This window comes from Papilio xuthus, unplaced genomic scaffold, assembly GCF_000836235.2.
Source record: "Papilio xuthus unplaced genomic scaffold, Pxut_1.1 DF827597.1, whole genome shotgun sequence".
In the NCBI taxonomy this organism is placed as follows: domain Eukaryota; kingdom Metazoa; phylum Arthropoda; class Insecta; order Lepidoptera; family Papilionidae; genus Papilio; species Papilio xuthus.
Genome location: NW_013531052.1, coordinates 3,469,251 through 3,541,339, shown reverse-complemented (window position 1 = coordinate 3,541,339; position 72,089 = coordinate 3,469,251). Strand labels below are relative to the sequence as shown.

Here is a 72,089-nt window from a genome sequence, read left to right as displayed (position 1 = left end):
AAGGAAAAGTTGCATAATATATTCGAGCGACATTTAAAATCTTATATTGAACACCATTTGTTGTTTTTTTGTAAAACCTTAGGACAAATAAGAGCAAATATGATTTTGAAATTGAGTATACGTCGCCGTCGTAGCATCAAATACGCCGCACGAAAACTTTTGTGAACGACCTTCAAACGCAAGTATAAGCTTAGTGGATTGTTTCTTAATCTTTGAATTTTTTCCAAACCTACGAAAGTATCTACTTGCATTCAAGAAATTTAAAGTCTACTCTAGTTTAAAGATATCAAAGTTTATTTTTCTCCAATAAAACAATAAACTGCATAAATATATTAAGTCGTACTCGATATAAAGAATTAGGTCAATTTGTATTCGTGTCACTAGATTCGTTAACATATACAGAACAATTAAATAGTTTTTCAAGCACCTCGTAAACGGGGAACAAACGTGACGCCGGACTATGGGTGGGACGAAGTATTATTAATTAAACATACTGAAGCTTACAACTTAGTTATTAATTAATATCAACTGTTTAAGATAGGAATAGAATACAGGTTGTATTAACAGTAAATCTAGACTCATATTATAAACAGGAATGATTTGTTTGTTAATTTATATTGAATAGGCTCCGAAAGTACTGAACCGATAGGAAAAATTCTTTCACTGTTGAGAAGCTATACTATCTCCGGGTGACATAAGCAATATTTACTACTAGATTTTTTTTTAATTTCGTGCGGATGAAGTCGAGGCAAGTGCTAGTCTTTATATATATAATTCTTCTGTGAGTGTGTATGTCACTGATTTTCTCTCAAACGACTGGACCGATTTTGATGAAATTTTTTGTGTGTGTTCAAGGGGATCTGGGAATGGTTTAGATTCACAATTTTGTCCGCTGGACAATGTTTTTTTTAATAATTTTTAATTTATTAGTAGTTGTTGATTTTGGAATGTTTAACAATGGATCCGACAGACGGCGTTACCATCGCAGTGTCAAATTTTCAAATTAAAGACGTGTAGACAGGACAACGTCTGTCGGGTCCGCTAGTAATTTATAAATGTCAAATAATCAATTTGAACATTCTTGTATTCAATCATGAGTCAATCGACTACAAGAAAAAACTTTACAAAAAAGACGTTGTAATTTCTGCTTCTCAATCGAATATTACATTCCTTAAAGGTAAAGTTTTACTTGCTTTCATATAGGTGAGATTATTTTTTTATTTATTAAAACAAAATTATTTATACAGAAATGTACATCAGGCTTTGTTCGCTCCACATAATAATTATTGCGGCCTCATTTCGATGCTGGCTTATTCGAAAATCAGTTCGCTGATTTCTGTGCATCCACAGGGAATATTTAAATTGAAATCATTCATGGCAACATAATTCAACTTCATTTGCTGCGCATATTAAAATTATCTCTACGATGATACTAAAATATTTCTTCTTTGCAAAACCTTACGTAGAGTTTTTATTTTAAATCTAGTAATTGGCATCTTTAATTAATTAAACTTAAACTAATGTTAGTTGTTAGTAATACCTCTAAAATGTTAAATACGTAAGTAGCGTGCGTTATTTAAAAGTGTAATGACTGATATGTTCCAAATTTTATCAGGATCTATGTAGTCGTTACATCCACAATTATTAAGTTAGTAAGATTTAAAATAGTGACTTATTCATGTAACAAAATCGACATTACTACAAAAGACATTGTACTGTGTGTGTAAACAATTTCTTTTAATCTGCATTTAGCTATGAAAAGGAAAAGTCCACCATTGTTTCTGTGTTGTGGTGTCGCACGAATACAAATAATAATACCTTCAAAGAAACGTTTAACGTTACATAATCAGTTTGACAATTGAATATCTTAAGAAAGGCACAAAACGCAAACTCAAAAAAGACTGTAGGCGTTTGTGTGAAGAATTTTCCTTTTGTTGTTACAATAAAAGAAACGTAACGATGCCGATGACATTCCCGTAGTAAGTCTCAGTAAAAGAAACATTAGAAAATGTATCGTAAAAAACGTAAATTTCAACGTTAACAAAAAGCTCTTTGTGTTTTAATGCCCTCGACAAACACGGTTCGCTTATTTCGTAAGAGCTTCGATAAATCTATCGACGATACAACGAAGATACTCTTTTGCTTATTAGTCTTAAAATGTAATAACTTACTTTCTTTATAAGTGCTTTGAAACTTTTAAATAAAATCTATATATATAAAAGAAAGTCGTGTTAGTTACACTATTTACAACTCAAGAACGGCTTTACCTATATGGCTGAAAATTGGTGAGGAGATAGGTTAGAGCCAGGAGACGGGCATAGGATACTATTATTATATATAATATTTTTTTTCTATGTTATACCTTGAAGAGCTGCTTTTTATTTAACTTACTAATATTATAAATGAGAACGTTTAGATGGATGGGTGTTTGAAGATATCTCTAGAACGGCTGAAGGGATCTCGATTAAATTTGGCATACGTATAGAACATATTCTGAAAGAACACATAGGCTACACTAATTAAGTTTTTTTTAGATATCCACACGGACGGAGTCGCGGGCGACAGCTAGTGTGTTCTAACATTACCTAAATAAAACATATATTAGATACTTGACGAGGATAAAATTTGATTTAGAAAAACATTTCCTTTTGACCAAATTATTATTTCACTTTGTAGCATTCATACAAAAGAATATATTGCTCCCGTTTTCAACAAAAAAAAAATAAAAACAATATACTTTTGTATGGACGATGATTTGAAGTCATCTGGTTCATCATTCATCCGTTTTATTTCATACCTATGTTATGCTGAGCTTCGTATACTTTTAGAAAATATATTGTAAAATCTTATCTCTATCATGACTATAGTTGTAATGAAAATATTTATTTTGAACGATTGCGTAAATTTGGAGTGAAATGTTACTTTATGAGTCACTCGAGGATTGCCAAGGAAAGTGTCTGAATGGTAATACATCATTGACCTTAACATAATAGAAAATTACGAGCGGCTCACCACAATTTGATTGTCGATGTCTATAAAAGTTGAACATAATTGCCAATTAGCTTGTACCGTAGTTTGCGTTGACACATTCTTCCTAATAAGTCTCTTTAGTTCTGGCTGAAAGCCAAAGGATAGTGTCGTTTGGTAAATAGCAAATTAAAATGTAATTATGTTTCACGCCATATCTTAATAGTCTTAGTTGTATGGAATCTTCACTTTAAAATTAAATTATGCGATCGAACGACGAATATTCTCACTTCCTTATGCAAAAAATCGTCTGCAACTTGAAGAGGCATTGTGTAAAATAGAAACAACAACAAGACAACTATTTACGTTGAACTCACGAAATATTGAGGGAAACAAATTAGCGAACAATATACCGAAAAAAAAATATTCAACGTTCCAGACGACAAAACGGAATCAGATTGCAAAGAATATTTTTTTGTAATAATGATTAAGACATGACAGTGAAATGGGTCTGATCTATAAAGAAATGTTTTATTTCAAGTAATAATTTAGCCTCGATTTTTATGCCTTAAATTATGGTCGATTTGAATAAGTGAAATACAAGTTTGTTTTTTTTTAGGAGTATAGAACAAAAACGCGACTGTTTGAGTAAAAGTTGATCATAATAAATAATATTATTTGTAGAAACGAAACGATTAAAAACACGTGTATTAAGCAATTCATTAATTCATCTGTCCTAAATTTTTAGTAGAATTTTTTTTTTACTGATTAAATGGATTTTTATTCTTTTTGACTAATTATTTGTCTGCTATTCATATATAATTTACACAAAAAACACTGAAATCATGACGTTAGTAATATCGTTGATAAAATCATATCGCCCACGTATATCATAGACAGACAGACAAACAGTCGTTGTAGTTGAGCGGTTCTGTCAGTAATTGGCTGGATATACGAGCGTCTACACACTGCTGGTTATTACTTGACGAGATTACATTACATTGGTATGACTCAAATATCAATGTGACAATGTGTTCACATGATTAAGTCGGGGGTAGAATTACTAAATATAGAACACGTTGAGTAGATTTATAGCTCTTTGTCTTAAATATTAGTACTATAGCTTTTGGTAAGATATTAGTTTCTTCTCCTTAAAAGTATGTTTTATGTAGTATTTAACAGTGGAAGAGCCCACTTTAATATCTTCGCACGAATTGGCCTGGCTCGCCCGGTGAAATACCACGACCACACAGAAGATAGGCGTGAAGTGGAAGCAATTCCGCGTTTCGTCTGATGAGAAGTGGAAGTCGACTTTCCGGATGAAAGGATGCATGGAAATGTTTTCTTTCTGTGCATCCTCTCCTCCGTCGATTAAAGGTAGGCAACGCATATACAATTGTTTATGTCTATGGGCACCGGTCGCTACGCTATTCAGCGATTTCAGGTGGCCGCCCGCTCGTTTGCCACCTAAAGTATAAAAAATAAGTATGTCCAGTTCTATTGAGATCGCACGTAGCATGAATACTAGACCGATTTAAAGTTATTAGTTTATAGTCAATTAATATTCTATTCCGTAGTAATATAAATTGGCTACTTGGTACTTTCTTGAATATTGTTATGTTACTGGAAATAATGAAATGCCTTTAAAACAAAACTTTTTAGATATATATTTAATTCGAGTGATAAAATAGTCGTAAAAACAAAAATAAAAGTAGTGTTTCTCCAAATATTTGGTAGACGGCGACAGTTTAATAATTTCCATTAAACTTGCAAAGCTTATTGTACAAATAATAACAGAGAGATCTAAAATTTCCACGAAAATAAATCGCGCGCTTCGTATTCTCGAAGTTTGAGAGTTTGTTGGAGCGCTAAAATGCCCTCGAACTTGTTTCCAACTTTTATAAGTTAAAAGTAAGTTGTATGTTGAATTAAGATTATTATGTCTTATATGTACAAAATCCTCTCAAAATTAGTCATACAATGTAGTTTGAGAAACGATGAATTAGAAATTTTATTATTGTTTTTATTTTACTTTTAGAATATAACATAAAGTGTTAATTTTCACTTAATGTGATATATTATAATAAAAAATAAAGTAAGCAAAAATATATGCATAATAAATGCCCATGTTAATACTTAATTTGCTCGGGAGGTTAAAATCAACACTGTTTTCTCGCAACATTAACGTAGCTATCTTATCGGCATAAGGGCTAAGATGCAGCATTTTAGATACTCCAGTTAATTTGTTCTAACAATATTATTATTTCATTTCATCAAATACCTGAGTTACATTGCCTAAATGGACAGCAATAATAATCATCATTTTGTTCTCCACTTCCTATTACTCCAAGAATTTAAGGCGTTTTCTTTTTACTGACGAAAATTGCTTATAGGTTTTGCTGTTGGATTTGAACTCTGACCTATCAGTCAGATTCTGGTTAACTTCAATGGCTATTTCCACTTGTACGATCGCGCCTGCCACAGACCATAAACCATAGCTTCTTAATAGTCACAGACTATAAACAGTCTTAGTCTAGTGGAAACATACTCTTATCAATAACCAATGACATACATATACAAACAATTACCTATTTATCTTTTGTATGTAGCAAGTTTATAATTTATTTTTTATATCATAACTTTTTATTTCAATGGTTCATTTATTTATGATTTCAAAACACTAACAATGTAACACTTACGGATTTTTTAGTAAAGAAAATAATATTCACTTTATAGACGTAATAAAGTTCAAAAATATCAAGACGACGAAGTGCGATACGACCCTTATAGTCGCACTTTTAGTGCAAATGTGGCGTTTTATTTTAATTTGCGTATTTCAACATAGTTTTGGCTTTCCTCCAAAGCATAACATAGTTGCAAAGTTGCGTACTTAACAACTCTTATGATAACTTAGAAACATACTAATAGACACTTATCTTTTATGTAAATAGAATATCACTTTTTTAAAAATAGATTTTCAAGCTTCGTATTTTTATTTTACTAAACTGTATTTGTTTTAATGCCGCCATGTACTAATGTGATTTTCGATTTCCGATTTACATATGTACATACATATACGACGTTCTTACGGTGAAGGAAAACATCGTGATGTAACCTGCACATATCTGAGAAGAAATTCAAAGATATGTGTGAAGTCAACCCAACTTGGCCAGCGTGGTTGACTGTGGCCTAATCACTTTTAACTTAGAGTAGGCTCCGAGCCCCTCGGTAGGGACGTAAGTGAGCTGATGTTGATATGTTTAAAAATATTATATGCACTGTTAAATTTTTACATTTACTCATGGGAATAATAATAAAGTAATTTAAACATAAATTAAACCGTAAACCAAGTTCCTGGCATTACTGTTCAATCTCAAGCGAGACATAAGAGAAACATTGGCAGTAAAAAGTTATATACTTTTTTAATCTTGTCAAAAATTTATTACTGAGGCTATGACCTTAAGGAACTAACGCCTACAACGCAGAGAGGTGATCAGGCATTATGGATTCCGTTTTAGTTTAATTTAGATTTTATTTTACTTCTTATATATTATACAAAAATATAATTTACATGTATTACACATTTCTAAATTGATTTTAAATCTTTCGTGTGACCGAAACTCTTTATAATTTAGTAACTTATTCTCTCTAAAGAAAAATACCCTTTGTCCGCCTCAGAGATATCAACTTCGAACAAAAGAAACAAAATTCATCCTGTTACAATACTCAGGCAGTTGAATGGCATCCTTCATATCTGAGCCAACTTTTCTAGCATTACTTTGCGGCCCAACGTTCCTTTATCCTCGTTATTCAAGATAACAGAGCCAAGTTTCAACGAAACACAGTTTACTTAGGATCCCTTTCAAGTTTCAAATGTTTGGAAGAACTTGAAAATTTGTTTTCCAGCAATTAAAACCTTTTTAGACTTGTAACATTTTCTAAAGATCAACTAGAAGAAAGAAGTGAGTAAAGTTAGTTCACGCAAGAACAATATAGTGAACTAGTCTTATACAAATGTACAGGAATAATTAAAGCAATCACTGATTTTTATCTTTCTCTTGTGAGTATAACGTCGTTCAATAACGGTTTGACAAAGAATAATTGGTTTGGGAATGCAAAGTTAAGACTTTTTTTTGAAACAGATTAGAAATACAAGGAAGTTATAACTTTTATCAGTTATGTTGTTTATTGCATTATTAAATTTGTTATCAAACCCGCTGCAACAATGTTCCTTTTGATAAGTGTAATACTTGCTTTCCTCCCCGAGGTTTACTTTTATTGGTCGTTCAGGCGAGATTCAAATAAAACACGTGCGACATCAAACCTTGATAAGACCGCAACTATAAAGATTGATCGGAGCATAAAACTAAAGCCATTTAAGCTTTACCAAGCTCAATAAAGTGCAGCACCTTTCTGGATCTTACTCAACACTTCAGACTATTTTTTATTGACAATAATTTTAAAATACCTTAAAAATAAAGCTCCATTATACGGATTAAAGTAACATTTCCGCAACCTTTGTCGCTGTTTTGATTTAAAAATTGTGAATTTATTCACAATGTGTACTCATAAACATCATTAAGCTGCCCTTATCCCTACAGAGGATCGACACAGTATGTACTCCTCCATACATCTTTGGTCTTACCCTACTGTAGCATTCGTAGCGTAATATTTGACCGTTCATGTACCGACACATGTTGCCGGTCCAAAGGTCTGACATCGACTGACATCCCCTCTCCGACATGTACTTATGGCGTGTACGCTCGAGACAAACAACACTACGTTTATGCATACACGACACCTATCTTTGACGCCATCCTCATTCAATCTCATTACTTTATACAATTTACTCATAGTATTATTTTTAATATACAATCCAGATTCACATAGCTATATCAAAAGCCAATTGCCAGAAGAAACCTATAAATGTGCTACGAAAAATATTCTTTCAACGTATTCGTCCTAATTGGACATCAGATCTATTGTTGCGAATCCGAATCTAAAAGGCAATTTGACGAATGACTTCTCTTTTGTTAGTTCGTCTTTTGTCGTCGTAGGTAATGATAAGAAAGCCCATGAAAGTGATAAATTAAGATTTAAAAGTACTTCCCGATTTCTGATTAGTCATAGAAATATACTGACGTATTAGATGAGCTGAACTCTACCACTGTTGCAGACTCAAGCATCCAAATAAAACCCGAACTTTAAATAATGTCATAGACCTCCGAAAGCGTGAGATAAAAGTCGGTATAGATATAAAACACAGTCCAGAACACATAGGCTTTGATCCACATCTTATTGAAATTTGGTACAGATAAACAACTAACACATGGGACTTTTAACTTTTTTTTTATTCTGGGCAGAAGTTTTGGGCAAAAGCTATTAAGAAATAAAACAAAGTGAAAATTAAAAATCATTGTAATTCTCCACAATTGCTGATTGTGACTTTGGCTGAGACTGTGCCGCTCTTGCTGCCGTACCTTTCCATCTTCTTGAGAACATCTAAGCCAGATATCACGTGGCCGAAAACCACATGTTTGTTATCCAACCAATCCGTCCTGGAAATTAAAAAAGTTAATGTTTCTAATATTATTAATATAGAATATATCTCCAGAAGAATTCCATAGATCTCGCTGAAATTTAGCATAGATGTAGAACATAGTCTGGAAGAACACATAGGCTAATTAATTTTTATTTAATTCTGCAAGGACGAAGTCGGGGGCGACAACTAGCTAATTTCATAGACATTATTTTAATGTAGTAAATATTTTCTGTGAAAAAAAAATAATTTGTTCATTTTTCTTAAATTATATAATACAGCACAATTAAATTCAAACATATATTCATCTCTGTTTTTTTCAAAGAGAATGTAAGAGACAACTATATTTTACAGAGGAAACCTTGTTGTACTTACTTGGCAGTGCATAAGAAGAATTGTGATCCGTTTGTATTAGGTCCTGAATTTGCCATACTCAATATACCAGGTCCTGTATGCTTTAGCGTAAAGTTTTCATCTTCAAACTTGCGACCGTATATTGATTTACCTCCTGTTCCATTATTATTTGTAAAGTCACCTCCTTGACACATCTTTGTTTCGTTAAGGAAATTAAATTATTTTTTTATTAAAATGCATGATTTTAATGACATTTGTGATATTTTAACTATTAATAGTAACCCAAAAGTAATGTAAATTTTGGGCTGATTATACCAGTTTAAATTAATTGATAAAGTAACAAATTACTTGAACTTAGATATAAATTTAAAATAGACAAAATAAGACTTTTTGAATTAACAAACTAGTAAATGTAACTACTAATATTATAAATGGGAATGTTTCAATGGATGAATGCTTGTTTGAAGGTATCACCAGAACAGCTGAACAGAATTGGATGAAATTTGGCAACTAATTATTACTTTTTTAATTCTGCGCAGACGGAGTTGCGGACGACAGCTAGTATTTTATAATTAAAAAAGGATACAAAATCAGGTATGATTCTATGAAAGCTACTTCCTTGATAACCAAAGCCTTTTTCATGTGTACATAATGCTCTGAAATTCTCTGCAGTCTTGGGCACTATGTCTGCTCGAAGCATCATTATTATTCTTCCGAGCTCCTGCTTTCCGATGCACACATCAAAGTAGACTTGTGGGTTGCGTTTCTCTGTAGGCTTTGCTGGAATTGACTGAAAGAGAATTTTCCAAATGATTAGGATTTAAATACAAAATTTATTAAACACATCTATTGCATTTTAATGCCATAGTCAAAATAATGTCAACTGTAACTTTACAGTTCTAGCAGAACAAGTTTTCTTACTAAAGTTACTAATAATTTAACTTAATGTAAAAGATGATATAGTCATGTGTCAACTACTTTAAGTTGAAGTGAACTTTAAGAATTAGTAATAAATCTACTTACATCTGACACTTCTGTTTTATCCTTAGTAGTCTCCTCTTCTCCCTCCTTGTTGATAGTCAGTGTTTCACCAGCATGCTTCTGCAGCCAGCTATCCTCAGACCACACCGGCCTGGTGGAACCCTCCTTTATCCTTTGCGGGGCAGCTACATTAACTCTTATTGTTCGACCAAACAATTCTGAGTCATTCTGGAAAGTGAGATAGTCCATATTGTATAAAAATTGTATTTTACATTATGATTTTGAGAAAATGTCATTTTTCGGAACAATATCAATCCAGTCACCCTGATGAAGGGCCCCCGATGGGCTCGAAACTAGTTGGTGCCACCACCGAACGAAAATACGTGAGTGTTTAACCATTTTAATATAAGTTTATTATAATGTCTCACAAAGGTATGAATAATTTGATGAATCCAGTCGTTGAAATTATTAAGATGTATATTATCCTGTTACTGAAGTCAATACTTTTAAATTTCATATTGGCTTTTTACCTCGTTTTTTGCCTTAAAAGTCAAAAGATAACGTAAACTTTGTTACTAAAAATGTACCATACCATGTTATCTATAGCTGCTGCAGCATCTTCGGCATTTTCAAATTCAACGAAGGCAAAACCTCTGTGCTTCTCCGTCTCGTAATCTAGGGGTATTTGTACATCGACTAAGTCTCCAAAAGGAACGAAAGCCGCATTTAAAACTTTTTCATCAACCTCTTCCGCTAAACCGCCAACATATATTGTTCGTTTAGAACTTGGTTTGCTAGACATTTTACTGACTTAACAAAATCAGTATTAAACTTTTTTAAGTTCAATTTAAAAACAGCTTTAATAATGTGTTTAATGATTAAAAACACTTTTATAACCTCAAAGGTCGTAAACAAAAATATAACCCGACTAACATGACAGTGACATTGGCGGTGACAATGATGTTGCCCTAACTGTTTTACGCCCCATTTTAAAGTCTGTCAATACTTAATTATTCCACAAAAAATCTATTTTTATAAAAAGAAGCACTTGTTTGCAGCGTTGCTTCGCTCGCTTTGAAAATAATGATTTTATTCTTAATTAATTAATATTAATTTTTCATTCATCTGTCTGCCTTGCAAGCTTGGTTGCCAGCAAACTAATCGCCATCCAAGATGACTGTCGGTCCGCGCTATATGTATGATTCGGACACACAGTATGCGTACATATTTAAATAAAAGAATCAAGAAAGATAACCATATCGTTAAGCTACCATGGACATCAGATGAGGACCATAAAAAATATGTAGAATTTTATAATCTCTCCCTACTATTCCATAATCAAATTATTATCTAGAAAAATGAAATTATATGATACAAATAAAAATAAAAGAATCATAGACGATCACTTAACTTGTTTTAGCTTGTTTTGTATTACTTGCATAAAATTTTATTGCTCCATGGCGTACGATTAGATAACAAATTATAATATCAATAAGGATACGAATAAGCTCAATGCTAATTTAAATACGACATATTCTAAATATAAAAATTTATATTACGCATGTTTTTTTTTATTATGCTGTTGCAGTACTTTACCAATATTAAACAGAATTGAATACATTACTAAATTATTTACAAAAACGATTTCCTGTCAAATGAAATCGAATCTTAAACGTATTTACCGTTGAAGTCAATAACTTGCTATAATGAAGGAGATTTCCTTTATTTATTAGTTTAATATACCAAGAATCACTTATAATAATATAGTTAACGTAATACTATAATCTCTGACATCATTATGGAGCTGTATGTTGTATGTCGAGGCCTACAGTTATCGATAATCATAATTGTAAAGACGTAAACACTGTCATAGCTGCGTTAAGAATGTAACTGTAATGCATCGTGCGGGGATCGCTTATAGCTTTCTTATAGCTTTGCGTGTACTGCTATGTCTATCCAATTTGTTGGTAAGCAATGATGCACAATTAACTTTTTTTTACGTCACAAAACAACCTACATTTTCTTATATTATAGAAAAGTAGCTGTGGCCCGCACTCCGTCCGCAAGGAATTAAAAAAAAACTTAATAAATAGTCTTTGTTTTCTTCAAGGCTATGTTCTACATCTATGAAGTATTACAGCGAGATCCATGGAGCCGTTCTGGAGATACGTTCTAACAAACTTTTATCCGTTGAAACATTCGCATTTATAATACTAGTAAAATTGAAATAGAAATAAATTGTTAGAATAATAATTAAAAGCAAGCATAAGGAGTCTTTACTTAATATTTTTCGCGGGTTAATGTGAATGTGAGAAAACAATTGAATATCGAATAGATTTGCGCGCTCTTCTCCGACATAAAATTGCAAGGCAATGGGTCTCTGCTGTATTAGTAATAATAACACAGAAACGTAATCCTATCGTACAGTTTCTTAGAATTAAATCTAATTAAGTTATCATGGTGTGAAGAATAGTGAAACAGGTTCAATCAGGGTCCAAGACATCTAATTTTAACTCAATAAAGCCTGCACGATTATAACATTAGGTACCAGTTCTTTTCTAGTTGTGACGGCTGTCTAATCGAGTATTATCTATGCCTTTGCCACAGATAAAAAAACATTTTTCTTCTATACCCCTTACAGTACAGGGTACGGTGAAACTCTAAGATTTTTATTCTTTAACATGTTAACCCTTAAATTTAATTTCCGCTGTAGTACACTTCGCTTTTCTGTCAACTTAGTCCACCTAGACCTCGTTTAGTACCACAGTGCTGACCAATGCGTTTAATCATCATCATCATCATCAGCTCACTATACGTCCCCACCGAGGGGCTCGGAGCCTACCCTAATGTAAGGGTGATTAGGCCATAGTCAACCACGCTGGCCCAGTGCGGGTTGGTTGACTTCACACATATCTTTGAATTTCTTCTCAGATATGTGCAGGTTGCATCACGATGGTTTCCTTCACCGTAAGAACGTCGGATAAATGTACATATGTAAATCGGAAATCGAAAAACACATTGGTACATGGCGGGATTCGAACCCAGGACCTGCAGATTACAAGTCAAGTGCTTGACCCCTGAGCCACCGACGCTCTTAATAAATTATGTATATCCGTGTTCCATGTATTATAGTTAGTATTTGAATACTAGCAGGCAACAGATAATAATATTTAATATCTATTATTGTGGATAGAATCTAGGAATTGTGTAGATCGCGCATCCACCTCATAGACTACCATTGCTTCTTACCGCATCAATAAATTTTCCATTGCCCCGTCTTTATTCGTCTATTAACAGGATGAATTCAATTTGTCGCGGAAATATATTCCGTATTCAGTTATGATAAGCGCTAATGTTGTTAGATTTTTATTTGTAATCAGTCAGGAGCTAGTTCTATACAACCTGATTGTGACTGTTGTAAAGTTACGCATTACCAATCGTGTTATTACTAAGAAGTAGTTTATAGTTGTCAGTTGGTAGGGAATCGAAGAACTTGTATTGAAAGATCTTAAACTGGATGTCAGAGAGCAGAACTTCACCATTTATATTTTGTGTATTACGTGGAAATAAAAGATCATAGCCTAATTTGGATTGGACACCTATCTCGTCGCCACGTATACCTAGAGCGACGGTGGCTCTAGAAATAGCACTTAACATGCAATCTGTAGATCATGGGTTCGAATTCCGCCAAGTGCCAATGTGTTTTTTGATTTTTGTTTTACCTATGTACATTTGTAGGACTGAGAAGAAATTCAAAGACATGTGTAAAGTCAACCCCACTGGTTTGTATGGTTGACTATGGCCTAGTCGCCCCTAACTTATGGTAGGCTCCGAGCCTCTCAGCGGGGACCTTTAATTAGCTGACGATGGTGATGACATTTATTCTACTTCACTTATATTCATAAATAATACTAAAAGTAATTCCCCTAATCGCTTTTAATACAACATCTACCTTTACTAACAATATATACAACGTTATAATTTTAAATTATTTTAATATATATCAAGTACTTATAATACTAAACACTTTCCTGCTATAACAGTTTAAGTAATGATGTTTCTCTTACCCGCAAATAATTATATTGCTAATACACGAATGGGAACTTCTCTTTTCCCACCGCGGTGAATTATCGCTATTGTGTATCTTTGCATACGAGTTGACCCTTACTTGACCTCTAAAGTTTATGTGAAGGCTGGAATATTAGTTATCTATAAACAATTGATGATTTGCCTCAAAAGTTTATTGCTAAAGAAAAAGGGTTAGGGAAACAAATAGTATGCTATTTTGAATTTTATATTGATTTTTATGACATGACATTTAATATTATTATTGCTTTCATTGAGATAGTTTTATTATATCTTTCTCCGATGATTTTATATGTAAAACTAGTTAAATACAATAAAACTTTGTGCCTTTTTCCTACGCTAAATTGACTTAGTAGCGAATAAATAATTTAAATATGAATGATCACTTTTAAGGCCAGAAAGGTTTGAATATCAGATTCTTTGTCATTAAAAATGTCAAAACTGATATAAAAGCGGCTAAACACTCACGTATATTCGTCCGGTGGCGGCACCGACTAGTTTCGAGCCCATCGGGGGCCCTTCATCAGGGCTAACAACGATTCGCGGCCAGTGAGCGACGGACCGCGTCCGCGAAATAATACCAGTACCACTCATCCTGATGAAGGGTCCCCGATGGGCTCGAAACTAGTCGGTACCGCCACCGGATGAATATACGTGAGTGTTTAGCCGTTTTTATATACATTTATTTTAATGTCTCACAAAAGTTTGAATAATTCAATTAAAAATGTCCTTTAGTAAGTTAAGATATGTTAACAAGACATATTACCCCTCGGCATAATCATTAACATATCGTTTATTTTACAGGCGTATTCAGGAGTAAATTAGTCATAGCTTAAGCGTATCTTCTGAAGCTTTGTGCCATATTATAAATGTTAATGTAGAAAACTTTCATCGTAATCACTGGAAATTGTTCGTCAAATATTGAATTTTACAATATTTTATTTAAGATTTTAAGTCAAATACAAGGTCCCGAAAATTCAGTGAGCATCAGAAAATTATAAATGCTTTAGACAGTACCTAATTTTAAACAGAACCATAAACACTTGACATTGGCCCAATCCGATGAGGGAGAGCCATAAACAACAAACAGAACAGACAATACCTGCATTTAATTTTGTTACTAGACGACTTTAAAGTAAATATTTTTAACGTAATCCCAAATAAACTATTCTATACTATTATTAATAAATCTTCAGCATCAACCTGCCCTAATCCCTATCGAGGGTCGGCACAGTATGTACTACTCCTCCGTACATCTCTATCAGCCGTCATATCCGAATCTACCCCCTTCCTTCGCATATCCTGTTTCACACAGTCATTCCATACTTTTTGGTCTTCCTCTGCCTTTGTAGCCATCCACATTCAATCTCATTACTTTTTTGCTTATATCATAATCATTCCTCCGCACAACATGTCCAAACCACGCTAATCTTTCTCTCCTCAATTTCTCCATCACTGGCGCTACTTTCAAACTTCCTCTAATAAAAAATAAAATGTCATATTTTTAAATATATTCATTTTCGTATCTTAAACTCAACCGTACGATATCATATACATATTACGATAGATTATAAGCTATTATAATTAGTAAATATTTAATCGAGTTTCAAACCCGGGTACCTATAACTCTAAAAACGGAGACCAACTGCCGGTCAACGAAAGTTACTTCCGTCATTATAACGGTGGTAGTAAAATTAAATATTGACCTTGATTTTAAAACAAGTTTTTATTTTATTAAACCGTATTTACTATCGATCAAATCTTTTTAATGTTGTTCCAATTAATGTACCATAAAAAGAACTTCAAAGTAATGCGTTGCATAATTTACATTTCTTTCGATGAGATATAGACATGGCAAGAGACATCCTTAAGTGAAATAAATAAATCCTTCTTACATACAACTCTACAATGAATAAAAATGAACGAAAACATTGAAGGAATGTGAATACAATTAGGTGCAGTTTTGTTTTTTAAGTATTGTATTTTTATTGCATCATAGAAAGCCAAAAGCCATGAGATCGAAGACCTTAATGACTTGATTCAACGTATCATAAAACAAATATAATACATACAGTCTCACGACAGTATAACCCTGATGCATTGGTCAGAGATATAAATTGTCTAAACCTAGTTTACGTGACCATTAGGAAATGGTGACATCAATGATTTAGGCGACTATGCTTTTTGATGGATGAAAAACACAAACTAAGTAAATACACCACGTTCTTCGTTAAATACAGATAGAGAGAGAGAGAGAGAGAGAAAGAGAGAGGGAGAATGTTTTCCCTTTTGTCGTTTTATGTCGTAGAGAAAGAGACAATGTTTATTATGTCGTCTAACTGTTGTAGCCTTAAGTTATCCTGAAGGTATTTTATATTCAATTTTTGCATTTTTTTTCGTATTAACAGCCTGAGTCGTGGCTCCTGAGGGAGCCCTCGAGTCTTGTTACTCCTAAACGAGGTTCAGGCTAAGCGCCATCTGCGCTCGGCCACCTCAAGCCCGGTGAAGCTGTAAATGCCTCTTTAAGGCAAACAGTGACTACTCAGTCACAAAAAAAAATTTTTTTTTTTCGTAACCCTGATTTTCCAATATGATATCTCAATCGTTTGATTCCAAGTAAATATAGTCTGGGCTTCTTGATTTTTATGCATTATTAGTTTTGAATAATTGATCTCTTAACGATTTATCAATCTTACTATAAGTGTTAATAACCAAAAAAGGAAGAAAAAACTTATGAAGATGTAATTGCTTATTATAAATAAAAGTTGTTTATTAAAACACTTTTCCGTAAAAATCCAATATTTTTTAGTAAACAAATATAACAAAAGTTCTCCTTGAACATTAAGAATGGTGGATAATGACATTTTTTACGATCGCTATGTTGCTCACTAGTGATACTATGACCATGGATATTATTGTCCAATCTTATAAGCACTAACATATAATATATAATTTAAGCTCACCACAAGCATAATCCATCTTATAGACATACAAGAACAAAAATGACCACATAACTGATGTGCTATAACAAAATAACCAGTTAAGTGAGATACACGCAGCTTGCTCGTTTTTTTCATATTTGTTGAGTTGTCTCAAGACGGAGAGGGTCAATTTTATCTGGATGGTCAACATCTTGAACACAGGGTCGGTAACAGTGGCCAACGTATTGTTTAACAGACATTTTCTTAGATTCATATTTTAACTATTACATAAGCCGAGACTTTAAGTATGAGTTGAAATCTCCAGTCTCTACTCTAAGAACCAGACGTAAGTCTGCAATCTCTACCAAATAAAACTCACTAACCAAACGAAGTCTTAAGTCTTTTCTTATGATATTGTTGACCAAGCCAGAGAGCCGTATGGTCACGGGCTTCTGGCTGGCCACTATAAAACGTGTCGGGCGGCTGTTTGGCGTGCAATCGCCGGTTAGTTCGCGCAAGGTCAAGTTCGGAACGAGTCATTGCTCCACTGCATAGTTCAGCTCCCGCGCATCTTGTCTTTGGATCCTCACGGTGAGTTTATATCAAACGTGTATTTAATTGTTTACGACAGATATCGTCATATTATATCATTTTGGAAAGTGTAACTTTGTGATAAGGTTTTTGCGATGAAAAATAAATGAAAATTTACTTTACATTTTACTTTTAAAAAATTGTTTAATTACCGTATTAGAATAAATATAATGAAAAATAAAATATCTAAAATGATTATATCGGTTGAGCTTTTTGTTTACAACCAAAGGATTGTTTTAACTCTACTTCATACTAAAATATGTGTTATTGTTTATCGTGTTTATAATGATTGGTGTTTCAAAGTTAAATTAGTGAAGAAATCGTGTACAACAATACCCTATAAACTTGTTTATCGTTTACCAATAGATAAATATTACGCCTCTATATTTAAATTTCGTAGTTAATTTTCACAGCAATTTTTATACCAAGCTTTATTTTTAAAGCTTGTTTGAAACTTTGGTAGGCATCCAGCTTTTGTCCATATCTGCAACTTTTGCAACAAAATATTTAAACATAGGTTCAAATGTTTATTACGTGAATGTTTATTTTATAGTTTGTACGCATCTAATTGTCAATTTTAAATTCTACTAAGTACTAACAATTTAACTTATATAACTACTAGCTGTCGCCCGCAAATCCGTCCGCGCAAAAGTAAAAAATAATTAATAGTGTGTCCTTTCAGTTTATGTTCTACATCAATGCCAAATTACAGCCGTATCTATTCAGCCGTTCTGGAGATACCTTCAAACAAACATTCTCATTTATAATATTTGTAAGATTGCCTTGTTCGCTGACTCAGAGCAGTACTCCAAACAGGACTAACTTTTTGAGTCATATACAATAGAATATTGTCTGCAGTTCTGCTCATTTCAACTTTCGTTTATTTATGCCAATGCCGGGCAGTACCTTTGTTCCTAACTGTAAAACAACATACATACAGAAGTATATTTTAATATAATGATAATATATTTTTTTTATTTTAATTAACAGTACATTATTAAAGGAGGTTTAAATTAACATTGCTGCGTAAGTTATGTTGCCAGCCAGTAATAATTTGGTAAACGGCGAGTTAAATAATTATGACAAATATCTCTGAAGAAACTTCATCAAAATAACTTTACGTATGTTTTTCTTGATGATTACGATACCAAAAAGTACCACAATAGATAAAACGACATTAGACTTTTTTAAATTTTTATTTACTATTCCATCTTCTCCACGGTCACGCGACAAATTTAAGTTTTTGAAGAATTCGATTTTATTTGCCTTTTCGAACCATCACGATTTGCGCCGAAATTGTTTTTGTATTCCGCACCAAGAATGAACGGTGATTTTTATTTGCACAAGCCAATTTTTTATATGTATACATAACGGATTTGATGTTCTTTTTTAACTAAAGTGATTTTTATCAACATTCGTTTAGGTTTGAGTGTAATAGATTTTTTTACGTAAAAGATCTTAAACGTGATGGATGGAGATGATAAAGTGAATTGTCGTCTAAAATTATCGTAAAGAAATTACATTTTGATTACTTCATGGTACTTTACACTGTATGCGGCCAATGGTTTTTTTTTATATCAAAAGGTGGCAGACGAGCAATCGGCCACCCGAAATCGCTGAAATGGCGAAGTGACCGTTGCCCATAGACATACGCAATCGCGTATGTGGCGTTGCCTACCTTTAATCGTCGGAGGAGAGGATGCATAGAAAGAAAATATTTTCCCTTCCCAAGCATCCTCTCATCCGGAAAGTCCACTTCCACTTCCCATCCTTTCCTTCTAAGAAAAAGGGTGGGAAGGGAAAGAGGACTAAATAAGGCCTCCGGGACGCACACTCATCAGACGAAGCGCGGAATTGGTTCCACTTCACGCCTGTCTTCTGTGTGGTCGTGGTATTTCACCGGGCGAGCCGGGCCGATTCGTGCGAAGATGTTAAAGCGGGCTCTACCACTGTTAAACTAAACTGGTTATGGGAATGGACGCACAATTTTCACCATATGTGGTAAAAAAAAAGTTTTGAAAGACCACACACGTTTAGAACTGAAGTCTGTTGAAGATTGTTCTTTTCTCAGACGGTAAAATTTATTGATCATCAAATTAAAAGTGAATTTATTATTATATAGGTTATTAATACATCGGTGGAAATATTCGATCCCGATTAAGTTATATTAACCTAACTTTGGCCTAATCACTTAGGCCAAAGTTAGCTTAGGCTTAGGGTAGGTTCGGTGCCCCTCAGCGCAGACGTACAGTGAGCTAATGGTGAATCTAACTTTTATCATATCTATATTATATATATTGTCTATGTAGCCGCCATGATGATGCGTCCATTCTAGGACATATTGGTGCAGAAAAAATGGAAGGCACCAAGAGACCAGGTAGACCTCCCATGCGGATAGACTAGGTCAGAGCAGCATGAGATTTTCCCTTACATGTTATGCAAAAAAAGCAGTTCAGGACAAACAAAACGGGACCCCGCATTTACCTGATAATGAGAAGAAAGATATTGATTGAATAGTACAGTTTGGATTTACTAAAGTTTAACAAGTTCGAATAAAATTTTATCCTGGTAACACTGCCCCATTAGGGATTTTTCTCTTTTGCTGCTGCTTTTTTCTTGAAATTTAAAAAGAAACGTTTGTTGTACCAACATGATTTATACGACGTTACCTCATTGAATTATATTTAAATTAAATAAAGATACGAGATAAGGTTAACTAAAATATGATTTTAAGGATAACTCAGATATTGTCAGACCATGGAAAGGTATTATTGAACGAAATAGATTCTTATATGTTAGGTATAGAGTTGATAATTCATTAACATTATCTGATTTACGTATCGCGTGTTAAAGTCTAATAATCGTTAGTCGTAAGTTCAATGTATTGTGTTACACGGGTTAGGTATGGGATATTTACAAGCTGTCATTCTAGGCGAAATATATGGCATGAGAATTTGAAGATATTAGGTGACATATTGCTTGAAGGCTCAGATTAACTAGGAGATCCACGTGTTAGTGTATTTAGTTAAGTTATACGAAAAGATCGATGAAATACCAAACTTATACCAATTATAAATTAAATTTGACGTATGATAATGAATGTATGACAGGCAAAAATGGGTTAATGATACAAATTCAAAGACATATTCTTTCCTCTTTACAGTGCATATATATATTATTAAAAGGTATCCATTTACTTATGTATATATTCATTTGTTTCTATAACCGATAAATTAAAACCACGATATGATCCATGAAATGCTCGAAATAACACTACGAAAAATTAAAGAGTTCAATAACCCTTTGACAGCCGCCAAGCGTGAACATCCAGTTACATATTCATGTAATTTATTCAATTACAGTGAGATGCTTCAAGCTATGAATGAAGTTTGCATAAGAAAGACCAACGCATCAAATGTGGCATAATTTACTAATGAAAAGAAATATACTTCATTAAATCTAGATCAATATAATAAGATATACATTTTACTATATTTAAAAATGCTTTTGTATTATTTATAGTATATATATTTTTTTGTATCGCATAAAGTTGGATAACAACTTATTGGAGTGACTTCATTGAATACAGATAAAAAATTCTCGCTTCAAACAGGTCCCGGAGCGACCGGAAGAGTGAGTCCGCAATTATCATGAGGTTTTTTAGCTAACGTCTAATTAAACCGATACAAATCCGACTCTGGCTATGTTGTGATGGAATACCGTTACATCAAACGTTGCGTACACCATAGAGTAAGAGAAAAAAGGTTTAATTGTTTTAAACTTCAAACGTACAAATATAATTATTGTAATGACTGGCTGGTTTTAACTGAATTAGAATAATGAGAAACGAAAAATAAAAATAATTTGATCGTAGTTTTTCAACAGCATAGGTAGTACAGAACTTACGTACTCTTTGATACATCTGTTCTTCTTCGTATTCTTCATTACTGAAGGTCGTGCTTCTCTTGATACGCTTTAACGGCTGTGTCGACCAGCTGCCTCCACGCCGTCCTGTCTACATCAGTACTTTCTTGCAAATATCTCGTTTATCATATAAATTATGTCAATGTAATAAGGAAGCAGCCTAGTTTATTATCCAATAAGAACTTAATTTATAAGATTTATTATAGGAGAAAGTCAATACTTGTAAGGTAATTGGCACTACGCTAGAGTGGGCTAGCACGAATGTTTATGAATCACAATTTATGAATCGCCATCTTATCGTCATTGTCAATTATATGAAAATTAGTATGAGATTTATGGTGTACTTCACGCCCGATAAGGGCGCTGCACAAATTTAATTACACATTTTATCTATGACGATACGATGGCGATTGTAACAAATCTTTATGCATTCTACCTTCAACTGAAGGGAAGTTCTGATGGCAGAAAAACATTATTTCTTCTTTCAGTAACAATATAATGTATTCAACAACTTTCTATTGCCGGCGACTCCGTCCGCGCGGAATTAAAAAAAAACTGAATAAGTAACCTATGTGTTCTTCCAGACTATGTTCCCCATCTATGTTAAATTTACTGAGAGATCTGTTGGGCCGTTTCAGAGATACCTTAAAACGAACATCCATCCGTCTAAACATTCACATTTTTATTATATATAATATTAGAAACATAGCTCATAATTACGTATAGTTCACTGGCAAAATAAAATAACGAGAGGCGTTTGTGTTTTGACGTGTACGTGTTGGTAGGTGAGAAGAGCGCGCTTTGCCATCGAATTACATCGACCGTTACATTGTTACGCTGTAACTAGCTTTAAAGTGTTAGTCCGAACGGATATACCACTTCAAGTTTTAAGAGAAAACGGAACTTTAGAACGTCCTGGCATTGACCCGACATTTCTGGCTTTTTTATATTACAAACTAGCTGCCCGCGACTCCGTCCGTGTGCTCTTTCAGGCTATGTTCTACATCTATGCCAAATTTTAGTGATATTCATGAGACCGTTCTGCAGATACCTTTTAACAAACATCCATACATGCAAACATTCGCATTTATAATATTAGTAAGATAGACAAAGTTGCTCAGTAATAAAGACAAAAATGGGTAACATTAATCAGACGAAGGATAGTTCAGAAGCCAGAAGAATTTTCTGTAAGGGCTTATTACTTATCTTTCGATAATTGAGGCGACGATGCTAGCTAAGTATATCGTTTATAAAAATGATGATTAAAAAAACCCAAGACGATTTTAACATCACAAAAAAGTTCAATTTGCGAAGCGTATGTAGCGTAAGCCTCATAGAAAAAATTCTGCGCATTTCAAATGGCTAGTCATCGGGAAAATCTAATAATTGCCTAAAGTTTAATAACTTAAGCTTGCATATTTGGGTTGTCTATGATTATAACAAGAGTAAATTTGCATAAAATTACATTATACTTGTCAGTTTAAAGTTCAGTTTTTTATCAGTTGTTAATTAAATAAATTTAATTTAAAACAACATAAATGTAATTAAGATTTCATCATTGATTTGATCACAAATATTCTACGAAATAAATAAAAAAGTGCACTTATTATGGATGCTTTCAATGGCATCTGGAAGCTTTAAAAACAAACCGATGCAACTTGGCGGCAAAGCTCATTACGCAAGTTGTCAGTAGACGCAAGCGCAAAGCAAGGCCGCGTGCGGGCAATGACCCCGATGCAGCGCCATCTCACGACAAGAAGCGAACGATAATGTTTATAAGGAAAACGACGCGATATCGTTTAAAATCTTTAACAAAGATATTTTTAATAACATGTAAACGCTATTCCAACCAATGATACAAGAATTACCGGCCATATTTGATACATAGATAATATTTTAAAAAAAAATGTTGCGTTATCTACACTTAGCGATAACTACTCGTGGAGTGATATGGACTAAAAACTCTGTACTTTGTACATAATACTGTAATATTAATAAGTGTTTATCTAATGTCTATATTGTTATCACATCTAAATATGTTTAGAACTTTTTTTATTAGGTGAAATTTACAAACAATTAAATTTATTATCGACAGTTTTAGTAGTAGATGAAAAGATTTGTTCTGATTAAATATTGTAAATAAATGTTATCAACTTGATAGTATAAATTAAGTTGCATCCATTTGCACTTTTTATTACACATATACATTTATATCATTTTACATACGTAAATTGCGTTAAAGATTTACAAATTTATTGATTTTTAGGATAGTTATATCTCAATAACTTTCTTTACATCATAAACATTTTCTACAGAACCTCGTACTCAGTAAACTTGTTATAAAAATACTTTCAGAACGGTGTTTTAAATTAATGCGTAATAAAAAACACGTTCCATATTAAAAACCAAAAAGAAATATCTCTCTTGAAAAATTAGCTGAGTTACATTATAACTGTAAGATTTCACTGACCAAACACTTGTATTAAACATATTGTTATCCCTCTTTTATTCCTTCGATATGAGCGGGATGACAGAATGTTTTGAAACACATTATTAGTCTCGCTAAAACTTGAGAACGGCTGAACGGATTTATCTTATCTTGAAATGTTCGTGGAGGTCTAGGGAAGGTTTTATTAAATTTTTTCATTCCACGCAGAAGAAGTCGCGAACGACAGCTAGTAGCTCCAGTAAATATATGAATATACATAACGGTTTTATATGATACTATTAAGTAGATAAAGTCCATTTAGCTTTTAATAAAGCTGTACAGTTCTACGCCTACCGTTTCTATTGAAAATGAAGTAACATTCACAGATAATTAAATATTAACGGCTTGTTACTTACCTTTACATAGAATTTACTTTATGGCCGTTAATAACAGACTAAAAATCAGTAAGAAGACAGATAATGCACACGACAGTTCTCACATGAAAAATAATGATGTGGTTGTTTGTGTAAATCGTATTAAAAAGCATAAAAAATCAACTAAGACCCTTATTTTTTTAATTGGTTACAAAGTAAACCTATCCGATGCTATTTTAATTAACCTAATTTACATACAAACATAGTGTACACTATAATTTGCTTATAAGCATGTAAAACTTAAGGCAACCATAGACAATAATTATGATACTACAAAAACAATAAAGCAAGCTATTATAACTGGTCGCCAGATCTGGCACATTGGACCGCGATACTAAAGGTTGCTATACACGGATTACATGAAGTCTACCGATAAAGCTTTGAGATATCCAAAACCAGTTTTGTTATTAGCGGCGACTGTTTTCTGCGGTTCGTGTAATGATCGTGTACTTTATCTGCTTATAACAGTCCGTGTATGGCAACCCTAACTCCGGTAATATTATACTAGGAATATCTTATGCGTAAACACATAACGGTGTTCCGCGGGCTTATTGTGGTTTGATACGCGAGACAATTATTGTTCCACTGATCTAAATGCATTAATAATGCACAGATATTCTTCCAATCTTTAATAACTAGTTAGAAGCTTCGCGAATGTAGTCGCCGAATAAATAATACAGGATGTTGGAAAATTAATCTATCTATATATCGATATAAAAATCAATTGCTATTCGTTAGTCTCGCTAAGACTCGAGAACTACTGAACGGAATTATCTTACCTTGAAATGTTTGTGGAGGTCCAGGGAAGGTTTAAAAGGTGAGAAAAATTCGAATAATTGCCTGGAACTGATTAAGTTTTTTTTTAATAAAGAGTCGCGGGTGACAGCTAGTTATGAATAAAAAAGTACATCACTGTAATTATTCTGTTTTTCACGACATATTAGCTATTTATAAAGCTATGTATATAACTATATAAAAACTAACTATATAAAAAATAAAAAAACCCTTCATATAACTAGACCTTATACACATCCCTATTACTAGATACTAGATAAAACGTGTTATGTTAAGGTTCTACAACTTATAATATAAGACAGGTTGATATCCTATTTTTAGATGTACAATTTTCCATAAAGATAGTCGATTTGCTTGAAGAGTATGTAATTTTGTAACGCTGTAAATTATTAAACGATTTATATTTTGCCCTAAATGTGTAATTAAGTAAACTACAGATCATGTTTCAAGTAAATTGGTTCATATATGTTTTTAATTTGATTTTTATCACTTTAAGTTTGTAGAAAATTTGTAACAAAAAGATTCCGTGTGTATTTAGTTTAAATTGTGTAATGGCTAAAAGATACTTTTGAGACATGAAGAAAAATTAAGAAATATCCTTTCGTAAAAATAATAAATAGAAATGATAAATAAAGGATAATTTAATCATTTATTTTATTTTTAGATCCAAAATGTTGCGGAAGACAATATTCACAATTTGCCTGTTCTGTGTGTCCGCACAAGCGCTCGCCAGCAGTGATGACAAATTCATCAAAAAATACGCCATGATGAAGGTAAAAAGAAAAAAAAGGTTAAAAAAACAAAAATAACATTCGCAGTCGGTAGGATTCGAACCTACGCTCCCAGAGGGAATCTGATTTCTAGTCAGACGCCTTAACCGCTCGGCCACGACTGCTTATGATATTTAGCGAATTACTAAATCAGCTTAAATACCTAATTTGATTATAATTAAAAAAAATCATTTAACAACAAAACTGAACAGTTAACTAAATTGAGATTATCACTTTTGTCGTAATAAATTTTACAATACAATATTATTGATTTTAACATTTGAAATATTATTAATTTCAGATCTATGAAAGCTGTTTTGGTCCTGAAGTTGTAAAACAAATTAGAGAAGAAATGAAAGACGCGTATGCAAAATGCTCTTTACCGCCATCTTTCGAGGAGTCCTCGAATCCGTCCCAAATGTCGTCTGTATTACTCGGGAAGTTACCGCCCGGTTTCTCAATGGATCCGAGTACGCAAACCATCACTAAGCCAACAGATGGCGCTTCTCTGAATCAAGAAAATGATTTGCCAAATCTTGACACAAAACCACAAAAACCAACACCAATGGCAGGAGTTCTATCATTCAGACCATTGACAGTACGTAATTATTCAATACTCCTACGAAAAATAAAAAAATGCACTTTTTTAAATGAACAAAAAAGACGATGCCTCCTGTGAGGATTGAACTCACGACCCCTGGTTTACGAGACCAGTGCTCTACCACTGAGCTAAAGAGGCGACGAGAGATGCCTTGAAATATTTCATGATTTTATAAAATTAAATTTAATCTAAATAAAGAAAAAATAGAATAACATTTTAATCCTTATTCCGTTTACTTACAGCCAAATTTCCCGCAACAAGCTATCCCACAAGCGGGTATCCCGCCTTACATGATGCAAAATCCCCAGTTCCGTCCCTTTAGCCCAGGAGCCTCTTTCTTCCAAACTCCATACAGCGCGCCTGGAATGTTCTATCCACCTGGACTTCCATACAATCCATACGCCTACCCACAGCAGTTCCAGCAAGCATTTTACCAGCAACCGTTCTTCGGAGCGGGCAGAATGGCGGTAAGTCATCCTGTTTTATTCCAATAACCAGAAACATAATTTAAAACTAGTCAGTACTTACACTGGACTAGTCGTGATTTAACTTTTTTTTATGAAACGAGCATCGGATCACCTAATTAGGTTAATGTCTTTTCTATGTTACGTTCCAGTTGGGTACAAGACAGATGAAATCCTACGAGTCCCCTCGCGATTTGGACATTCGTGACCGTCTAGAGTTAATCTCTCGCGGACCGAGCGCTGGAAGACTGCGTAACGTGACCTGTGTGATGCAAGAACTCGGCTACATCGACCACAACCTCGAGCCAAACTACGAGCAGATCACTCAGCGCATCAACAACTTACCAGTCCCAACCGCACTTAAGACAGACATTCAAGATGGCCTACACTTCTGTCAGAAATTCTCGGTAAGTATATTTTGCAAGAAGACAACTTTAAAACAAAGTACCTCGCAGTCGTTTTATGGGCATTAAAAAAGCCCTTTAATATAGAATTCGTATGAGAATATTCTAAGACCTACTTTTAAACGCCAACACGTGTACAAATTTTCAAAATTAATACACGTGTTGACGAAAAGTAACCACAAATATTTTTTTCCAGCAATGTGTACCAGAAATCAAACGCGACGTGGCGCCACTTTCTCAAGAGCTAATCAAACCAATGTTCTTCTTCAGATGCTACAAGGTTAGCAAAGTCAATACATAATTCAATTTTTACATAATTTAAAAATAATCTGCTGATGCTCAAACATTGCGGATGTCCACAAGCTGTGCCTACTTTATTGTTCAACTTCTCTTATTACTTATATTTTCTTATCTTTAAAAAGTTATGTTAAATTTAACAACCCTCTTACAGCACAAAAAACTAGAAGCATGTATCATGAAAGACATTCGAGAACGTTTCACATCGGAAGATGAATTGGACTCCGAAAGTGATTTCAGGTAAAATTGCATATTTTTAAATTGATTAATATTAAAAATAAAAACATACATTGCTGCATCCCTTGATAACGAGTACTTAATATCTAACATGTAAAGCAATGTAAAGCACTAATATACAGGTACAAATTAAAAAAAAACCTATTGGAAACGACTCGTGAATGTGAATATGTGAATTAAACCCTCTAACCTCCACTGCATTACTCTTCACTGACCAAAAATACAGTAGTAAGAAAAAAAGTTTTATATGTTGAAAATTACCCTTTTAATTTCGTTCTAGATTCATTTCTAGGTCGGCTCGGTCAGTCCGCGAAGATTCCCTGCCCGACCCGAGGTTTGAAGCTCTGGACGAAATGGCCGCATACTTCTACGACTATTTAAGCGGTAGCACAGGAACGGACTATGATTTGTATCTGTAGACTATAAATTTTAACTTAAAACTATATAGTATTAAAGCGTATAAAAGTTGTTTTATCTGTGGCTCAGTGTTTCGGTTAAGCAATTTGTCAAAAAAATTGAAGAAGAAAAAATGTTTTTTTTTATGTATTTGTTCACTGAGATTTCTAATTCCCGATATGTCAATTATAATTCAATGCCAATAATTTAATGGTAGTAGGAGTTAACAAAATGGTTAAGCAAATTATATTTGTAATTTTATTAATATAGATTTGCAAAGGCTGGTAATTTTAAGATTTTTTTTGTTATTTTTTTGCATTTACCTATAACATTCGTTGCTCAAAATATTTGTGACAAAGTTCAAGAACAATAGTGCAAATACACGGCATTTACATAATTTATGTATTAAGCATCGGAAAATCTTATAATTGTAATCTATAGAATGTAGTAGAAGAATAAGAAAGTATGCTAAGATTAATCTATAGTTATAATCCAGGGCCGGTTAAAAAGGACGAGGCTGGGCAAACTTTCGCGTCTATTAGTGCCCTGGTCTCGCCGAAGTCCTTAAATCCTTACTGTCGTAATTAAAACCATTCTTGCAGCCTTATTATACCATAGACATTTTTTTTCAATCTTAACAATAATTCTAATCTCAAAAAACATTAATAGGTATATCTCAAGTAAAATAATTTGTGCGTCTCGGAGGCCTAATTCAGTCCTCTTTCCCTTCCCCCCCTTTTTCTTATAAGGAAAGGATGGGAAGTGGAAGTGGACTTTCCGGTTGAGAGGATGCACGGAAAGGGAAATTATTTTCGTTCTGTGCATCCTCTCCTCCGTCGATTAAAGGTAGGCAACGCATATGCAATTGCGTATGTCTATGTGCAACGTTCACTTCGCTAATTCAGCGATTTCAGGTGGCCATTCACTCGTTTGCCACCTTATGATAAAAAATGTTTGACTAAGAAGCTAATACTTATAATTTTAATAATTATAATTTTTATTTAATTATGTTTAAAGTATAATAAGCTGCAAGGCTTAGTTTTCGTCCATTAAGCTTGCAGTATTTCTGAGCTTTTTCGACGACAACTTTTTAATCCATTCAAATTAAGACGTATTTTTTTTTATTAAAAGTTAAATTTACCTACACTTAAAATTAATTCTATTTGAATGGGGTTACATCTGTGAGATTATTAAGTATGCATTCTTAGGAATAATTTAAGAGACATTAGTAATAAGCCTTTTTATTGATTAAAATGAATATAAATTTAATTAATTTGAATATTTGTTTTATTTAAGCTTAATTCATAGAGTTTTGTAATTGCAAGATATCCGGTATGGCCGAATAACATTATTAGACGTAGAAACTGATAAGAGGACAGAATAAACCAAACCCAAGCAAATTAAAAAAAAACACATCAAAGTCAATGTGCCCTGCCTACAATGTGTTCGAAAAACTCAAGATTATTGAAAAAAAATATATATATAAATATTCACTAACAATTAACATAACGTTTTAAAAATTTTAGTCACAAATTATTTATTTACATAAACGAGACACTAATTTAATATGCCCCTTTTTTACAATTAGTCAATTATAATAATTAGCCGAATTTTATAAAAAAAAACCTTTACGTAGACTTACACGAGTTTATACAAACAACAGACTAATGTCCTTGTCAAATATGAACGTTTAAATTAAATTTACAAAAAATCGGCGTGCAAATTAATTATATAGATATAATTGAATAAGCTAGAAGTATTTTTTTCTTTAAAAAATCTATTTAAAAAAATAAAGTTTGTTATCTAAATTAATATCTTTTTAAATTTAATTATAACACACTAAATATAAAGGAATAATTATTTGAATATTTTTTGTTTAATTTTTTTCCGTTTAAATTATAATAATTCCAATTGTTATTTGCAAAAAAAAATCTACATACTTTAAGGCCATGCCAGAACCAGTTTTTAATAAACTAAAAAAATCTAAGAAACTTCGTTTTAGCATTTAATATTTACCAAACAACGCTTAAAAAGTGATAAAGAATTTATAGAACCACATCGCGTGTAAGATTTGGTAAAGGTGAACGTCCATCATATCGTATGAAGGATAATTTTCTTGTCTGTTAACATTTTTCTGTAATTTTTTATTCATATGCGTTTTTCAACAAAATATGAAGGCAATTTGAACTTTCAGAAATCACCCTTAAGGACATTTTACACATAGAATTTATTAAATCTTATATATAAAAGAAAGTCGTATTTGTTACACTATTTATAACTCAAGAACGGCTTTACCGATATGGCTGAAAATTGGTGAGGAGGTAGCTAGAGCCAGGAGACGGACATAGGATAGTATTTATTCATTTTCTTATAATATTTTTTTTTCGAATTTATGACTTGAAAAGCAGCTTTTTATTTAACTTACTAATATTATAAATGCGAATGTTTAGATGGATGTGATGTGAATGGGTGTTTGAAGATATCTCTAGAACGACTGAACGGATCTCGATAAAATTTGTTATACGTATAGAAAATAGTCTGAAGGAACACATAGGCTACACTAATTATGTTTTTTTATATATCCACGCGGACGGAGTCGCGGGCGACAGCTGGTACTTTATAAAATAGACTAACAATATATGTATGTCTATATACAACAAAATTTTAGGTTGCAACATATATATAGGTCTTATAAATGAAATCGCAATCAATCGAGGAAACTATTTAAACTTATAAATAAAGCACTAACCAAAAATGTATCAAGAAGACATATTTCTTTATTTATTTGTATAGAAAAAATGCCATCTGTTTGTGAAATCTAAAACCCTTTTGTGGTCGAAACCCACGGACTTTTCGGAGAAAGGTCCGCGCAATTTTTTTGCATGATTCTCGTATAATAAAAAAATGCATTATGTCTGTTTGTTCATGAGCGGATCTCATAGAAAACTTTCACCAGGGTAGCTGCAAAGTAACAAATTTTTTTCTTACGCTAAAAAATAATTACCTGATCTATAAAGGAAGAGGTAGTGGGAATATTTGGAGCAATTTATGTCGTTTGAATCTTTCTTTGTTGTTTATTACATTGTTCAGTCTACAAATGATTTATAATATTTTGTAGAAACAAAACTTATTAAAAGGTGCGGCTTAGTTTTCATTTACAGATCAATAAGTTGTTGCTGTTTGAATGTGTCCTTGAATGAAAGTTAACTCGATTAAAATTGGTGTAAAATAACGGTACTTTAAGCCTTGAGTTTTATAATTTCAAAACGAATGCATCCATGTCAAATGCACTTCACGCTCGGCCTAACAAATCAAGAAACAAAAATGCTGAAATAATTACATGAAGAAATCATCATCAGTATACGTCCCACCGATGGGCTCGGAGCCTGCCCTAAGTTAAGAGTGATTAGGCCATAGTCAACCACGCTGGCCAAGTGCTGGTTGGTTGACTTCACACATATCTTTTAAATTTCTTCTCAGGTATGTGCAGGCGATGTTTTCCTTCACCGTAATATCGTCGGATAAATGTACATATGTAAATCGAAAAACACATTGGTACACGGGATTCGAACCCAAGACCTGCAGATTGCAAGTCAAGTGCTTGACCCCTGAGCCACCGACGCTCTTTATTAAAGAAATGGCCTATAAAAGTTTTTAATTGATACAAAATCAATAGTGGGGTCGAATTATAAGATGAATATTACGTATTTATAGCAGCTTTTATCATTGACACTTTATAGTTTGTCAGTGACATGCATATTGCAGCAGCAGATGTTACAATGAATAAACAGCCACTCCTTTCACAATACGAATATGTACGCAACTTTTCAATCAACCCGTCTAGTAAACGCACCTTTGGTCAGTAAGGTAAACGTACCAGTAATCGACACAAGTAGTACAGATTTCAGATGTTAAATCAATAATTTAACAATTGTTGCTTATTTAATCGTTGCTTAATAAATTAAATTTTAACAACTTCAAATGATATCTTAAATAGATAACAGTAAATAATAAAAAGTAATGAGGTCACTATAATCATTCATCATAAAATTATCTCGATTTCATATTAATAAATTTAACATTTTGTTTGATTAACAATATCTAAGTAGTGAATTGTCTTAAGTATATCATAAATAAGAAATTGAATTTGGAATTTAAAGTTTTACATGACATTACCTGGTGCGTTTACCCTACATAAAATATAGAGCACCTTTTGATGAAAGTAAATAACATTCAGAGAAAGATTCTTGTCAAATAATCGCCTGCGCAAGTGTTGTCGGTGCATAATGGAAGGGAGAAAAAAAACGATGAGTGGAAAGGATTGGCACAAATGGTTTTTAAGGGATCTATTGTAATCGAAAGCCTTGTGTGTTACTGGGTTTGCAAGGTGTCTTAACATGACAACTTTCGACCATATGTATGTATCTTAATTTTTTTACAACTTTAAATTTAGCCGAACCATTTCAATTAAATAAGACAGGTAAAAAAAATGGACAAGAGATGCAATAGGATATCTATTGCATCTCTTGTCCATACGCTCCTTTGAAAATTGTTATTACGTCTGATTCGAAAAAACAAATGACATGCATCCTTATAAAACATAAAAACAGACATGGGAAAACACTTAAATTTTTTTTCAAATATTCAAAATCGATCCTTAAAGCAACGTAGTTAGAATCAAGTTTAAGACATTCTCCAGAAATGAAGACGAAACACTTGAATCAGTAACAACTTGTAAATACAGAACACTCGAAAAGTGTGAAATCCTGTACAAAGCAGTGGCAAAAACTATTTAGTGTCCACGTGCGCGCGCAGGTGTGCCCCTAATGAGGAGGGTCCCACGGGACGCGAACTCTGAACCGCTAGGCATTTCCTGAAGGACAGACCTTTTCGCCTAATTAGTTGTGGAAACAACATCTCTAAACGCTTAGGGAATCGGAAGTTCTGATATCTAACGAACTGCTTTACTTGTGTGATCTAGAAAGTTCAATGAAAAATCACATACAAAGAAAAAACAATTATTAATCTTAAAAAAAACCTAATCTAGTCAATAATTCTTAATCTTAATGTTTGAATAGGGATCTAGGGATAATCTCTATTAGGGAATAGTGTTATTTAAATTACTTATGATGTCTTAATAAGTCTAAGGAAGTCGTAGAATTGTAATTTTTCTGTAATTTTTTTTACATCACCGGATAAAATCAGCCGCGATTTCTTTCCATAGCAGAGAAATCGTAAATCAAGTCAAGTTTTAATATGGGAACTATCGGGAAGTTCCGGCATGGAGCGGGCCCTCCCCGGGGTCAAATAAGTCATAGGATCGGTTACCACTTGGCGTATTCCCAAAACAATCATAATATTATCCGAACAACATAACTTTTCGTGCGAATATTTCTTAGTTACGTTCCAGATTCGATGTCAATGTTCTACATTAATTCAAAGTTTTACAATTAACGTATTTTTTATTTTTAATCCTCTTATATGTTTGTGTAATGTATACGGATAAGATGCTAAAAAATGTGTTCTTTAAAAAAAAATGAGAACACTAAATTTATATTTCTGTATCCGAAGCGTATGTAAGACCTACAGCACGAGATATAGGTGCATTTTTGTGAAAGTTAAACAACAGTTTATGCACAAAGACATTTTGTTAAAAACTACGTAAATTCATTAGGCATGCAAACGTCAATACTTATTGATGAATTAAAAACCAACAACCAAGGACAAAAGCATAAACAATTAGACACATTAATTAAGGAAATGAAAATTTAAATTGTCATTTTAAGTTCTGAAAGAAGTAAATCGTAGTCGAAAAAAAAATATTCAAAAAAGACCGAAAAACGTTTGAAATACGAAACGCACCGATTTAATGTTTAAAATTCAGCGACAAAAAGGTCCAATCGACGCCTCCCGCTCGCCGCGACACGCCAGAAGCAACATTCTCGATGATTTATGAAGCAAATTAACGAGAATATATCCTCATTCCTGAACATCATTTCCTGCTAGAGCAAACTCGCATTGGACCCGAAGAAGTCACGAAAAAATGTAGCCAAAAATTTCAGACCATTTCAACCGACACAACGATCTCGAAAAGTAAAAAAAAAGTTCGTTATGACCTTTTTGTGTATAAGGAAATCATAGGATACATCACAATCCTCTAGTAATGTTCATAATTTAAGATATGTATATTTGTATTACTCATTTTTACCTAGATTACTTGAATGGTGTTTGATTTTTTTTAAATATGTCTTGAAGGCAAAGGTGAAAAGCTCATTTAAGTTTTTAGGGACAAATTTTCACACTTAGAGTGAAGATGATTGAGAAAGACGATGTTTTATTATAACCTTAACGTTTTTCATTACTTTTATAGACAAAATGTTCGCAAAATTTAATATTATTTAGTCGTGTAAAAAAATATTTGAGGCAATAACTATTTTGAAAATGCCAATGCGTCTAATTTATTAATTTAACTGCGAAGTGAAGGATCACTCGCATTCGACATCCGCATACCGTTCGGCTCGTGTTACAATATTTTTTATCACCTACTGAAAAAATAGCGAGGATAAAAAGTTGGCTACATGCGGCGCGCAGTGGAAACAAGTGCGTCGGCTAAACAGACGCCTGATAGCTTACGACAAAGATTAACAACTAAGACTTGACAAATCGTACATTTTAACCATCATATACATACATAAATCGAATAACATATTTTTAAAAATATTGGACACTAACCTATTTGTCCGCGGGGATTAAAACGTTTTCAAATCAGTTTAGGTGTTTTAAACAAACAAAGAAACAACCAATCTTTATAAGTATAGATTTTGGTTGTAGGTATGTATTGTTTTTAGCTTTAGCACTTTCAAAGTTACACGGACTATAAAAATTTAGTCGGTTTCGATTAGTAATTTGTTTATGCTATACATTATTATGATGCTGCGAGGTTTAAATATTTTATTATAGAAATTGGTAGAAATAACTATGAAAAATTTCTAGCTTGTGTCAATAAAGTTTCCTGTCTGCATTCCTTTTTATAATCTTTGGCAAACTTAAGTCGTTCATTAGACGGGTCGTTCGTCTTCATTGCATGTGACGGAGATAGTTTACTGTTCAAATTAATGTTTCAAACGAACTTCAAAAACTTTGTTACAAACTAAAATAACGATAAATCTGTTCGATGCTTCTTTTTAATGCTTTCAGGAAGAGACTTTTATGCATTCAAAATAATGAAGTCCAAAATGTTTTATATGTGTTTCAACATGTATCCCTTAAAGATTTTCTTTTTTTTTCCATTTAGTAAACTTTCAGTTTTTTTCATTTAGACATTGCTAGGGCTATAGTTTTTATTTAGGTTTCAATGTCGAACGAAACAAGAACAATATTTATACTAATCTGTATTTTCCTGTTTACTGTTCTGCAAGAGAATACAGTATGTTCAGTTTAGCTAAACATAAGTTGGTTTATTTTAAAGAAACTTTTCAAGTTAGTTGTTAGTTATGTTTTTGGAAAAAGATTCTATCCATATGTTAATTTTTTAAAACTTTTCTTTGACCATAGACGAGGAATTTTGTCGTGAAGACGCGTATGTTGAGCGTGAAAAGTTCTGTGCGCGTCAGCTGACGAGGGTGTCCCCCATGTTGACAAACCACGTCCACGACTCGACGTCGGCGCTTTAAGTGCAGTCTGCTATAACTTTTAAACTTCTTTTAGACATTTTTTTTCTCGGAAACATTTCCATTTCGACCTGTTAAAGTAAAACGTGAAAATATCTGACTTATGTCTACATTTACAATATATTAAATTCATTTGACATGGGAAACTTTTGTTATATTATGAATATACAATTATATAAATTAACCATAATCTATTTAATTTTATCGTTACAACTTTTTAAAAACATAAACGTCACTTATTGTGATTTAAAAAATATATCACTGTGTCTATGGGCAAAAATTGGCGCAATTAATGACAAAGGAGGTCCTTTTTTATCTAGCATCTGCAACCGGACACTCGGCTCGGGCCGATAACGCACCACAATGACTACTGGCAACATAAATCTCCTTCCACAGAATTTACAACGATTTTACCAATTGTTTTTTTTTTACCGTCCACCCTCACATCATGACTCTATTGTACGTAAAAGTGTGATTTTTTTCCGGTCATTATAAGGTCCTTTGTAAAAAGACGTGTCCCAAATGATCCCCCTTTTTACTTAATGGCCTACAGCTGAAGCGGTGTTTTTGTCATTTATATGCTTGTTATATTAAGAAAGTGGACATTTCAACGGTCACATGTGTTATCTAGAAATGACACCCTGTATATATTATAAAAATGTCAAATTTCTATCTTATACAGTTTGTTCATCAAAAAAACTAACGTTTCATTAGAAAGAAATTAAAACAAAATCCATTAATTGGCTCAAAATACTTCTATTACAAATATTTGTGTCTTGTCTCATATATCCGTCTTTGCTGGAAATTGTAAGGATATTTGAAAGTTTATTTACAATATTATTATACATAAAAAGACAACGTACGTGGAAGTCGTAAAATTAGGACAACAGCTTTGGTGGTCTGTTGTGGTCAGTTGATTAAATATGATGTAAAATTGTCAAACACAATTCCCGGAGTCCCGTAGGTGGCAAGGGAATCAAGATAACGCGCGCTCCTCCTACCAACCTGATATTATCGTGTGCTTTGACAAATGGAGATTAATAAGTGTGAAGAATAATCAATTCCTATTTTGAAATTGAAATCCTTTATTTTAAAAGCTAAAATGTTGCCATATTGAAAATCAGCATCTAATATCGTGACCGTTTTCTTATACAAAGGTGTAGACAAAGAAATAAATTTGCTTTCCACTTAAGATCCAATACCGTACAGCAAACTATAGCAATAAGCTACAATTTAAGACTTTATTTTGTTACCATGATAAGTTTTCGATCTAATTACATTCTGACCAGCAAATGACATAAAATAGAAACGGATGACAAATAAAATCGGGCCTAGAGAAGCGAGAAACCTCTATAAAAGAGAGGCATTGTATTGTGCCGGGACCTTCACAAGCGAGAAAGCTCGGGTGAGAGAGAAATCTCCATAAGCGAGTAAAATATTTCGGTCTGTTTCTTATTCTGGTTCGACACATACATATAATGTAGATATTAAATATCAACATAACTACATAAACAACAACACTTAAAAATAAAGCTTAAATTATCATTTCCATCTAAAATAAGCTTCCCCTCCACCGCTATTGTAATTTGTAATTCGTTATCGAAAACTGAAATCAAATTTCTTTTGTGATACTGGCTGGCATGTTAACAAAAACTTGATTCAATTAGCTTTGCACCCGCATTTTGTCTACACTCTAATACATTATCCGTAATCTTACTATGATTTTAAATACGAATGGATGGATGGATGTTTGTTAGAAGGTATCACCAGAACGGTTGCATGGATCTCGCTGAAATTTTGCATATATGTAGAAAATAGCCTGGAAAACTGGCTACTAATTAAGTTTTTAAAATTAAGAGAGAGAGAGAGAGAGACAGAAAAATAGAAACAGAGGTTGGGAAACATGGTGCGCCGACATGTATACAGTAACATATTATCTCTGTTGTTTACAATAATAATAAGGCTGTGTGTTTTTATGCAGGTATTTCCATAGTGGAAACTCTCAAAAGCAAATCTACAAGCATTATGCTATACAAATGTAAAAAAGCAAAATGAGTGTATTGCCAGGTGCGGCCACCAATCTTCATTTTAACAGGTGTAACTTTAATAAACATTTTTTGTGTATGGCAATGTTCTCTACCCATATGTCACTCGTGCGCTGCGCACCAACCGACGCAGAAGGGCGTAAGGCGTTCGAAATTCAAACGGCAGCTGAACAGACGCAGAAATAAATAAGCGGCCATGACACGCGCCGTTCGCCCTCCCTTTTATAATTATTTCATTTTATTTTTAAATTGTTTTTTCTGCTCCACAAGGATTCCCCTCTTTATTCTCTCCATTTCAAAACAATGCGCTCCCCTAACACCTAATGGCTGCTTTCGGGCCTGCGTTGTTTTAAATTGGATACGGGCGTATAATAATAAATTGACGGTTTTAGCCCGGCTTAGAGCGCTTGACTGATGCTAATTAAATTGAAGTCCATCCTTTTCAATATTATATACTCATTATATGATGTTTTTATATGTATGTATCGATAATACAACATTTCATATCAATATCGGGAATCATATATGTATTAAACTAAAGTGTAATTTCCATTGAAAATTATTTAATAAGTTTATAAACGAGTAGTTTTATTGTTACCAGGAATCCATAGTTCTTTGCTGACCTTGCTCTTTACCTTATACGATTACTACCCAGTACAAACCAGAGTTCATTTATGATAGCATTAGTGGCGAGAAAACGACTCTATTTCGTTAGAAACTATTCAGGAAAAATTTAACTGTTTATTATTTAAGCAAGTATTTTGTTGATTTCTATGAATATACATTTCTGTCGCTATATGAACAATCTCCTATGTATTTATTACCCGTCGGAAGCTGTAACCAGAGTCGGTAAAGCAGGTAAACATTACAATATCTAGAAATTCGATCTCTACGTAGGGGCGACACGCGACAGCACCGAAATAGCGGCCGCAGAATGTCGTATATTGACAAATCTTACGGCCTCGCTGCACCAACACACCGTGTGTATTATGAGAATCCGAACTAACTCCGACAATATATCAATCCCGCTCCCCATACGGAAGGGGAGTCGAGTCTATTTTAAATATTCTTCCCTCTACGGTTTTATATTTTTTCCTTGAGTATTTTTACGCTGACGTCCAGAATATGAAGACCCCTCGATCGATGCACTTTTTGCTCGACGACACGAATTGTTACGTAGAAGGAGGGGGTACGGTGTGTCATTTTAAATTGGTGATAGTTTAATAATAAGTTGCAGCCGTCGCCACGTACGACAGCGCGTGCGTGTTTTCATATTTGAATGGAGAACGTGCGATCGCCGCACGCGTCTTTTACTTTTTTATTGGGGGTTCGTGAGCCAATCAGAGGTAAGCTGTTAAAAATTGGGGAGGTTTTTTATCGCGGCTGTAAGCAGTCTGATATATGTACATTTTTATGTGAGTTTTTTTATAGCAGAGAGGCGTGTCCTATGTCGATATTTATCTCGTATATCGAAGAAAGTTCTGCTCATCATGTACATAAAATCTCATTTAATTAATGGATATATTTTTACAATGGATATATATTTTGACTTGTAAAATTAACGGAAAAAACTTTTGATAACGACATAATGCATTTACTTATTTAATTGCTACTTAATCAAAAATAAGGCTTATAAATCCAGTTACGTTATCATCATTATCATCACATGTAGCCTACGGCAGGACATAGGCTTCCCACAAACATCGCCACAATGACCGGTCTTGTGTTGCTCTCATCCAGGATACACCCGCAACGTAGACCACATCATCGGTTCAACTTGCCGGAGGCCCACACGTCGGCCTGTTGGTGGTCGCCATTACAGGACACGTCGTCCCATCAGTTTATGAAAGGAAGAAATAGTTATTTTCTTTTGAGCTACAATCCAATGTTGATAATATCCAAACAAAAATCAATCGAGAACAGGCGACTTATTATTTTTCCTAATCCCGTTATTTTCCGGGTATGGCAAATACGTCTTATGGATAATTGATTTCCAAATATTAAGTTACCGAAGCAGTGTGTTTGTTTGTCAGTGCACAACGAAAGGAAAACGATACGTTTTCTCTACGTATTTGCTCAATTAATGTATTCAATGAAAAATAATCATCATTCATACAACAAAAGAACGTAATAGCAAGTATCGAAATTGAAATATTAGAAGTTTTAATTATTAAGCATATCATGAACTAATATACTGTTTAATATATATTTTATGTCAGCATGCTATTAACTCTGTCACAAAAGGAATACGTCAAATAACATCGTAAATTATATACGGCTACGGCAGTAACACAGTCCGCATCAAAAAGAAATCAACGTAGGACATTTTCGTCGGCCGTAAAAATATCGCAAAGCTCTTACAGCGGGCGTTCGGAGGGCGGGGGCGGCCCGGTCGCCATGGCAACCGTCGACCCTCCGAGGGGAAAAAACGGGTAAAAATTCCGGGAGCGAATGGACGCTGATTTTTTATGGCATTGTACATTTTTTCCTCAGCGCGCCGCGACGCTGAGCGTCTTGGGGCAGCTCTATGTGTGCGTATATGTTATATACAGTATGTTTCAATTACTGCTAATATTCCTTTTAAAATGTTTCCAATTCCTTAACAAAATTCATAACATTACTAACATTTGTACCGAAATATGGAATAACGGTGACATTGTCTATAAATGTTACTTTAAAAAGCGTGTAGACAACAAACATAATAACAATCAATCCTTTAGCTTAGTATTCGCAATATAAATAAAATAATAACTCACAAATTTGTTATACAGGATTTTTTTGTGTAAAACGCTCTTTTTTGCTACATTTTTTTGTGAGACATGTCATTTAATAAAATTTTAATGTTTGTCGACCCTTCCCAATATCTAGGCAATATGGGAAACTAATTATTAATTTTGAATCCTACTGTATACTGTCCAATACTCTCCAAAGAGAAGTAAATCGTACGACCTATGTGTGTGTGCGGAGTACGGAGCCTGCAAATATTATAAGTATGGATTTTATTCGCATCCCGTTCTAACGCACGCCGTCTCTTTTTATCTTTCGCGGGAAAAAATATTCTCGAAGGGAATCTAAAATTATGAGTGCGGGGGAAGTTTGCCAGTCGTTATATGAAAAGGGAATCTGAAGTCATTTCGCTTCATAAATCTTCTTATGCTCTCTGATGGCTTGTTTACTTTGCGATAATAATGTTTATAAAATACTGGCCACTTCTGACGTCACACGGTTTACATCTTTATAATAAACTGGAACTTTATTCTGTACACAAAATAAACATGTGTTTTAACCAAAATAATTAATCGTCGTCCTCTGGAACTTAAAAAGGTCCGTAGAAAATGTTGTATAACTAATCAATATAAGCGCTTTAAACTATCCCGCTCAATTTCTTTTCGAGATTACGATCAACTAGTCATGTGAATTCCTTTTTATCGTTATGGAAGAATAAAACCAATTATTACTATCAAGCAAATGCTTGTGACAATGGGGGCGACTCAATTTCGTTCCAATCCCAAACCCTTTTCGCTATTATTACATGGAATATTACGACTACATTGAATTGATTTTCATATTTTTAGTTACTTTTATTTACTTTAATCTAATTAACATTGAAATACTAATCGTAGTACATAAGTTTCAATTTATACCTACAAGAGAAAACTAATTTTAGGAATACAAAACATTTTTTAAGAATATTTTTTATTTTTATCAAACTATTTAAAACTATAGTTACTACGATCTGTAAGCAGCTTTCTTCAAGTCCAAAACGTTTATGTACTTTGACAAAGCATTAAAAATGTCAAATAATATTTTAAATAACGAATTCCCCTGACGAAATTTTCATTGATTTGGTCCAAGGATATATTCCATGTGACATTAAATCGAAGCCCTTATATATAATCAACCCCATTGCAAGTGAACTGTCGCAAAAAACGTGCGGGGTGTGGGAGAGATTGCTTTGGCAGAGAAAGGGTTGCTTTCACCCTCCCCGACCCACCATGTTTTATTCATGGCGCGTTGAAGCCAAATCAGGAATCCCATATCGGAGTTTTCGCATCGCGTTCGCCTATTTACTCTTTTATTTGCAAGATTGTGCCATTTCTGACTGTATTGTATGCATATTAAATACTTTTTGCTTTTGACGTCGAAACCAAATGGTTTCCCGACTTTTAATAACACATAGGTTTTGAACTATTAAATGTATACTGAAACTGTCAAGCAATAGTCTCCTCATGTCGTTAAATCAATAAAAAAAGTTGAAAAAAAACAAAAGACTTCTTTTATTTTTAAATATCCAATGAAATATTCTTACAAGTGCATTGGAATGAAACTATTATACACCAAGATTCCCTTAATATTCTGCACCAGTACGTAGAATCGGTAAGAAATGCAGGTGCGAATGCATCTCATCGATCAATTGTGGCATTTAGTACGCAGGCTAGCCGAAAGTGCGATAAAATGCGACAAAATGGACATTCCTAATCGCCGTGTCCTTTTAAAAACTACAAAAGACGGCGTTATAAAAAGAATATATTCTCTAAAAACCGCTAAAAGATTTCTATCGTAATGAATAAAACAACTCTATCACCAATACACAAGGTTTAATTTTAAATGCTTAAAATTTTAAGATCTGAAAATAATATCGCTTTGTACGGGAGTTTAAAAAAGTAGCATTTAAAAAAAAACGCATCGATCTTATGTCATTGTGTCCGCAAGCGATTCCTCTGCTTTATCAACTACGTGCTTTATGCAAGTGCCCGGGCATTTGGCATTTTTTACCTGGACACGGTTATATTAAAGATTATTTCTACGGTTACATCGTACACGTGCTCGGGAAAATAAAATTGTCCAACTTTTCATAAAATTAACTAAAACTGTTTAACGTCTCATCGTCATTATGGCCATTTTTACTTCATAAAACACTAGCGTTCGCCCGAGCTTCCGTCCGCGCGGATTTAAAAAAAAACTTAACTTGTGTTTGTATGTGTTCTTCCAGGCTATGTTCTATATGTATGCCAAATTTCATCGAGATTCGTTCATTTGTTCTGGAGATACTTTCAAACAAACATCCAGCTAAACATTCGCATTTATAATATTAGTAAAATAAAAGAGATCTCTAGACTATATTTTTCAGTCTTGTTAGTCTTGGTAATTATATTTATCATACTCGAAAGTACTTGCATCTTATTTTGTTGAAAAATTACTTTTGGAGAATCGGTTAAGTTAAACGACACCCGAAGCCAACCACTAGTAGAATAACTATGACGTCATCATGTAACGTAACTCTATACCTACATATTCGATAGCCGGAGCATATTCTCCGTATTCCGCCCTTACCACTCACATCGGGAACTCGAACATAAAATGTGTCCGGAACGATAAATCGCCGGACGTCAAGGGGTATTTTTGAGCCATTTTTAATTTATCTGCCCCTGCCCATTATTTTTGGCGAGGGGTCAACTGTAACAATGCAACATTCGCCATTTTAATGCAAGCACTGAGTGCATTTTATTGTCCGGCAAAATTTTCAAATGCATTTTATACGCCTATTACATAAAGGTCACATATATTGGCATATTGTATTTCTACAAATGACAAAGCAAGGCCATTACGATGATATAAGAAATTTGATTTCGCTCTTACAATTGTTAAATTAGTGGAACGAAATTAAATTATACCGTCCCAGTTTAAAGTTCATTCTTTAAAGATACTGTTTGTGGTGGAAATACAATTTTATACATTAGTAGTTGTCGCCCGCGACTCCGTCCGCGTGGATATATAAAAAAATTAATGGAAAGATAACTTAAATAAAAAGCAGCTCTTCAAGGCATAAATTCGAAAAAAAAGAAAAAGAATCAATAGTATCCTATGTCCGTCTCCTGGCTCTAAGCTACCTCCTCGCCAATTTTCAACCATATCGGTAAAGCCGTTCTTGAGTTATAAATAGTGTAACTAATGCGACTTTCTTTTATATAGATATATTTCTTTACTATAACATTTAAACAAATTTAAATTCTGTCAAATTAAAAGCAATCTATACCATTTAAAAAAAATTTGAAAATATATTTACTATAGAAATAACAATAAGATTACTCATAGCAAAAAGATTATATACAAGGTAAGACATAAAACATGAATGTATAATAATATTTTCAATAAACATTTCCGTTAATTTTTTTAAAAGATAACTTATTTCGATTGTTAATAGCCGTTATGGATTGACTAGAATCTGTAAAAACTTGTTCGTTCCATTACTATAATGATATCGAATTGGGGATAAGTAAAGTATTTTAAATCCTTACTGGTTCGAACGCTCACGACTGTGAAACGAAGCGATCGCAAATTGTCGCTAAATCCGGGGTCAAACACAATAGCCCCGGTCACACATATTGACACCCTGACAATAGCCCCGGGTCACTTTTATTTGTTGCAGAAACTTAATTTATAATCTTTTCACACACGCCATTAAGAAGATTACTAAAATCTACCCTTTTACCTCCTATAACAATTGTATATTGTTACCGTTTTTCGATTTCGAATAAAATAAAATGTAACCGTAGAATATATTCGGCCATTGTCCGGTTTCCGTTGCTACGATTTTGACACATTTCGGTGAATTTCAATCTGTTGTGTTCGAACTTTGATTTATTTTGAAAACTGAGATCGTTTTGTTGTTATACAAGGATGGGAAAGTTGTAGGTTATGGGTCAATAGGTTCGATTGTGTTCGGATTTAAATTGCCTAACGGTCAGGTCGTACCGCGCGTCTTGCGGACCAAAGGTTAACGGTTAAGATGTTATTACAGCACCCCTTGGCTTTGATTTATGACAATTGTAAAAAAATAACAACTTTATGTACGGAATATACTAAGAGCAGTAGATTCTTAGACGAGTACAGAAAGATGCTGAAATATTGTAAGTTTTATTAAAGGCACACCATTGTTAGAGTTGGTTAACATGATAAAATTAAAATAAATAGAATAACTAGAACTAAGCAGTGGCGACACAGAGTGATATTGTTATTCTGACGTCATCATCCTATCGAAAAAATAAAAAGATATATTTTTTTTGTATACTTTAAACCTATCTGGTGCAAAACGTGACAAAGTATTCAACAAAATGAACTGTTTCTATTACGTAATACAAAGGTATGAAAATTTCTCAAAAATTAAAATAAATTGTTGACCCCTCGACCATTTTGACCCTAACGGGCACCACAATAGGAACAGCGTCTCAAAGCGGCTGACCCGTAATAATAACTCATCGCTACATGTATTGAGAAATAATAAATTATAAATTGTTATTTCGAAATGAACATTTACTTGATCACAGTTCGACGTTCATGCTTGCCATAAATTTTACTACTAGTGACCCAAAAAAAAAGAAAAAAATCACCTCTTGAATTAACTACTTGCTTGTAAGCAGCAATTTTTTATTGCAATTACAATTCTATTTCTAAGTTCTAGATTCTAGAAGTTCATTTAGGTATAATAGTCACAAAAAACAATTAACAAATCTATACTGATATTATAAAGCGGAAGAGTTTGTTTGTTTAAACGCGCTAATCTCAGGAACTACAAGACAGATTTGAAAAATTATTTTTTTGTTGGATAGTCCATTTATAGAGGAAGGCTTTAGGCTATATAACATTACGCTGCGACCAATAGTTTTTTTTAAATTCTGCGCGGACGGAGTCGCGGAGAATAACTATGTATATTATATAATAACAAGAACAAAATATGCATTAGAAGTTATACACATTTCACAAAATCTCACAAAACAGAATCAAAGCAAGAAAAAATAATAAACCACCCAGAATAATTACTATTTTCTTTCTGTGCACCCTCTCCAACGCATAATCAATTGCGTATGTCTATGGGCAACGGTCACTTCGCTATTTCAGCGATTTCAGGTGGCCGCTTGCTCGTTTGCCACCTTATGATATAAAAAAAAAACTAGTTAAAAAAACCTGATACACTTGTAAACAACACCTCAATCAATTATCACTGACATAATGCGATAAAAAACCTTTTAAAAAACGTGTGAGAGATCCCTATCAACACAAAAACTGACATAACGCGGCGATGATAAAAAGTTCCCCCGAACTTTCGACAATCGCGACCTAATCGTTTTATACGGATAAAAGCACCAAAAAACCTGTTAAACTTTTTATAAACCTGACTTACAAAACGTAGGGGGAACGTTTTTTATTAGAATTGGGGTGTTCCTATACAGGTATCGTTTAAAAAGGTTCATTCATAAGGTTAAAATGGATATGACACAATTATATTTGTTATAGCTATCTTGCCGTATATTGAACTTATGTTACTAAAATTATAAATGCAAATGTTTAGATGGAAGGATGTTTGTTTGAAGGTATCTCTAAAACGGCTGCATGGAATCGCTGAATTTTTTTACAGATGTACAACTTAGTCCGAAAGAACACATAGGCTACTTAATAAGTTTTTTGTTAATTTCACGCGGACGGAGTCGCGGGCGACAACTAGTTAAAAAATATAACTACAACTTGGATGAAAGAGATTGTTATAAAGTGTCGGTAGTTGTAACTTAACACTTAAAGTTAACTTAAATCTGAATGGCTATAGTAACTGTAACTTGCTGTTTATTTGGTAATAAGTTATAAAGGATATTTTCAAATTGTTTTTAATATAAATGTACCGTTAGTTTTATTAAAGTTTATATTACCAATAAAACAATTTTAATCCTTTTGGTTTTCAACTTCAATATAAATAATAAAGTATTTGAAAAATGTGCCGCTTAATCCATCACTAAACTTCAGGTTAAAAAGTTTTCATTTCTTTTAAGAATTAAAATAAATACAAAGGGACTTTACTTTCGTCTCCATTTGTGCAAAGACCTTCCGAGAAATTGTGATTTTAAGGTAATCGGCTACCGAACTAGAAGCAAACGTTTTTTGACAAAGGAATCGTAAAAAGTTTAAGGCCTTAATGACATTTACTCGTTTTATTTTTCCTATTGTACATTTACTTTTTAATATAGTAAGCTCCAATAATATATTATTCACCAATCAAAGTAAATTTATTAGATTTCCCTATATGTTCCGAGTGACCGTTCCCCATTGACATACGCAATTGCATATGCGTTGCTTACCTTTAATCGACGGAGGAGAGGATGCACAGAAAAAAAATATTTTCCCTTTCCATGCATCCTCTTATCCGGAAAGTCATAAGAAAAAGGGTGGGAAGGGAAAGAGGACTAAATTAGGCCTCCGGGACGCACACTCACCAGACGAAACGCGGAATTGCTTTCACTTGACGCTTGTCTTCTGGTGGTCGTGGTATTTCACGGAGCGAGCCGGGCCAGTTCCAGCGAAGATGTTAAAGCGGGCTCTAAGAGTATTAGTTAAATTGTTCCGAAGACAACACACATCCACCCATCCATCCATCGAAATTTTGGCATTTGTAATATTTGTAGGATTAATGTAATAGAAATGAATTGTGTGAGCTATAACCAAATATTATTTCTGTTTCTTTAACCTTGTTAAAAGATCGTAGTAATTATATCTTGTTAGTTTTACGTTTATCTAGGAAAATAAATAAATTTTAGCACATTCCTTGATACTTTTGTAGTTTTATTTGTTTTATATTTTTTTCTTTACTGGTATTAGGAAGAGGAAGTGCGGCAGCTGCGCCGCGTGCCGCAATACTTTCAACTGACATTTTTTTTTATTTAACCATTTTTTGTAATTAACGGAAAGTATCTAACATATATACACATAAATCTGTCTTACAATTTATGTTAAAAATTAAATTTTCCATACTATTTTGGCAACAAATGTGTTCTTAATAATCATTTAAATAGAAAATTTTGTTAATTTAATTCACGTCAACATATCATTCTAAACAGCGAAGTACATTTAAATCAAATTAAAACCTATTTAAACTTTTTATTATTCATTTTGTTAACTTCTTTTCGCTTTTCAACTAAAATTATTTCATTAAAACAAAGCATAGCACAATAACATAGAAACAGCACCACAACTCTCGCAAATTTCGGCTACTGAATAGGGCAAGACATGATTTATGGTCACTGGCAGCTGAGTCGAAACGTACGCTTGAAAAAAAAAACTAAAAACGACGCTCACTTTCATAGGTCAGTTAATAGATATACAGGCTGATCACAAATCAAAAAATTAAATGGCATGCAAAAAATTATTGCAAAGAAGTCTTTTAAATTTACAGTTAAGTACGCTATTTTTATCGATAAAATAATGTCCAAATGGTCATATTAAAAATAAGTCAACACGTTTGATAACTTAACCTATATTTTCTTCGTGATATAAACAACAAGAAATGCATACTTAATAAATGGCTAGAAAAATCTAATATCGATCCCATAAAACATTCAGGCAATTAGAGAATTTAGGATAAGTATTACCAAAACTAAATAGCGTTAATATAAATATAAAAAAATATTTTCTTTTTATGAACATCCTGTATGACTAGTAATGACAAAAATGCAAAACGTACCTACGTCGAACAATAAAAATGGAGTCGCAAAATAGCAAATTCAATGTAAAAGAGGCATCGTCGTTCGCGAAACAATTGTGGCCTCCGTAATAAATTATTTTATTTTAGCACAACGCTTTTACTACCACTCTCGCTTTTTGCTATTTGTTTTTTTTCTTCCTTTAGCTTCCGGATGCCACGAATCAGGGCGAAAAATTGACACGTGGCAGTTGTTAGGGGCATGTGTATTTTTAATGCTTCTAACATCGAAGTAAATATTCAATACGAATACAACATAATAATTAGTTCGAAAGCATTCAGTGATAGGTAATAGGTAATTTAACATCCCAAAAAACGCGACCTCGATGTCTTTGGTCTCAGAGTGGAAAATTTTCACTTACGTGTTTCCTCATCTTTACACTAATGTGTTGATTATATTTGATCAAGTGATGCCGTACTAAGACAGTACGGCATCACTTGATATAAAAGATTATACGTTATATTTTTGCTCAATATTTTACTTTTGCTATTTAAATAAGTTTTTATTTATTTTTTACGCACCACAAACTTTTATACAATAATTTACATATTTGTTTAAACAGGTGTAAATAATTTATCATTGTTTTAAAATAATTAAGATTTTTATTTTCGAAATGTAATAATCCTAGGTACGAACGTAAGTCATAGTATTTATAAATAATAGCAACTCCGTCCGCGTAGAATTAAAAAAAACATAATTGGTAGCCTATGTGTTCTTCCAGACTATGCCTATTTATAAGTATGCCAAATTTCATTAAAATCCGTTCTGCCGTTCTGGACATACCTTCAAACAAACATCCATCCATCCATTTAAACATTCTCATTTATTATATTAGTATGGTATTAGTAAGATATTTTCTTATTAACTTTTATCAATATCACCTGTTTCAACACTGACTGTACACATTCTAAATTGATTTATTTACCGTGGGTTTCTGAGACCGCAACATCAGTATAAAACATATCGTTATCACTGTTTATCCATGACAAAAAAGAAATAAAAATATGGTTTACATGAGGATTTTGGTCTCATCAACCCACGATTACTCATGCTAGCCTATATAATATACTGTACGATACTTCATATATATTAAATTATGTAGTCCACTTGACTCTACTTTAGGGTCACGATTTCAAGGTAAACCTAAGTCCAAATGTTAGGTAATCTACAATACAAATAGTTTATTTATCGTCATTTGCGTCATAACTATGCTAAAAATAATTATTATATGTAAACCTTATCCGTATATATACGACAAATCTATTTGTATGTAACAAAACTCTGAATGATATATGTACATATCTACGCAGAGTCCAAACTTTATTAGGAATAGAAACTTGAAATGTATACCTTAGAGGTTCCTATAACTACGTTAGCGAAAATAAAAAAGTTTTTACCAAATTCATCACCTAAATGTCAAACCGAGGTAAAAGTTTATCAGAAATATTATTTTAAATAAATTTAAATTTCTAAGGTTTCAGTACAAATAATTAACTAGAGGGGAGTGAACATTTCTTGGCGTTTTAAAATTCGACGTCTTTAAAAAAGTCTATCAAAACGTAACAAAACTTAAGTAATGCGTAGCTCCATTAACTCTTTACGAGGTGCAGCCGTAAATAAAATAAAGCCGTAATTCTATATTCGTGCAGGCTCGACTCATTCATATAAGACGGGGCAGGGGACAGGGGGCAAGGAGCAGGGTGGACATTAAGGGGAGGGGAGGTTTGGGAGGCTGGGTTTGGGGAGCAGCCCTCCGCTCGGGATAGATTTGAAGGTACAATCATTTTTTATGCGAGGGGAAATAATACTCGTAAAGGCGTAGATATAACAAGAACAAAATAAATATATCCATATGACCTAGGTAACACAATTAGAAGTACTCGTAGTAAAAACTCAACAATTTTTGGAATGTTTTCTCAAAATTTTCTTTAAATCTTATAAATGAAAGTCCCAATTCGTGTCCTCTGTTTGACTCTAATGATCTACTAAACAATAAAACAAATTAAAATATGGTTTTCACCATCATGTAGGTTATGTATTCCGGATGTGTGTGTATATTTCTTTGTAATTATAGTACAGCGTATATTTGAACACTAAATTTTATGACTTACGCTGACTAAACCGTTAGATCTATTTAAAAATAAGTTATTAAAGAATTGTAGATCTCAAAAATTTCTACAAAAAAGTCAGCGATGTCATATCGCTATCTTTACGTTGTTTCATAATAACCACTTTTTGCCTTAGAAAAACCATGTCCAAAAAGTCGTACGTTATTTGCGTCATTATTTTTTCGGTTTTAATGATAATCCTTATCGAAATTAAAATAAATGTGTTCGTTATCAGGGAATCGATCGACCACAGAATGTGATCGAGAGCCCGGCTTCCGCGTTTAAAAAGTGTTTCGCGACGTACGAGCGAAGCCGAAGCCGGGTCATAGGTATTATCGTTATCCAGGAAGACACAAAACTGAATTGCAAATGTGTAACTACTTAATCTAAATAATTTATTTTATACACGAACAAAATTGTATTGCATTTCATTGCATTGATTAAAAAGTTCCAAATGAATAATTATATGTTAATATCGTTCACATTCTTATTTAAAAGAAGTGTTACTAATAAGCTTTCGTAATTAACTTACCGTGGGTTTCTGAAACCAAAATCTCCTTTTAAAACGTATAATTTGTTGTTATCTCTTTTTTGTCAATGATAATGATAGGGATGACGATGTTTTCATATAGAGATTTCATGGTCTCAGAAACGCACGGTTAGTCAATTTTAAGCAGTAGTCCAAACGAACTGACAGAGGAGACCTCTCACAGATAGATATATTGAGATCTTATATATAAAATTCTCGTGTCAGAATTTTCGTTCCCATACTCCTCCAAAAAGGCTTGACCGATTCACATGAAATTTTGTGAGCATATTGAGTAGGTCTGAGAATCGGCCAACATCTATTTTATAATCTCGCGCGGACGAAGTCGCGGGCGGCAGCTAGTATTCCTATTAATTACAGCTCAAAATTGATTTATTTATTTCTTGTCTTTCTCCCGATATGTCCCCAGCCTGTGTGGGCCGGCCCTCCGTAATAAAGAGCGTGTCTCGCAACTGCCATAAAGGCTGAGCGCATTACTTTTTACTGGACGCGATAAGGGCACTTTTCTGCGAAGCTGTGGCCGGCTCGGCGCATATCTCTGCGAGCCTCAGCCAGTGCACTGACCGGAAAATGGAGAATATTACAACGCTATCGATTCTGTTTGGTGAAGCTATATATAATACTCAATAGTTTGATCATTATCTCGTAACTTCTAGAACTCGTTATATCAGTCATGAGCTATTAATTACATACATAGACAAAAAACACAAACATTTAAAACATAGAGTAAGCATACGGTAAGGTTGGTAAGCATTTTAGTAGAAGATTAAACATTGACCAAACTAAATATATGAATTAAAAACTTACTTTGCTATCAATTACATCGGCAAATATTTATAACGCATTTTCTATAACTGGCAAGTTAATTAACTGTTAAAACGACAACCATTATTTTACAATTATTAAATTCGATTAGTTGTTTGTGTTCTCCCGCCGTCGGATACAAATCACGTAGCCGGCGCCGACAAAGAAACTATATCATTTTTAAACTAATAAAACTAATTACATCTTGATGTCTTTGCTTGTACATGACGCGTAGGCGTCGCCTATCTTATATTAAGCTTTGCTTTATCTGTAGCATATAGACGCGAAAACAAATAGCTATAGAAGTTACCTGAAATATGTTTTTTTAACAACAGGCTTTTATTATGTTCATTTAATTAAAGGAAATTACAATTAAAAAGAAGACAAACTGTAAGTCAAGACGACTCAAACGTGTCATTTCATTGCGAAATTCCTAGTGCCTCCTTCCAACTTCATCATCAGATCAGCACCATGTCATCATATTGCATTATTATGGAATAATTTGATACTAGCATAAATTTTGTTCCTTCTATGAAATGCAGACCACACGTTTAAACTTGAAGACAAACCGGAGATTCGTACATCCACCAGGATTTTTCTGTAGGTTACACATTTACGGATGAAACCTTAAACCTAACTTGTGTGACCAACATAACAGACAGGCTCAGTGTGCAAAACCAAACCTAATGTACATTTCTAAGGTCCGTTTTAGAGTGCGTGTGCTACAGAGTTTCATTGCTTCATTTTTTTATATCTAAATAACTGATAACAGCAAAACAATAATGTTATGTCTACAGTACATTATAATTAAATAGTTTTATTTGATTAAGGTAAATTTACTAATTTATTTTAATTTATGAAGTTTTTAAGTTACTCGTGCTGTTTTTGAATATATCAGGTCTAATGACATAAAGATTAAAACTTCTTTAGTAGTCTAATATAAAATATATTCAGCAATAAATTAACTTAAAAATTACATTGTAATTTTAAGGAATTGCAGACATGCCACACGGGCGGTGCGACGGCGACACCGCGGCAAAGCTGCAACTTGTGTTGTAAACAAATCAATGTATACACCAGAAATCTTTTGCACTGACACTTCTTCATATTGTCGTCCCTTACATTTCTTTGACAAAACAAAGACAGCAATACTGTAACACAAGTTACACCGAAGTAAAAACCAAGAGATATGCACTGTGCGACAAAACGAGATTCGCAATGCACCTTAGTCTTTTAACAAACGTCAACGACGCGTATGTGGCATCTCTCTAGTATAAGATCGCAGACAACGCACTGTTGAATAGCTACTTATAAAAATACTGCTTTCATACACTTATAGGCGGAAGTGACAGAAGACAATCATCGCCCAAAAAATTAAGTCCAAAAATTAAACTTGAAAGTTGCTTTAAAACTTTGGAGTTCAATTTTCTAAGTGGCATTTGTTAACAAAGTTACTAGCGAGGACTTCATGGGAAACCGTCGCAAAAAATATTTTAATAAAATTTAATTTATGTATAACTAGCTGTCGCCCACGACTCTGCCTGAAAAACTTAATTATTGTAGCCCACATCCATCCATTCACATCACATCCATCTAAACATTCGCTTTTATAATATTAGTAAGTAAGTAAAACAAAATGAATAAATAGTATCCTATGTCCTCCCTCTCTCCTGGCTCTAAACTATCTCCTCACCAATTTTCAACCATATCGTAAAGCCGTTCTTGAGTTATAACTAGTATAACTAACACAACTTTCTGTTATATATATATAGATTAATTTTATATTTAATTATAATTAAATATTGTATAATTAAAAATAATATTTGGTCAGAATTTGCACGTGTAACAGAACAAGTTGTTTATGCCACTTACCTCGGCCATGAACTGTTTTTTACATCATGTATTGTTACAGCAAATGCAAAATACGTACAAAAACGTAATTTTTTACTATACTCCAAACGCCTTGTTTTTTATTTAAATATTAACTCATTTAGAAACTCACATTAGTTCCAATGGGCAGTTTAAAACAAATAGAATATTAATAATATATTCAAAAAGTTATTATCCATCTTTTATAGCTCCGAGTAAAAATATTCTAATATCAAAAATACATAATTTTTGTGCACATAAAGTCATACGACTATTTAATCATTATACAAATAAAAACAATGGAATTTCGGGAAAAAATATTAGTGGATTTATTATTTAATTTGAAGTCTTATTTTTAATTTTATTTAAGAAAAAAGGACAAAGTTCTCAATTCGTACGTATGTTTTTTTTATCCTCGTATTTATTTTATATCTTATTGACTAAATTTACACAAGCCATTAGTGAGCGTGGGATAAATAAATATGCGCTTTGTGTTACTTCATCATTATTGTTTTCAATGTTATCAATAAATGATTTCTTAGTAAAAAGATTATTAGTCCATTCCATTCCACATCACATCTACTACACGTCCACAATAACAATAATAACGCACTGGCAGTATAAGTCAGTGAATATAATTAAAAAAATGATTTACTAAACAATTTAAAAAATGAAGAACTTAAACGCAACTGTACTTAAAATATTTTAATTAAAAAGAACCTGAGATATGTGAATTCATAATGACGAAACGTTACGCAAAACATATTGAGAAATCAGTTTTGTGTCAATAATAATTAATAGAATTTTAAATATAAAAAAAATGATATCACTTTTTGGTTGACAGTATTATTCTTTTTTTAATTATGTAATACAAATCACATCAATGTACTTGGGTACTTATAAAAATAACCAGTGCAATCAAAGATCAGGACGAGAATAAAAATAGAACGACAATTTAATTGGTTGTAGCTCCCTCGATATCTTTAAAAATAAAAAAAACAACAACGATATGCTTTTTATAGAACTCGCTCTCTTATTGGTCGCGTGATCGGTGTAAAAAGCTCGCCGCCCATTCACCGCGCTTGCCATTGTAACACGTTTTTTTTATTTTAGATTTTTACGCCCCACATTCTGTACGTATACATATGAGGGTGTTTTTTGGATGTGAATCACTATGCTATATAAAAACAAGTCACTTTTTTCCCTAATGTAAAAATGTCTTCAATAAAATCTTGGTTCAAAAAATTTAACACCACAAATGATTGCACACGTTGAGACGTGTGAGTCTATATGAGTATAGGAATAAAAATATACCCTTTTTTTCGTATGCTTTTAAATTCTATAGTTATTTGATAGTATTATCTTAATTATGTGCCAGAAATTGACATAAATGACATTTGTTTTTAAATTAATTTTGTCAGAAACAAGTAAATTAAAAAAACAAACAATTTTGTTTTAACATTTTCTTTCATCATTTGTTTCTTACAATACTTATGACGTATGTTTTATTGTTTTTAATGACGTATCTTTGTACATTAATGACTATTGTATTACAAAAATAAATGAGCATCAAACACAAACTACATTAAGACCGTTAACTATAAAATAGGGTATCTCATTTGCCTATAAGTTACTCTTTTATTGCCAAATAATGACTGACTCGGCTCCGCTGTATTCTAAAGGCAATGGGCAGCTATGAGACTCACTTTATTTTTTTTATTATTAATAATACATAAACAATAACTTAATAACTTGATCCCCACCCACAGTAGCTTCACTCGCATTGGTTCGAATGAAAATAGGCTGTGGGGGTGTGAACGGGACGGACGTATCGGGCGATAGTGTCATTTCGCTCTCGAGAGAAAACTTCGTCGCCTTCAAATGTGAAATACATTTATCGATGTTTGGGGCATAAAAATTGACAGATCTTTTTTCAGTAGTTTGCGAGTTGCGGCAACGGTCACATCGCATCTGGCCTTCGCGGCGAAGGGTTGTGTTTAAAACATCTTCAAACATTTTACGTGATTTTGTTTTTGAATTAGTGATAGATTGAACAAAGTGAAGTTTGAGTTTAAGATATTAATGAAAACATTAGCTGTGTGCCGTGATTTTTAGTCAACATTCATAATACAAAACGGAACGGTAAGAAATTATTTTTTATATGCCTTTTTTATTTTTTCTATACTAATCAATACAGTTTTTTGTGACATATTCGTTATTTTTTAGTATTTAATGTGCATTTATAAAATATTTGTTCATTTAAGTAAAGTTTAATATTTGATTTGTTTTTAATATTGGTTAATTATTAATTGAATACTACGTATAATAAGTATTATTTTTATTTTATAAATCGCATGTTAATACATTTAGTTTAAAGAACATTTTTATATTAAATTTTAATTTAATTAATATTATTAAAACCAGAGTTGTGATGTTTACCGTCGGAACATTTGTCACAAACAATATTTTGTATTGCGAAAAAATTAAAGGCTACGTGCTACATATTGCGAATTTCGCTTTACTAACAAACACACGCTTCGCAAGCGTATTTTGCAAAAACATCCAAATTACGCAACCGATATAAAGCGATAAAAACACGAATTACTTCAAAATCGTTGCGATTTTTTTGAAAGAAACATTCGCAAATCCGATCGAAGCACGTAGTAAAAAACTATTGCATCAAAACTGCCGCAGAACGCGGAAAATTCAGTCACGAAAACTGTTTTCTTTAATTTGCATTTATATTTACAGTTATACTGCAAATATTGTTACTTGTCTTCAATTTTATGTTCCGTAACATACTAATTTTATTAAATTTATATACATCACATGTCAAGTTGTATTTTTTTAAGACGGTATGATTTCTCTGATTTCGGACAACATTTGAGTAGTCTAGCAAATATGTCAATTGATACCTACAGTGTTATCTTAGTGGAACAATAGTTTTATTATATAAAATGCAACGCAAAAAGTACTTAACCTTTTGTAAATCTTTTGTAAATCTTTAGATTAAAAAGACCTGTCTTTTAGTGTTAATGAGCTAGAATAAAGTTTTGGTTGGTAATTTTTGTTTTTATAATCAATTCTATTGTTTTTCATTTATCCGGAAGCATTTTTAATTCTGTACTATTTATCCGTTAAGCCTTTTTAATAAATCGGTACATATTCAGTTGGAGTTACTTTCTATTTGTAGAACATAAACTACGTATAAGATATTTTTTTAACTAGTCCAAACGAAAATAGCTTGTTAAATTAAATATTTGCAATAATGCATTTTATACGACGACCTACATTAATTACATCATTTTCGAATTATTTGTTTAACACTTAACATTACATAATTAGTATATTTGTTAATACTTTATGGCGGCATCAATAATCACCGCATTTAACTACAAAAGAGCCGATATAACTTAAATAACGCTCTTAATTTGTTATTAAATAGATAAATGTCAAAGAACACTGAAAGAAAAATATCGGCATTTATTGTTGTTTTTTATAGATCACTAAAATCGTATCGTAATCGTAGTCCTCGAATTAAGTTCCAAACCTTAAATTACATCGCCGACTTAGAAGTTTGTAAAAATACGTTGTATAAAAGACCCGAAGAATTGCTCTAAATCATTTTTAGGACTACTGACAAACATGTTTAAGCAAAAATTGTACCCCCTTAAAAGAAACATCATTTCATCATTGAAATATTTCAACTTTTCATTATTATATGCTTTATAGATATAGCGAATTTATTTCTAAAAGAACATGTCTATTGCAGGAATGCTGAGTTGCGCTTCCCCGGCCGGCATGCCGCCCGGCCCCCACACGCATTCCCCCAACTGGGCCTCTCTTTTACAGCCTCCCACTATTGTAAGTATTGTACTTAAAAACATAAACCTCTAGGGATATATAACATTTTTATAACTTAGAAAAATACGGAATCGCGTATCACATCGTTGATACCAACACAACATCAAGTATCACAAATAATTCTTGGAGTAATCGTCCTAAATGCGATATCTAAACTATTACTGATTGATCATGAAATTTTTAAAAAGTGTTTTGGAAATAAAGACTCAAATGTTAAATTCCCCAGTTGTTTTAGTATTCTAAATTCTTGTTCATCTTTTTAGAAATCCGAACCAATGGAAGAAGGTGGCTTTGCAAAGGATCAAACGAGTGGATTCTACTCGGAAGGCTTTCATAGCGCTTCCCCATCCTCTTCAAGCAAGGATTCAAACGGCCACTCGCCGCGCAGTGTGGGCAGCGTCGGCGAACCGATGCCCTTCTACGACAATATGTCACTCAAAGCCAAAGCTAATCTCGGCATGCATCTGGGTTCATATCAAAATGGAATGCCCTACAGTCTCCTCACGCCTCCTGGTTTCGAGGCGCGCAACAACGAAGATCGCGGTCATTCACCGGGATACGAAACCTCATATTCCCCGAGAACATTAGCACCGCCGGTCCATGTGTCTACACCTATATCGAGAGCCGACGCCACCCCGCCTAAATCACCACCTGGCTCACCAGATAGAGAGCAAGAGGCACGTTCATACGAACGATTCCACGATTCCGGGTTTGATGGTAACCAGAATAAGCCCGAAGGAGACGACGGACGTGATGGATCCGGTCTCGATGACGATTTCGACGAGGAGCCCGGACTGAGAGTCCCCGCGGTTAATTCCCACGGAAAAGTAAAAACGTTCAAATGTAAACAGTGCGAATTCGTCGCCGTCACAAAGCTTAGCTTCTGGGAGCACAGCAAGGAACACATCAAGCCGGAGAAGATGTTGAGCTGTCGTAAGTGCCCCTTCGTCACAGAGTACAAGCACCATTTGGAATATCACATGAGAAACCATCTTGGTTCAAAGCCTTTCCAGTGCACACAATGTTCCTACTCCTGCGTCAATAAATCGATGCTCAACTCACATTTAAAATCACATTCTAACGTTTATCAATATCGTTGCGCAGACTGCAACTACGCGACCAAATACTGTCACTCGCTAAAACTTCATCTTCGCAAGTATCAGCACAATCCCGCTATGGTTCTTAACTTGGACGGCACACCCAATCCCCTGCCAATTATAGACGTATACGGCACGCGTCGGGGACCAAAGCAAAAGCCACTGTCGAAAATATTCGAACAATCCGGTATGAATAACAATAATAATCCCCAGCATCCTCAGGCGCCGTCGCATCCCATTTTCGGAGGTCATTTTCCTGTCAATCTGTCTCCCTACCTACCACCCCTGCTACCTCATTCGTTCTTATTTCCACCGAACAATAACTACGAACAGCGGACTTCACCCATACCTGAACCTGTTCCAGAAAAACGGCAAACGGTTTCCCCTCAATCTATTCTGCAACAACGCCTATCGTACGGGGAACGACCGTCAGGAAGTGGAGCTGTATCACCGCCAGCTAAATCACCAGTCAGTTTACCACCTACACCCACCGCGCCACGCAGCACCACACCGGCACAAGCCAACGACGCGCTCGATCTAACGAATGCTAAGACCAGCGAAGCCGGGTCTCCACCGCCGGGTGAGCGGACTACGCCATTAACACCCACTACATCATTGAAAAACAGAAGAAAAGGTCGCGCGTTTAAATTACAACCAGCTGCATTGCGTCTTCAACACGAAGACAATAAGTTGGGAGACGAAGAAATATCCGGGTCGGAATCTGATGCATCTGCAGATGTTCCTACATCGACAGCCTCAAGTACATACTCGTGCCAGTACTGTGACATCACTTTCGGCGATCTTACGATGCACACCATCCACATGGGTTTCCACGGGTACAACGATCCATTTATGTGTAACAAGTGTGGGGAACGCAGCGCCGACCGTGTCGCGTTCTTTATTCACCTCGGCCGAGCGCAACACGCCTAGCTCCTTAACAAACATTTTTAACCCTAGTCAACGCTTTCGAGTTCAAAATAGCCACTAAAGGGATAGGGTAAGTTTGAATTGTAGCATAATTTTAGAAACTGATGTCAGTTGTTATATTTAAAACCAAAGAGTCTCATAGCCAGACTGAGGAGAAATTGCGTAGGTATGTATATTTACTTGACGTATTGTTGATATGTAATGGATGTATGAATTGGGTTTGGTTAAAGTTTTATTAGTGAATACACTTTCCATACTTTAAGAGCATCAGGACAAGCCACGATGCTAAGAATTAATATTAGTACATCCTACATATTGTTTTCATAAACGTGCTAGAACTTTAATATGTATGTAATTCTAATGTGTATCTATTACACACATTTTAATTTCATTAAAAGTCCGACATTTCCGTTTTTTTTGTTACTTTTTAAGAACGCATTTTCGTAACTGTATAAATATGTTAGTTATGTTTTTAGTTAATATTAAGATAATCAGTCACATAATATTATAGCATAAAGTATACGTAAATTGGTTCCATTTTAAAATGTGTTAAGCCAACTCAATTTATAATAGAAAGAATGACCAATAAGTTAAAGACTGTTCTTCTTTATGTAAGTACAAATCACTAATAACGAAGTATACTTTTTAGTTTAGTTAATTTCTTTTGTATTTTATAGATATTAAGCAACATGTACAATATGATGAAACGGTGAAGTTACCTATTAAATATAGTAATTTAGTATGTCACATAAAATGTCTTGAGAATTCGGGTGTAATTTGTATAGTCAGATTATTTATAACGGTAGAAAAAGATTTATTTTATTTATTTATTTTAATACGAGTAACGTGTCAAATGTGATTTGCTTTACTTTGCTATGTTTATGTTTCTATGATTATTGTATTTAAATCCACATTCACTTTAGAGTGGCTTAAAATAGAATAATATAAAAAGATTGTTTGGAAAGAGATATAGTGAATTAAGATTATAACCAAATCATATGTTTGTGTGCTGGATACATTTATTAAATGGTCAGTTTTGTCTCATATTGTGTTTAATTTTTTAACCGACTTCAAAAAAGGGGAGGTTCTCAATTAGTCTGTATGATTTTTTTTGTTCTTCGATAACTCCGCACCTAATGGTCCGATTTTCATAATTCTAATTTTATTCGAAAGGCGACCAGTGACATTCGGTCTCCTTTTTTGAAACAAAAACTAGCCAGTATACATCAACTATAATGGAAATGAATAGTACCAGTAGTAGTAAATTATCATTTGGAAGTCTTGAAAGTAATTGACTCGTGTTGCATTTAGGATTTAAACTAACATTAACGGGTTATTTGAAAATAGCATATGAATTTGAAGATCGTTTGATTATTTTTACCAAATAAACATGATTTTCCCTTATCATGCAAACTAACAAATAAAGTCTATCATAATCCAAGTATTTCTGTATTGTAAATTATTTGCTTGAATAATTCACATTTTCAACTATTTTTCTTTGTACATCGAAAGAAGATATACAAGTTTCCATACAAAAGTTTTTTTTCTCATTTAAACAAAGTTATAGCAACTTCAAAATGCGCTACTAACTCGAAACTGAGGCGAAGTCTGACGTCACTCAGAGAGCTAACCAAATGTAGATCTTACTTTAATTGTAACATTTGCTATGATTACAAAGAAAATAATGATATACTTTGATCCAATACTAGCTGTCGCCCGCGACTACTTCTTTAGGAAATAAAAAAAAAAACATTAGTAGCCTATGTGTTATTCCAGACTATGTTCGCATTTATAATATTAGTAAGATTTTATGTTTTTTTTTCTTTTGATTTGTACCCATATGTTAAAAATAATTGCGCGATTTAATTATTATATAAGTCTGTAAAATCGTAGATTATTTTATTTCGAAAAGGTCAATTTAACATTATAAATAGTAGGACAGAAATGAAAAGAACAATAGCGGAATTAATCAAGTTAAAAATATGCACTGCCGTATTTTTAGCTCAAAGCTCATTAAATCTAATTCAATTTATATGCATCTATGTGCCTCGGGTGATGTACTTTTTACCTATATATTATTAAAACGAGTTAAATAATTATGTAATCTCAAGCGGATATTATATAACTTCAACAGTGGAATTGATATAAAAAATCAATAGTTTATATCACAACAAAATGTTTATATTTTTTTTAATGTATGTTAAAAACGGATTTGTTTAAACAACTCACGCCATTATTAAAAGGTGTAGGCATAGTTAAAGAAGTTTCGTTTGATTGATAATTTCAAAGGCAACAAACCCGCACAAATAACAAAAGATTTATGTTAGATGACAAGGGCATATCTGTAGCCTAATGTCTGAACTTCACAGTATCGCTCTGGTAAAAACCGAATACGAGTTCTGTCTTACTGTCGCGAGCATTTGACCTATTTACGACTTTCTATTTTGCACTTTGATTTAATTAAAATGTTAGTTAGTTTATATTATAAATAAGATTTAATTGTGATAATTTTGAAGCAGTGAACTTTAGTTAATTTTTCTTTTGTCTAGGAATTACATAAAATTAGCTTTAGGGTCTCGTGAACGATGGAAAAGCTTCAAAAAAACGACTACAATTCAGGTCGTATAAAAGAATGCGTATACTTTATTAATTTTTGTATACAACTTTCATGATCAATACGATTTTATTGACGAAGAATTTAAATTGAAATATATTTTTGTTAAATTTAAAGTTATATAAGTGAGTTAAGATATTCGCATACCAAAACGTAGAAAACTAAACCGAACGCGGTTAAAAATAAATTATTCTTTTGTCCGAAGACTTAATTGTTATAGAACGTCTATTTTTTTCAGTAACAATACAAATTTTATGTCACCGTTACGGGTAAAAACTGCGTTTGAATATTCATGAGAATCGCGCACACTGTAATAGAATTTGAATACCATTACGACGTTTAAGAAAACCAAAAAACACATATTCAAGAATTTGGCACGTATTGTTAAAAAGATATACTTAAAAAATCCTTCGGAGGCATTTCGTTAGGATACAATCCTTCTTCTTCCTTACTAATATTGTAAATGCGAATGTTTAAATGGATGTTTGTTTGAAAGTATCTCCGGAACGGCTCAACGGATCTTGATGAAATTTGGCATAGGTGTAGAACATAGTATTGAAGAAGAAATAGGCTATTTGATATGTTTTTTTTTTAATTCCGCCCGGACGGAGTCGATGGCGACAGCTAGTACTTTATAAACATCCCTTTCGGAGACCTTCGTTGGGATAAATTCCCTAAAATTTATAACAATAAAAGGACGTTTAGGATATCTATTACTAATTAGACGTGAAACTTTTATGAAAACTCTATATAGGTTAAATATCTATGGTCGAGCATAAAACCATAATGTCTAAAGATGTTATTAAATAATTTTTATGTTAATGTTTCTGTTATTGATTGATTCAACCTCAATGAATATGTATTTTGAAAATAAAATCGTAATTATTTATTTTTAATTTGTTATTTTATTAAATAAATATGTACATTGTTTGGTTTGACATTCAATCCCGACCTCCGTTTGAGCTGTCTGAATTCATAAACAAGGTTTTTTTTGGCAAAATTTGTTCGCAGATAAAAAATATATGTTTGCTTTTTTTGTTTTAAATCACTAGAATTATGGTCGTCAAAATATTTCCCGCACTAAGCTAGAGTTTTACTAAGGCCGATGACCGCGATTTAAATACCTAGTGAAACTATTAAATCTTTTTCGATGTTGGGATGTTCGTAGTTGGCGGGAACGTCTTCGCTGCATTTAACTTTCAAAAAAATTAAGAAAAAAGAGATTAATGAAATTGGCGCCAGGCTAGGAATCCGCTAATTTGCGATTTTTCGCACACACCCACCAATATTCTAAAATGATATAATATAAAAAGATTCAATGATAAATGGCTCTTTTTAGGATCCCTTTTTTAACCTCGAAGAATATCCTTAGCGAATACCGCACCTAAACCCTTGTTTTTTGGACTTTTTTAGAATACTACTAAGAAGAAATTAAAGAGAAAACTAATCTTAATATCTATAACGGGACGCTCGGTTATATTTTTTGAATAAAAGTAATAACGGTGTGATGATATTAAGGTCAAAATAACAATTTAATTTGTTTATACGCAAACAACCGAACAGTTCTTGTTGGTTCCACACATTTGATGTAATCTTGATAACCTAGGTAGATTAAATTATAAAAAGTATACAATTACGCGCTACGCTTGATAGCTTGGTTTCAAAAGTATATTCAGAAGTATAAAGGATATTCAAGTACTTTTATTTTTTAAGACGCTCATTATTTTTTTAAATAATCCGCGCCAATTATTCCGCTTCTTAATTCGAATAATAGCATATGGTAGCTGACCACGTATAAACGATCGCCGGCGATCCTTCTTGGTAAGAATAAAAAGTAAATTCCCTAAGTAAAAACGCAATAAGAGGCGGTACAAGGCGGCACGCTTCTAAACCACGATACATTTGCTTTTTTCTCCCTTATTTCCTTTTTTCTCGTCTTGAAGACAGCTGTTGTTTGACCACTCATACCGTTCCGTTTTTTTTCTACACACCAAACGAACGTGATACTATGACTGAAGTGGGTATTTCATAAAAGTGTATGTTACAACAGATGTTCCTGGCGACGGTTTTCTTTCTAGTATCTTCAAAACAATTAAACCTTAAAAAACGTACATAAGACTATTCTAATTTATTTAAAATTCTTTTAATTTTCTCATAATTGAAAGGAAATGAACATTTCCGCCAGGATTAAAGTCGTTAAAAAACAAAACTTAGCTGTACTTTACTCTAGATTAAATTAGATCAATCGACGGCTTACTTTAAATACTTTTATTCCTTTCTATTTAAATATCAAATTTAAATTTATAAACTAATTAAATTATTATCCAAACAATAAACATTTAAAAATACTTCAATAAAAACACGACTGAAACAAGCCGCAAAAGCTCACGCTAATCCCAAAAATACGCGATGGACGGGGATTTTATTGTGAATAAAAATCGATTCTGCCTTCCTAGAAGCGCGCACAACTCGACACTTGCCTAATCTGGCACCGCGTCACATGCCAAACTATTATTTAGCATCGACACGTGTTCGAAGCGCTTCCAGGTTTTTTATTTTTCCTTAACAAAATCTAATTATTCAATATTCTCTATATCACAGATGCAAAAAAAACTTTACTTTAAAACAATGATTTTAAGACAGATAATAGTTGTAAAGTTATTAATATTTTATTATATTTCAGTAAAAAAAAACTTGCACTTTTTTATTTTCAATTTTAGTCCAATCTTAGGAAATATCTTAGACATAGACAGTTTCTTTTGAAATGTACATTAGTAAAACCACAGAAGCTTAAAGTTCAAGTATCAAAAAAATTACCAGTTGCTTTATTTTCGACCGGACTCATTTCACACGAGTGCTTTTTATAATCTGATTAAATTTATTAAAATAATTATAAATATTAATGCGTTTTAATTTTTAATCTAGTGTCATTATTCTAAAAATATATGCTTATAATTAGATTTAAAACGTTTGAAGTTGAAGTCTTTTTCACATGTTTATATAGCAAAGGTAATCTTTTAATCCGGCATTGGTTAAGACTACGAACATTATCAGCACCGCAATCTACCCTCAACGCAATCTCTAAACAGAGTCGTCATTTTTAAGGATTACTGATTTCTTCGACGCGATTGACCACAAAATATTTCTTACAGTTTTTTTTGGATAATCGGATTTAAAACTTCCATTTTATTAGTTTTGATTTCGTTCGATTGTTAGACATCAAAACCAGAAGAAAATACTTCTCATGATAATGTTATTTGATTCGATATATATAGAGAGCTTCGCAATCTACATAGCGCCCTCTACCTTCTTACAAATGACCCATTGACTTTAAAAACTCCATTACGTTGTATAACCTTCCACATAGCATAAAACAATGTACATACAAATACGTTATCAATATGTATTTATACATTTCTCTTACCAAAGTTGAACCTCACCCTCCACAGTAATACATGCAGCGATTGGAAATTCAAATGAGGCCGTCCTTATTTATTACCACGCATCCCCTTTGCTTTCATTACACCCTCCTCTAGTTCGTAAACATGTTTGGATACATTATTCTTACCTCCGTGTTTTATTTAGAAATAAATTAATACTACTAATTCAAGTTACATAATAAACAAGTAATTAGCATGTATACCTAACTTGCGGAATGGGTTTTGTGCACTTTGAAAAACTTAAACATTGATATGAAACAAAATTTAAGTAAACACACTACTTACCTACACGTTTTTATTTTTAGATATGTAAACAACAGATTACAAGAAAATCTTCTTGGAAAATGAGGAGTATGTAATTGTTTGTACTACAGTTTTTGTATTTACTTTTTCTTTATTTTTGTCCCTATAAAATTGGTTGTTATTAACATATCAGTCCTATAGAAAACTACTTAGAAAAAAGTTACAACAACAAGTACAAGAAAACAATTAAAAAATCCAAACAAAAGAACTAAAGAAAGTAAAAGAGACTAGAGAAAGAAAAAGAAAGGCATCATGCGACAGATTATCTTTGTATTTTTTTTTCTTTTTATTTATCATTGTTATGTGTTATTTACTGTTATTATAAAATATGTTATCGTGTAAACTGTTATGTAAAGTGTGTATAGTGTCAAATTGGTTGTATACTGTAAGGATGCTATGCAGTTTTTAAATAAATAAATAAATATCTGCTAGGTCCGATGATGGTTGGGTCAAAGCAGTCAGGAGTCTGACGACATTAATTTTGCATTTGTAGATATATGTGCATAAACATTACACAATTTTTTGCATAATTTACATCATTAAATTTGGAGAAAAAATACAAATGGTACATGGTAGATGAATATATTTAAATATTTTCAGACACTCGGACATCTTTACATGTTTACTTTAAAAACACAGAAAAAAAATTGAAACGAATGCTGGCCGCTTAGAAATTATTTTGAGTCCTGTCAAGCAATGTCGGGATTATTTATTTAAAAGAAAGTTTTTATTGTAAAAAGTGTGGAGAGGAAATGCAAAAACTGCAGTAAGTATCTACCTGCTTGCTCTGTCCCTTACAGCCACATGCACATTCCGTTTTCAAATGTTGTTCCAGTGATCGATTTAAAAAAAAACACATCTCTTATAGATTATTCAGCCCGTAAAGAAATTCGAATGGTATACCAAAAAACTTTTTTGTCATACTTTTGCAATTTCTTTGTTCGGTTATTATTGAATACGGAAAAATGTGTAGCAAATTTAATCCTTTTTCTACTTCGCATGACAATTTTGTCATAGAACACGCTATAGTACGTTGAGTATAAAAAAATATTTATCAATAAGCAAACATATTAGTTGCCCTCACTTATATCCAGAGGCAATTATTTAATTTATTTGGGCTACAAACATTAGCATTGTCAATATGGGATATGTGTTTACGAGTGACTACTTCTTTTCTGTCACGTACACCACATAATCAACTAGCAGTCCTCTTACATAAATAAGGACTAAGTTTAGATGAGAATATTAGCTTAAATTTGTCTTCTTCTTCTTGAGGTGCCTCTCCGACTAACGAAAGTTGGCGTTTAGAACTCCGTATCTTAGAAATTTATTATAATTGAAGCTGCATTGAAGCCTAATTGCTTTCACATCAATAACAAGGATTGCAAAAGATTGTATGTATCTTACGTGTTTCGATAAGTACTAGAGACTTTATAAGAAGGTGATGTCTACAATACGATGATTTCGTAGGCTTGATCCCGCTAGTATTATTATTGAAAATCAAATTGGTGATACTTAAATACTTTAAAAGTTAAAAATAAAGCTGTTACCTACTTGTTCAAAGAAAACAATTAAGGAATAGTACTAATAAAAATTGAATTTTTAATCACACCGTTCGTCATAAAGTTTCACTACAAAATTTACATAAAATCTCCGAAACGAAAAATAAAACGTCGTAAAATGTAAAATCAATAAAACAAGTAAGAATTTAAAGCTGATTTGCATTTTATTGCTTAACTCTTTGTGACAAACGCGGTAGAATTAAAAAAAAAAGTAAAGCGTCTATGGTGCGACATTTACAGAATGCAAATCTGCCGACCTGAATATGCAAATATATTGCTTTGGAAGACGACAAAGGAATACCACCCGACGTTTTCGACTGTCGTAAAAAGCTTAGAAAATAGACAAAAGAATTGTTACAAATATAACCGAGTGAACGGTACATTCAATAAAAAAGGGTTAGTCAACGGGGACCGACGACAGTTTTTGCGAGAAAAATCCTTTAACTTGATTAATGGACAATGGGTATTAATTTTAGGTGCTTTCAATACTTTAGCTGTTTTCACGCGACTTCTAACTGTAACTCTAACTGCGTCTTAAAGTTGCCGGTACAATAATCAATTTTTTTTTTATTTCTAAAACCATTAGTACTTTTGTCATAAATATTTTTACCGAAAAGATTAAATTAAGATAAGAGAAAAACAGCTCAGTGGCTTTACACGCGGACGTTTGGTCTCAGAATTAAATTCTTTGACAGACGGTAAAAAAAAGTTAAGTTTGTAATGTTTTACCATATTATATTAGTAGCAAGGATTTTCTATCAAATTAAAAAGATAAAAAGATAAATGAAAACTTAATTCTTAGTTACTGATTCATCTTCCAAAAAAATTATAGTTGCAAAAAAACTAATTTTGAATTCTCTCGATTAAATTCGAAAACAATATAATATTCGTATTTACATAGAGAATGTCTCGTAATATTTAATACTAATTTGATTTTAATTCTTGTAATCTTAAAGAGGGTAACAACACAATGCCGGAAGCTCTTTGACATTTGCCCGCCCCGCGGTAAAAACCGACACGCGACTGCGGGAAAAAAAACAAATTATTTAGTTACACGTTTTAAAGTCTCCCCTCTAATGCATTGGAGCTTGTAATTTTAACTTTTTTTCAAGTTATGTGGTTTTTTGTTACAATAAAAAACTATAATAACTTTCATTGCGGTCTCAATATCAGGTGATGTTTTGTATTTCCGTGGTTAGTTTGTGGTTACACATGTGTTAACAGGTAGGAAAATTGAATGTAATTGGTTCTATATTATTAATAGTAAACAAATATCGTATGATATTACCGTGAAAAAACAACTACCGATCTATTGTAACTTTATTATATATAAAACTGGCTTTAAACCCCGAGATCATCTGAGCAAAATAAAAAAAAACGTTTATCTCTACGCCTTTTAATTTCATGTGTTGCGGTGGTAACCGTTGAGGACTTATGAAATAAACATGAGAATCGAACGTATCTCATAGAACAGTACACATTTCTCGGACCATAGCATTTCATCGAGATCCATGTATCCATTCTGGGGATACCTTCCAACAAACATCCATGCATCAAAAAATTCGCTTTAAAAAAGTAAATTGATAACCTATGTGGAAACCTAAAAAAACCGCTCACCCACGTCGAATTTATTACACCCTGTACCTGTAATGTAAAAAACTAACCTGTTTTAACACCTCCAATTTCATATTTCCGTCAACAAACAACCCCCATAAAAAGACCCCTCGTTTAAAAAAATGAAGCTCAATTACCGCATCGTATACTTTAAAAAGCTGGGGGACTTTTTACAAAGACTTTTTTAAAACACGATCATTACATAATTACCTTAACAAAAGTCAGTCGTTATTACGCATTGAATTATCAATTTGTTTATTGGCGCCAGCATTTATTTGTGCATTTGTGATAGTAACAAATGTACATAATACTTATCGGCGTTAGAGTGTGACTATTTTAAAGCTAAAGACATGTTTATTAACAAATTTCGTAGTAATAACCGTATCGTCGTTATTGTGTAATTATTTACGAAGCCCAATTTATGTACAATCTAAAAACAGAAAACAAATATGCCTCATTCGCGGGTAATCGACAGTTATGTGGAATTAAAGGCGTTCAAATATGTCATTCCAGTTCGTGTTATGGAAACTGGCAGATTATAAAGACTTTTGACATGCGTATACTTTTAAAAGAATGCTTCTTCGCAGCAAACGTCAATTGTAAGCATAGAATCGATAGTTAAAATATCTAAGTTATGTATGAATGTTTTTTATTAGTTCTTATTTCAAGCATATATTAATGCGTTGTGTTTATTTATTTAATAAGATTTACTCTACACGTATAGTCTGATATACAGCAGGAGAAAATCATTGCGTATTCACTATGTATATTTTTTTAATATAAGGTGACAAACGAGCACGCGGCCACCGGAATTCGCCAAAATAACCAAGTGACCGTTGCTCATTGACATCCACATTTGCAAATGCCTATTACGAGTAAGCTATCCGAGTGAAGTCATAGCGAGTGTTGCTCGGAAAAATTATTCGTAAATCTACATTATTGACGTACATTAAAATGGCTAACGACCATGTAATTAAATAACCAAATAAGGTAACATTGATTGAAATCGATGAAGATCAAGATGTAAATTCTAACTTAACAGTGAGCAGCTGCTAGCCACGCGCCTGTAACGTTTAAGTACAATGGAATAAACGAATTTCACGAGCCAACAAAGTTGATATCTTTATTTCTCAAGATCAGTATCAGTTGGTAGCTGATTTTCCGGCCACTCAGCGCGAGCGAACATCAAGATGTGAAATCGATCCCCCATACGTAGACCTCCAAAAAAAACCATACGGTCAGTCAACAGGGTTTTAGAGCTTTGTAATACTTTTTCGACTCCAGCATCACAATACGAAATAATCCCCAAAAAGTGACCCCAAAAGAGTACTTGGAATTGTGTCAGTGAATGACGACCGACAACGTTCGAGTTTGTTGGAAAAAAATTAAATCGCGTATTTATCGGGGATTTTCTATTTCGGGTTATACAGGATGATTTAATTACATATTCTGTGCATTTGCAAAACAAAAAAATCCCGGCTTTTTATATTCAAACGTTTTTCGACCACTATGTATTAATCATCACAAATATAATTAGATCGTAGAAAAACGCAATCGCAAAAAATACTTTTCGGTAAACTTGTAAGTAAATATTTAAAGTAACGCTTCTGTAAAACATGTGTTTGGACAACTGTAATTTTGAAGTGAGTAGGCGTGGAAATTTCCACTCATTTCTTTACATACAATAATATTCGTATAAAAAGTATTTTATTTGAATTAACAAATGAAAAGGTGAACAAGCACAAGGTCCACACTTTGTATCAGTGATTACAACGTAGTTTATTGTTTGAAGTTAGAACCATTATTGTTCACTCTTTATTACAAGTTATAAGTTGTGTAAGGTCAGGCAAGGGCATTCTATCAAATTAAACAGTCAAGTAATGTGAAGGATTATATCCAATATACCTCAATAACCTATGGAACATAGGAAATTACAATTTTATGCATAATCTAAGTCTTATAGTAAGTATAATCTATACTATTTTCGTAAACGTAATCCCTATATTGTAAATCCTAAATCGTAATAAAAACTATTATTTTTAACATCTGATATAGTGAAAATTAATACTTTAAAATCAGGAACATCCTGTAGTGGATACAATATGGTCGCTGTCCCACTCCACGGCAGCTTGTCCCGTCGACACGCAAAGGATGGACATGCGCCGGCCACCGCGTGACACACCTGCCCTACAAAAAAACACCCCCGCAAATATAATTATTCCATCTTTTTATATAATACATAATAGATTTCAGTTAAAACTATAGATCCATGGTCAACATCTCTCAGGCAAATAAGAATGTTACATTAGTTAAGATTTTCTATGTAATCATGATATATTTTTCATCTCTTTATACGTGTGAATTATTGATTTTTTTTTCTGAATGTTTGTCTTCTACTGTAGAGTAATATAGAGCCTTTATTGACTTGTTTTTGAACGCACTAATGTTTCTTATGTTTCTTTTAAATGTTTGACAAAATACTAAAACATAAAAGATTGCGTAAGACAACCTTGTCAACGTTTTATTATCGAAATCGTTTTTTAACAAGAGGCATCTTTAATATGGGAGTAGTTGAAACTTTTTAAGAAAGAGAAAGTATCAAATATTGCAAAAATGGCGTCCGAATGTGAGATATAACGTTAGAGAACTGCCAACGCAAGCTGGATCAATATCGTTCGCCGTTTCATCAAGTCGATGGGAAAAAAGAGGAGAAAAAATACATAACTTTTTAGGGTCCGCCTCCCCTGCGGTCCCCCGTCGCCGCTGCCGGCCCCTACCGTCCCCTACGCCCGGCGTAGCTCGCGCCAGCGACATAAAAAAATAATACAAAAATCCCAACGAGGCGCTTTGGCGCGTGGCTACAATACAATGCTCCTCTATAAAATATCGTATCAAATTTATATAATAGGA

The 72,089-nt window shown here is 33.1% G+C and overlaps 3 protein-coding genes and 2 non-coding genes across 5 annotated transcripts; 2 read left to right on the top strand and 3 right to left on the bottom strand.

Annotated features, from left to right (window-relative positions):
- Nucleotides 1-8,369: 8,369 nt before the first annotated feature.
- Nucleotides 8,370-10,732, bottom strand: cyp33 (peptidylprolyl isomerase cyclophilin-33). The gene is made up of 5 exons (XM_013312690.1): nucleotides 10,434-10,732; nucleotides 9,884-10,069; nucleotides 9,447-9,650; nucleotides 8,882-9,054; nucleotides 8,370-8,525 (listed from the first exon to the last, which is right to left on the bottom strand). Exons 1-5 carry the CDS (start codon nucleotides 10,641-10,643, stop codon nucleotides 8,381-8,383), a joined length of 918 nt encoding a protein of 305 aa, XP_013168144.1. The 5' UTR covers nucleotides 10,644-10,732; the 3' UTR covers nucleotides 8,370-8,380.
- A 6,604-nt stretch (nucleotides 10,733-17,336) lies between these two features.
- Nucleotides 17,337-29,014, top strand: LOC106118142 (uncharacterized). The gene is made up of 8 exons (XM_013312700.1): nucleotides 17,337-17,439; nucleotides 25,685-25,793; nucleotides 26,092-26,388; nucleotides 26,634-26,858; nucleotides 27,008-27,262; nucleotides 27,456-27,539; nucleotides 27,711-27,796; nucleotides 28,074-29,014. Exons 2-8 carry the CDS (start codon nucleotides 25,692-25,694, stop codon nucleotides 28,210-28,212), a joined length of 1,188 nt encoding a protein of 395 aa, XP_013168154.1. The 5' UTR covers nucleotides 17,337-17,439; nucleotides 25,685-25,691; the 3' UTR covers nucleotides 28,213-29,014.
- Nucleotides 25,834-25,915, bottom strand: TRNAS-AGA (transfer RNA serine (anticodon AGA)). The gene has a single exon. It is a non-coding gene; the product is annotated as a tRNA-Ser (tRNA).
- TRNAT-CGU (transfer RNA threonine (anticodon CGU)) lies at nucleotides 26,458-26,529 on the bottom strand. The gene has a single exon. It is a non-coding gene; the product is annotated as a tRNA-Thr (tRNA).
- A 26,697-nt stretch (nucleotides 29,015-55,711) lies between the features above and the next one.
- Nucleotides 55,712-60,077, top strand: LOC106118403 (protein hunchback). The gene is made up of 3 exons (XM_013313071.1): nucleotides 55,712-55,900; nucleotides 57,531-57,622; nucleotides 57,886-60,077. Exons 2-3 carry the CDS (start codon nucleotides 57,533-57,535, stop codon nucleotides 59,647-59,649), a joined length of 1,854 nt encoding a protein of 617 aa, XP_013168525.1. The 5' UTR covers nucleotides 55,712-55,900; nucleotides 57,531-57,532; the 3' UTR covers nucleotides 59,650-60,077.
- The last annotated feature ends 12,012 nt before the right edge of the window (nucleotides 60,078-72,089 follow it).

Bases quoted from the DNA above. Each gene is read 5' to 3' on its own strand.
- cyp33 (XM_013312690.1), bottom strand. From the start codon at position 10,643: ATGTCTAGCAAACCAAGTTCTAAACGAACAATATATGTTGGCGGTTTA. The intron at 9,055-9,446 runs GTATCCTTTTTT...AACGAAACAAAG, and splicing joins ATAGAATCATACCTGATTTT to ATGTGTCAAGGAGGTGACTT. The intron at 8,526-8,881 runs GTAAGTACAACA...TTTAATTTCCAG, and splicing joins TTCTTCTTATGCACTGCCAA to GACGGATTGGTTGGATAACA.
- LOC106118142 (XM_013312700.1), top strand. From the start codon at position 25,692: ATGTTGCGGAAGACAATATTCACAATTTGCCTGTTCTGTGTGTCCGCA. The intron at 27,263-27,455 runs GTAAGTATATTT...ATTTTTTTCCAG, and splicing joins ACTTCTGTCAGAAATTCTCG to CAATGTGTACCAGAAATCAA. The intron at 27,540-27,710 runs GTTAGCAAAGTC...ACCCTCTTACAG, and splicing joins TCTTCTTCAGATGCTACAAG to CACAAAAAACTAGAAGCATG.
- LOC106118403 (XM_013313071.1), top strand. From the start codon at position 57,533: ATGCTGAGTTGCGCTTCCCCGGCCGGCATGCCGCCCGGCCCCCACACG. The intron at 57,623-57,885 runs GTAAGTATTGTA...TCATCTTTTTAG, and splicing joins TTTTACAGCCTCCCACTATT to AAATCCGAACCAATGGAAGA.